The sequence below is a fragment of the Centropristis striata genome, chromosome 3, assembly GCF_030273125.1.
Source record: "Centropristis striata isolate RG_2023a ecotype Rhode Island chromosome 3, C.striata_1.0, whole genome shotgun sequence".
NCBI lineage: Eukaryota > Metazoa > Chordata > Actinopteri > Perciformes > Serranidae > Centropristis > Centropristis striata.
In genome coordinates, this window is record NC_081519.1 from 42,749,204 (window position 1) to 42,805,351 (window position 56,148).

The window sequence follows — 56,148 nt, forward strand, 5'->3', positions numbered from 1 at the left end:
GCAAGTAAGTGACACGCAGAGTGACGGAGTCTGAAAGATGAAACACTTTGGGGTTATTTTCTGCACTTCTGGGCCTCATTAGCTTGTAATATGAGGCCTCTATTTGCTCCACACATGAATATTAATGTCAAGAAGTCATTGCAGTGAAATTTCTGGCGATCTTATTTCTCTGCTGACAGTTGACAGTAGATGATAAATGGTCAGCAACTCCAGATTAAGAAGCTTGTCACACTCTGAGTGGCAATATGGATGTGAAATGAATATTAAGCTTATTTGTAATGCCGTAATCATTCATCATGCCCGAACTGATTACGAGCGTTTCACTCATCCATTTTTAGCAGAAGTTACAAAAAGTGGTAGTATGTTATTTATTCAACTTTAAACAGGCCAAGCAGCTGCAGTTCAGTGTGTCTGTGTCACTTATTATTATTATTATTGTAATATCTGCACAAATAAGAATTCATGCATTTAATATTTGCCCTTTTTAGACAACAAACGTCTCTCTTACAGATTGTACAACATATATTTTTGTTATAAAATAATCGGTAACGCTTTATAATAAGGTCCTTAATAACCATTAATTAACAAGTAATAAGGCATTGTTCTCGCTTTAGATCCGGTAGTTTGCAAAAAGCATAGTTAACTTATAGTTAACTTATAATAGATGAGCAATAAAGTTTATTTTAATATCAATAAGCAAACAAAATAAGATTAATAAAGGCATGGCAAAGACATAATGGGTGGGTCATGGGTGTATGGTTGTAATGCCATTATTAACACTTATATAAGCTTATAAACACACAATAATTTTAATAAGCATCTTGTAAGGACTTACAAGAGCCTTATTACTTGTTAATTAATGGTTATTACAAGGACCTTAATATAAAGCGTTACCGATTACTGTGCTGCAAAATTGCATGCATAGATGAAAAAAAAAAATGATGCTGTGTTGCAGAAAAAATGCTGTTAGTGCATGATTCACAATAACTGCCTGATGTTCCAGCTGGAGTTTCCAATGTTTTCTAACAAATTAGAGAAGCTGGAGGGCATATGAAGCCATTGACTAACGGCAAAATTATACCTTAATATAAAGCGTTACCGATTCTCATATATTTTGGATCTAAAATCAAAAATTTACCAGATCAGGAAAGTTGTTCTCAGGCCAGGACATCTATCATCTATATATACTTATTTGAATAGATGTGTTGTGTAATGTGTGTGCCTTTAGTGTTTGTTTTTTTAACATGTCATGATTGAATTGTGCATGTTTTGTGTGTGTGAATGCAAGAAGTGAATATGAAGACCTGTTGTGTTTAGGTTTTAGTGTGTTTATTCTGCCTGACTGTGCTTGGTCCTCCAGAGGTTTGGAGGAGAACTACTGCCGTAACCCGGACGGGTCGGAGGCTCCCTGGTGCTTCACGTCGGTGGCGGAGATGAGGACGGCGCTCTGCTTACAGATCAAACGCTGCGCAGACGACATCGAGGCTGAAGGTGACCTCCTGCTTCAGGTTTAACCCATAAGAACCCAGTTATCCTTAAAGGATGTGTTCTATAAGTGAACCACATAGAACACATTTCTGATATTTTTTATTTTTTTCAAAACTTTATTTATTGAGTTTTTTCCCAAAAAGTAATACACGATGAACACAACAACGAACATACAGTCATAAAACCCCATCCCTCCCTCTCATAACCAACAGTAATCTCGGAGGAAAACAAATACTTGAGTTAATAAAAAATAAAATAAAATAAATGTATTAATTAATAAATAATAATAATAATAACAATAAATAAATTAAATTAAAACATATTAATGAATAAATTAAATAAATTAAATATTAAAAAAAAAAAATGTAGAGGAAATAAATAAATAACAATAAAACAATAATACACAATCATAATCATAATCATGAAAGTATACATAATTAAAATTAATTAATTAATTAAATAACAACAATAATAATAATGAAATAAAATTAAATGGACAGTTTAAGGCAGAGTTATAAAACGTGGTAACCATCCTATTTCTACATTTCTGATATTTTAAAAAAAATGCTACCCCTAAATGTCCAAAGATCTGTGATGTGACATATACGTTACATTGTGCGTTTATTGTATTTGTGTTTATGATATTTCTTATTTTAAAATAGAAAAAAGTAGACACATTTTCTGCTTACAGAGACACAAATTTGCCTTTTTCTCAAAATTTTGACTTTAATTTGTTCAGGAAATATGGTCAGAACAAGTTAAATGCAATACAGGACAAACTATTAACGGATTGTTAAATGGGTTTAAACTTAGCCTAGTAACAAAAAATACGCTTTTTGAAATTTATCACATTTCTGTTTCCAGTCACAGCCACATTTTGGAGAAGTCACTTCCTGTCAAAGTCACATGACCACCACACCACACCTTAGGGATTTAATGAGTTAAGGTGAAGCATAAAGCTGAATATGGGAGATTATAGAACATTTAAAGTGTTTGTTACAACCATGTCACCATAGGTTCTTATGGGTTAAGGAAAGGGATGAACTCAGCTTTAGCCTATTGTCAGCTGATGTTGGAAAGGCCCAAAGACTGCATGAATATTTATATAAAAACATGAAGGGCTGTTACCTTCATTATAGAAACACTGAGGTCAGCAGTTCTCTCCAGTCAGTGGTGGAAAAAGTCTTCAGATCCGCCTTACTTCAGTAAAAGGAGTAAAATCACACTGTGAAATTACTCCACTACATTCAAAACATCAGTACTTTACTTCAGTAAACATACAAAAGTACAAAAGTAAAGTTAAAGTACAAAAGTTTTGAGAATATATAGACTTTATCCATCAATAATTAATCACATTGTTACAATAATTTCATGGAAAGAGGTAAAAAAATATATATTTTATTCCAACTTTATGAGCAACCATGTATATTATTGGATTATTATTATTATTATTGATTCGTTTATGTAAGCAGCATTTAAATGTTGTCAAGGCAGGGCTCATTTTGACTACTTAACACTGTTTTGTGGTTAAATTTGTAAAAAAAAATGTGTTATCACTTTAAATTGTTTATGTTTTTCATGTTAAATCTTGACCTGAAATGTAACTAAAGCAGGCAGCTAAATGTAGTGAAGTAGAAGTATAAAGTTACATAAAATGGAAATGCTCAAGTAAAGTACAAGTACCTCAAAATTGTACTTAAGCATAGTACTTGAGTAAATGTATCAGGCACAGATAGCACTCTCCTATGTTATTTCAAGTACTTGTATTCATCATATTTGATTTATTCAGTGAACTATTGTTACAACTAAAACAACCTTAAAACACGGACAACTTTAACTCACAAATAAAAAAATTACTTTTGGAAATAAAATGCACTCTTGGTTGATTCAATACACCTTTAGTTTGTTCATTTCTGTGTTTATTTGCTTGCTACCTTCCTTGTTGAGCCTTGGAATAGATTGTATCAGTCTGCATAATCAGCATAAATAATGCCCACCAAGTGTAGACTTTAACTCCCACAAAGGCCCTGCAGGAGAATGGGGAGTTCCACTGTGATAATACATCAAGGTCACTGTCTTATAATGTTTTTCTTCAGATTGCTACCACGAAAATGGAAAAAACTACAGGGGCATGGTCCGCAAAACCCGCAAGGGGATCACCTGCCAGAAATGGAACGTCAACACACCTCACCGGACCAAGTATGAAAGTCATTTTAGTTTTTACAAAGATTTGTTTATTTAATTTAATCTGTGTCCAAAATCCAAGCAGGTGCTGAGTATGTTGTGTCTTCACACAAGAAATGATGAACATTTATTTTTTGTGTGCAGAAATAGGCAGGAATAGGGGAACTTCTCACAGCTGGAAAATATTGATTGTTGTGAAAAAGCTCCAAGGACACCGGGAAACCAAAACATTTATCAGCCTCTTTGTTAAGTCTTTATGATCACTTGCAGCTATAACAGCTAAATAAGTTGATTTCTTTTAAAATAACCACACAGATCAGTCTATAAAGATTAGTCTAGAGCAGTGGTTCCCAACCTTTTTCTTGAGGGACCCACATTTTTACCATTGTAAACTTTGGTTTGGCTTCTATGAAGCCGAACTCAATGTGACTTTCATGGTAGCCTCTCTTTTTCTTTTTGAGATATTCAGCATTTTCGTCTCCCTGACGCTTCGCCATTTTTCCATTAGCTCTGTGTTTCTGTTGTTAGGTGAGGTTACCTCTAGGTGAGATTAGCGCTAGGTGAGGTTACCGCTAGGTGAGGTTACCACTTGGCGAGGTTACCGCTAGGTGAGGTTACCACTTGGCGAGGTTAACTCTAGGTGAGGTTACCGCTAGGTGAGGTTACCGCTAGGTGAGGTTAACTCTAGGTGAGGTTACCGCTAGGTGAGGTTACCGCTAGGTGAGGTTAGCGCTAGGTGAGGTTACCGCTAGGTGAGGTTAGCGATAGGTGAGGTTACCACTAGGTGAGGTTACCGCTAGGCGAGGTTACCGCTAGGAGAGGTTACCGCTAGGTGAGGTTACCGCTAGGTGAGGTTACAGCTAGGCGAGCTTACCGCTAGGTGAGGTTACCGCTAGGTGAGGTTACCTGTGTATACTGCAGGAGGGATGTTACATGTCCTTATTCTGGCGATATAGCCTTTATTTTTAAACTTTTCTATAGTGATTTTCTTTTTAAATAAATGAATAAACTTTTAATGTAGCCCTTATTGAGTTGTTTTTGTCCCACTAATGAATTAAATGCTGACTCATCTATATTTAACACATTAGATTTATTACATCCCTTAAAATCAAGAGGGCTTCACGACCCCCCGTGGATCTTTGGCGCCCCCCTGGGGGGGGTCTGGCCCCCCCTGTTGGGAACCACTGCTCTAAAGTACATTATCTAAACAGTTAGTTTGTATGATCGTATTTATTACTATGATTTTCCAGGATAAACCCAAGGACACATCCTGAGGCCAACCTGACGGAGAACTACTGTCGTAACCCAGACGGGGACCACCACGGGCCCTGGTGTTACACCACTGACCCCAAAACTGAGTTTGACTACTGCGCCATCAAACAGTGTGGTACATGATGTCGCTGTTTTTGTGTGTATTTCAACATCATCTGAGTAATTTAATGCGCCGAGTGGTGACAACTCATCAGGAGCTTCTGTTTCGTGACTTTTAACGATTCATCTGTTTCTTGTTGTTTGTCACAGCGGGAGAGAAACCGATGTTGACTGACCCAGTCGGTGAGTTTCTGATTGGATACAAAGCAACATTTCTCTGTTGGCAATAAGCTTTCTGACGTGTTTCTTTTGTTTTCTTCTTTACAATAATGTCACTTTTTTTGTCACTGCAGAGAAAGTGGAGTTCACTGAGTGCGGGAAGAGAGACGACCGCGTCCAGAGGTCGTGGTTACGTATCGTGAACGGCGTCCCGGGGAACTCGCCGTGGACGGTGAGCCTCAGAGACAGGTGAGAGCTGACGCCGTTTGAGTCCGCCGTGATCAACCTGGTCTCACAGAAATCCGTGGAATAGCCACGGAATCGCTCAAATTTCCGTGAAACTGACACGGATTTCGCTACAATGCAAGTTAATGACAGTCATATTTTTCTGGCGAGATCTTCACCACAAAGTGATTATGTACATTCACTGAGTGAATATTTAGAAAATAAAACATATATTTCTCGCTAGAAATGTGATCAAAATCCATTTTTATGCAGAAACAAAGTCAAAATATTGATTTTTTTCACTAAAAATGAGAGAACTGTCCGCCATGTTTTTTGTTCTGACCGCCGGAACCTTGAAAGTCACGTGACTTGGAACAAACCAATAGGAAAAAATATCCATGGAATAGCCACGGGATATGACTGTCATTAACTTGCATTGTAGCGAAATCCGTGTCAGTTTCACGGAAATTTGAGTGATTCCGTGGCTATTCCACGGATTTTGAGTTAAGCGAAATCCGTGGCTATTTCACGGATTTCTGTGAGACCAGGTTCGCCGTGATCGTGTGAAACACACTCTGCTGTGCTGGGCGTGACCTCTGACCTCCTGTGTGCAGGAAAGGAAACCATTTCTGTGGAGGATCCTTGGTGAACGCCAGATGGGTGATCAGCACGAAGCAGTGTTTCTCCTCCTGGTAAACTTTCTTTATTTTAAGGTTTTTGGAGCAGCAACATATTAGCAGTTAGCTCAGAGTGCTGCTGTGCATAAGTACAGCCTCACAGAGCTGCTAGCATGGCTGCAGGCTTTTAGTGTTGTTTAAAAACTATTTTGCAAGTCCTTCATGGAAGAGCAGTATTAACACTTTATCAGGCAAAGAACTATATTTGGTAACTTCAGGTAATGTTTCGAGAAAAAAGTTGCAAATTTACTAGATTAAAGTGGCAAATCTACAAGAAAAAAAGTCGCAGATTTAAGAGATTTAAAGCGGCAAATCTGTGCGAAAAAAGACGCAGATTTACGAGAAAAAAGTGGGAAAAAAGCAACTTTTTTCTCCCAGATTCACCACTTTAAATCTCATAAATCTGTGCATTTTTTTCTTGTAGATTTGACACTTTAATTTCGTAAACTTTTTTCTCTAAATATTATTTTCGTATGTTTTTTTTTTTACACATTCTGGCTGTATGTAATATCCTCCAATATTCTCTCGGGTTGAAATTTGGAATTTGCAAGTAATTCAATGAGTGTCCTATTAAGGGTTAAAGTGGTGAATCTGGGAGAAAAAAGATGCTTCTTTCCCACTTTTTTAAATCTGCAACTTTAAATCTCTTAAATCTGCAACTTTTTTTCTTGTAGATTTGCCACTTTAAATCTCTTAAATCTGCGACTTTTTTTCTTGTAGATTTTCCACTTTAATCTAGTAAATTTGCAACTTTTTTCTCGAAATATTACTTGAAGTTACCAAATATAGTTCTTTGCCTGATAAAGGGTTAAACCCTAAAAGGTGCCATGTGTAATGCCTGGCCACAAGCTCCAAACAGATAGAGGGCAGCATTTCATTTTGTGGTGTCAAACTTCCAACTTTTCTCATCTCATAACAGTTATGCAAAGTAGTTATAGTAGTAGTAGTAGTAGTAGTAGTAGTTTATCTATCTATCTATGTGTCTGTATCTTGAGCTGCTGTGACAACTAAATTTCCTCACTGTGGGATAAATAAAGTCTTATCTTATCTTATCTTATCTTATCTTATCTTATCTTATCTTATCTTATCTTATCTTATCTTATCTTATCTTATTAAAATGGGAGTCTAATTCTGAGTCCATACAATCTAAATTTAGGTCATCAGTTATTTATAAAAAATAAAAAAGTGCAAAAATACACACATTTTGACTAATGAGACTTAACCCTTTATCAGGAGAAGAACTATATTTGGTAACTTCAGGTAATGTTTCGAGAAAAAAGTTGCAAATTTACTAGATTAAAGTGGCAAATCTGTGCGAAAAAAGTCGCAGATTTACGAGAAAAAAGTGGGAAAAAAGCATTCACCACTTTAACCCTTAATAGGACACTCATTAAAATTCTTGCAAATTCCAAATTTCAACCCTAGAAAATATTGGTGAGTATTACATACTGCCAGAAGGTGTAAAAAAACATATGAAAATAATATTTTGAGAAAAAAGTTTACGAGATTTAAAGTGGCAAATCTATGAGAAAAAAATGCGCAGATTTATGAGATTTAAAGTGGTGAATCTGTGAGAAAAAAGTTGCTTTTTTCCCACTTTCTTCTCGTAAATCTGCAACTTTTTTCGCGCAGATTTGCCACTTTAAATCTCTTAAATCTGCGACTTTTTTTCTTGATATGTTAGTTAATTTCTTAAATTGAATCTTAAATACCTCACTCATTGCACCTTGCAGACTTGTGAATATTTCAGGATAAGACATGAAATAAAACCCTGCCTGTCTGCATGTGTCCTCAGCTACGTGGACCTGCCCGGGTACTCGGCCAGGATGGGAACTCTGTATCGTGATCCACAAGTAGGAGAGCCCGCCGCGCAGACCATCCCTCTGACCAAGATCGTCTGCGGCCCCTCGGAGTCCCAGCTGGTCATGCTGCAACTGGAACAGTGTGTAGCAGCCCCCAGCCTGCACAAACACACACACAGGCCAACATATTCAGACATACCGATGATTTCCCCCTGCCTCTCTCTTCTTTCTGCAGCCCGGCCCAGTTTAATGAGCGTGTCTCTCAGATCTGCCTCCCTCCTGAGCGTTACATTGTAGCCGAGGGGACAAGATGTGAGATCGCAGGATGGGGTGAAACCAGAGGCAAGTATAATCCTTTGGAAATGATAACTTGACTCTGAATTAACTACACGCTGCGCTCCATGCTACTACAATATGCTTCAATTGCAGTAATTGATAATAGATGACTTCCTCAGAACAAGCATCTTGTTTCTGCCCTTGAAGTAATGTTGCATCTAAATGAGAGAGTTCTTCAGGCCGTTGAGCAACAGATGGCGTTGCTATTTCCAGAACCATTCAACATCTGTCCACCTTTCTTTTTTTCCCTTTTCCTCGTCTCTCTAAACTCATTGGCTGCTAACTCATTCCTCCTTCTCGCTGTTTTTCAAGGGACTGGAGATGAGACCGTCCTCAACGTGGCCCACATATCAGTTTTGAGTAACACGAATTGCAACCTGTACTTCAGAGGTCGTGTTCGTGAGAATGAGATGTGCACGAGCTCTTTCCAGGGCGGGGTGGGAGCCTGCGAGGTAAGTGTCGGGGGAAAATGTGCACAGCATTTCAGCAAGGTCCAGGAGGTAACTTTCATAAAGGTAACCAATTGTTAGATTTGTCAAGTAAGGGCATTAATTTACTAGCCTTTAGCTTTTCTTTTTTTTTTTTTCAATAATCCAAAATCCAATGAAGAAATCCTATTGCCTTTTCTTGGAGGGAATCAGGACGATGAAAACTTCTGGGTTCACCCCTGCAACACTCTAAGTCAGGGGTCCCCAAACTTTTTTCGGTGGGGGCCACATCAACTTTTCTTTCTGTGATGGGGGGCAGTGTTGTTGTGTAAATATAACGATCATTTGTTGGCCTTGGCACCACCTGTTGGTTTGCAAAAAAGTAATAAAAAGTCTTCACATGTTTATTTGAAGTACCACAGATACTCCTTTTATTTTGTAGAAAATTAAAACACAAGCTGATGCCAGTTAACAATGATTTTGTAACAGGTACAGGTGAAAATAGATTCTGCATTCAGAATCTATTTTCCGTTTCCACATTTTGTTGACCGACTCTCTTCCGTTAGCTTGCTTTGCCCGCAAAAACTTGACGCATAGTTTGGGGACCCCTGCTCTAAGCCTTTAAGAGGAGCTAGTCGACCCTGACATTCACACAGATTATCTTTTCTGTACCATTTACTGTCAGTGACAGTTTCATTAAATAGGACAAAAAGTTGTCTTTATAAAAGTTACCTACTGAACCTTTCAAGCCTTGTTGTCCAAGTTTTGTTTTTGAGTTTGCTCAACTCTGAATTTCTCTGGCACGATTGTAACGCTGCTATGAATGTCAGCTAATGTTGTGACCACAATTTTGAGTTAGCATTGATACGCTAATGGCTACTCTTGTAGCTGTAACAAGCAGCGCCGCTAGCATCAGTTAGCCGCTAGCATCAGTTAGCCGCTAGCTTTCACTAATGACCGAATTTCACAACAAAGAAATAAGAGTTATCAGAACTATTGTCCCTTGTTGTGAACCCCAACTTAAAGATATAAGTAACAACAACTCACCAACTTGTTTTTGAGCAGACAACTGGCTTCCTTTGTTGTGCTAACTCACATTATTGCCCTAAAATGTCAGTAATTTATATTTCCAAGTTTTACCAACTTAAATCACTGTTTTAGCCCAAAAAATACAAGTTGGCTTTTTTGCAGTGCACATTCAGCAAGATGTGACTGCAAGATGTTTCCAACCTCAGCAGTGACAGTCAGTCATAACAGAGAGAAATAATGAGTGCAGAGTGTTGTTGCTGTGTGTCTGCAGAGAGACTACGGCGGTCCTCTGGCCTGTCAGAACAGTGAGTGCTGGGTGCTGGAGGGCGTCATCATCCCCATGAGGCGCTGCGGACACCCGGGACAGCCCAACATCTTCATCCGCGTCTCCGTCTACGTGGACTGGATCAAGAAGGTCATGGAGATGGCTTAGAGACGGAGACAGTGGCGGTTCTAGACCAGTTTTACTGTGTGGATCAGTGTTTAATCAGAGGGGCACATTAACAAATGAAAAAGATGATATTTAAGCATTCAAACCCTTTTATTTGAGCTTATTTAAAAATGTAATTTAATTATATTTGGACGATACATATACACTGATTGAAATAATGAGACTAACCAACAATATCAATTATTTTTGTACGACAATTCTCATTTTTATGCACAATTACTTTCGGTAACGCTTTATAATAAGGTCCTTAATAACCATTAATTAACAAGTAATAAGGCATTGTTCTCGCTTTAGATCCGGTAGTTGCAAAAAGCATAGTTAACTTATAGTTAACTTATAATAGATGAGCAATAAAGTATATTTTAATGTCAATAAGCAAACAAAATAAGATTAATAAAGGCATGGCAAAGACATAATGGGTGGGTCATGGGTGTTTGTAATGCTATTATTAACACTTATATAAGCTTATAAACACACAATAAGGTTAATAAGCATCTTGTAAGGACTTACAAGGGCCTTATTACTTGTTTATTAATGTTATTATAAGGACCTTAATATAAAGCGTTACCTTACTTTCTTTTATTTTGAAAGCTTTTATTGCACAATTAAACTATTATACAATGTGCACATTCTGGGTTAATTTAGTGTACAATGAGATATTGTTTGAACAGAAAATAGGTAAGAATTGCTCCGTTGTTCATCGTTATAAATTGATCATTTTATTATTAACCCTTTATCAGGCAAAGAACTATATTTGGTAACTTCAGGCAATGTTTCAAGAAAAAAGTTGCAAATTTACTAGATTAAAGTGGCAAATCTGCGCGAAAAAAGTCGCAGATTTACGAGAAAAAAGTGGGAAAAAAGCAACTTTTTTCTCCCAGATTCTCCACTTTAAATCTCATAAATCTGCGCATTTTTTTCTCGTAGATTTGCCACTTTAATCTCGTAAACTTTTTTCTCAAAATATTACTTTCGTATGTTTGTTTTTTTTACACATTCTGGCAGTATGTAATATCCTCCAATATTCTCTAGGGTTGAAATTTGGAATTTGCAAGTATTTCAATGAGTGTCCTATTAAGGGTTAAAGTGGTGAATCTGGGAGAAAAAAGTTGCTTTTTTTCCCACTTTTTTCTCGTAAATCTGCGACTTTTTTCGCGCAGATTTGCCACTTTAAATCTCTTAAATCTGCGACTTTTTTTCTTGTAGATTTGCCACTTTAATCTAGTAAATTTGCAACTTTTGTCTCGAAATATTACCTGAAGTTACCAAATAAAGTTCTTTGCCTGATAAAGGGCCAGTGGCCCCTGGAGGCCCCTGTGTAGAACCGCCACTGACTGCCGTCCAACATGTTTGATCAAATTCGCTGGCAAAGCACTCAAGTTATTCACTTAAACGTATGCATTCTCTTCTTCTAAGATATCTCTTTTAAATAAAATAAAAAATGTTAAAATGTATAGTTTTTATTATACAAGTTTATTATAGGTTTTATTATACAAGTTACAACATTACAATATCATAAAGGAGACTCATTTGTTCATGGAGAAAAGGGGAAATTAGTACAGTAATTTGTTACATTTCATCTGCTTTGAATAAATGTTTATGTGCATTTATATTTGGTGAATAATTTTAGAAAGAGGCAGAAACTTTAAGTGCATCAGTTTTACTGTGGTCGGCAAAATTCTGCTGACGGAGGCAGCAACCAACAAGTTAGTCTAATTGTACATAAAATAATATTTTCACTGCTTTACTTTTCCATTGCGGAACTGAAACTGTTATCTACAGTCATGGAAAAAATGATTAGACCAGCCTTGTTTTCTTCAATTTCTTCTTCATTTTAACCCTTATCTTCCAGCTAATCAACAAAGATCAGACTACGTCACAGACAGTGACACCATGACATCTGACCAATCAGTATGATAATAATATAATAATATTAACTTTATTGACCTGGACATCCAGTGTAAAAATTAAAAATTTAGAATAAAAATCTGCAAGAAAGTCGTACAGAGTTATTCTTCAATGACTTTGCAAATTTACTAGATTAAAGTGGCAAATCTGCGCGAAAAAAGTAGCAGATTTACGAGAAAAAAGTGTGAGGAAAACAACTTTTTTCTCCCAGATTCACCACTTTAAATCTCATAAATCTGCACATTTTTTTCTCGTAGATTTGCCACTTTAATCTCGTAAACTTTTTTCTCAAAATATAACCCCCCTCCCCCAGGTCCGTATGTTTTTTTACACATTCTGGCTGTATGTAATATCGTCCAATATTCTCTAGGGTTGAAATTTGGAATTTGCAAGTATTTCAATGAGTGTCCTATTAAGGTTCAACTAAAGGTAAATTTGTTTGGACAAATATAATGACAACTACAAAAATGGCTCATAAGAGTTTAATTTAACAGCTGATATCTAGACATTTTCCATGGTTTTCTTGATAATGATTGTGGTTATTATCAAGAAAACCATGGAAAATGCTAAAACGAACAAGAAATTGAAGAAAACAAGGATGGTCTAATTATTTTTTCCATGACTTCTTTGACAAAAACAGTAATTTTACCTTGCAGAACACAGGAGTTACTGCCTGGATCAGTTCATTTGTTTCTGTTATTGTGTGACTTTGAATCCGAACTAACCCTTTAAAATGCCAAAGTCACACAATGAGCAGCAAATCCTGTATTCTGCAAGGTAAAATTATTGTGTGTGGCTCTGAAGAGAGCAAAGATAACGGCAAAGTAAAGTAGTAAAAATATATTAAATATAGCGCACAATAGATTAAAGTTCATTTTTTAGGTTCTTAAATCTACTGTGGATAATACACTGACTTTGGATAAGAACCTCATACAACCAAATCCAAACCATTCCTTTAAAGAAAAAGCAGAAAAAACATTTATATTCCCAAAACATATTCACGTACACTGAGCTAAAGCAAAATAAAGTGGAGAAGATGTGTCATAAGAATATAGTTGAGTAAAATTCTAAACATAAGTGGGCAACACTTTCCCTGAATTAGCATTTATAAGCAATATATAAACATTTGAACATAACAAAAGCAGATATAAGGACATTTAAAGTATCTGCCAACAATTCTAACTTCTACGAAGAAGACATTTTTTACATTATTACTGTAACTGTATTTGCTTTATACATTTTTTTTTTTTTTTTTTTACAGAAAACTCTTATGGGTGCACACAACTAACTTCAGGTAATATTTCAAGAAAAAAGTTGCAAATTTACTAGATTCTACAAGAAAAAAAGTCGGAGATTTAAGAGATTTAAAGTGGCAAATCTGTGCAAAGAAACTCGCAGATTTACGAGAAAAAAGTGGGAAAAAAAACAACTTTTTTTTTCACAGGTTCAACACTTTAAATCTCATAAATCTTTTTTTCTCGTAGATTCACAAAAAAACATGAATAAATACATGCTTAAAACTACTTTAAAGTCGATTTTAAACCATTTATTACATGTTTATACAGCTTATAAATGCTTAATATGGGGACTGGAAGTAAAGTGTTGGATTTTTTGTTATTTATGCATCAAAAAAAAAGTCTGCAGGGACAAAAACTAATTGTATGCCCTCAGGTTGAGAGGAGAAAAAGTGAGAATAAGTAACTTCCATTAACTTCATATATTCATAATATTTTAAGCCCTTATACACTTTCAAAATTTGAATTATTTGATTATTTAATTCATATTTATCCAGATTTATGACTGGAATATCTTGACACAGTTCTGAGCTGCATCTCAAATTAATTTTCAGGTCCCAAGTTTTCAGATGATGCTATCTCCTCCTAAAGATCCCCTCTCCCCCACCCCCAAAACCCCTCTAAAGAAAAAGAAAAAGGCATGATTTTAGGGGGCTAATTGCTCCATACAGTTTATTCAAGCACATAAACTATATTTTAGATTCTCAAATGTAATGATTTTGTGCCTTTCTTTGTCTCATGTGATTGCAAACCTAATATCTCGTGGGTGCACACAAAAAACATGAATAAACACATGCTTAAAACGACTTTAAAGTCGATTTTAAACCATTTATTACATGTTTATACAGCTTATAAACACTTAATATGGGGACTGGAAGTAAAGTGTTGGATTTTTTGTTATTTATTCTTTAAAAAAAAAGTCTGCAGGGACAAAAACTAATTGTATGCCCTCAGGTTGAGAGGAGAAAAAGTGAGAATAAGTAACTTCCATGAAGAGGAGGTGTCGGGGGGTTTGCTGCACACATTGTAAGTTCCTAACATCCCCTGGAAATGCACCCGTTACCACAGAACTGTACGCCTCCCCTCCTCTCTCTGCCGCTGAATGGAGCTCCGAAATACCTTCTTTGCCCCCAGCCTCTAAAGAAATCCCTCCTCTGCCTGTCTTTTGATGCCTGCCCCCACCTCTAAAGACATGCCTTTGTGCCTTATGCAGAACTGTATGCGCTGCACATTCTTTCTAGTTCTATAGGAGGATTTTTGTAACCCGGTCCTGATGAGCCCACGGAATTCAGCTTAAATAAACCTCAAGATCAGAGTCCGATTGAATCTCAGACACACCAGCCTGCAGAGGGCCACTGAACTCACACACACACACGCACACGCATGCACACGCATACACACACATTCTTGTTTTTCTATCTTTGTGAGGTCCCTCATTGGAATAGTAAATTCCCTGGCAAGGTTATAATAGTTTGGGATTTTTCATTAGTTTTGATTTTAATTTTCGTTGTCAATTTTTGTTTATCAAATTCAGTTGAAAAAAAGTTGACAAAGACGAAAACGAAGGACATTTTCACTTTAATTTTAGTTTTGTAACCGCACAATACAGTTTCAGTTAATTATCATGTAACCTTTAACCCTTAAAACAAAGTCTGAAATCTCAAAAAAGCCTTTAAAGAAGTGAGGACCGGCAAAATGTCCTCACTCTGTTGGTTAAAAACATGTTCTGGTCCTCACTATGTAGGAAGAACAAGAACACACACACACACACACACACACACACACACACATACATTCTTGTTTTTCTATCTTTGTGAGGTCCCTCATTGGAATAGTAAATTCCCTGGCAAGGTTATAATAGTTTGGGATTTTTCATTAGTTTTGGTTTTAATTTTCGTTGTCAATTTTTGTTTTCAAATTCAGTTCGTTTTAATTAGTTTTTAGACTGAGTTTGCTAGTTTTAGTTTAGTTTTTATTAGTTTTAGTGTTAGTTTTAGTTTTTTGTAATGGGGTATTTGTTGGGTGGGAGATTAAAAGAGGTCACAGTAAATTTTGCCTTTATTTCCTTTGTCTTATCCGTCTTGATTATGTATGAAAAAAGTTGACAAAGACGAAAACGAAGGACATTTCCACTATAATTTTAGTTTTGTAACCGCACAATACAGTTTCAGTTAATTATCATTATCATGTAACCTTTAACCCTTAAAACAAAGTCTGAAATCTCAAAAAAGCCCTTAAAGAAGTGAGGACCGGCAAAATGTCCTCACTTTGCAAAAATGTCCTCACTCTGTTGGTTAAAGACGTTTCCTGGTCCTCACTATGTAGGAAGTACAAGAACACACACACACACACACACACACACACCATTTCTCTCTCATGCAAGCCCTCCCCCCTTTCTCTCTCCCTCTCTCTGTCTTATTCCCCATTTTGTCTTTCTGTCTTTTCACCCCGACATTCTTTTTTTTATTTTTTTTAATCTTGTCTCAACAATCAGGAGATTCGGACATTTTGTTGCAGAACTAAAGTGGAGCTGAAGTGTAGAAGATGTTCCCTTTTAACTAATGGTGCCAATTATCCTGCTGCTGCACACACACACACACACACACACACACACACACACACACAGAGCGTCTAGAAATGGCAGGTTGAATGGCAGTTATGATTTCAGCGTCATTCTGTTCACTTTCATTTAGTAATATTTATAGTGGATGACTAATCAGATTCATAAATGACTCGTGGTTCTCATCAACTGTTAAAGCTTAAAGCTTCTGGGAAACATGATTACATTTTTTAATAAGTGCTGCCACAGAAATATGCAAATAGTTTCTTTGTTATTTTGTTTCATGCATCTTATTGTAACAGTCTGTGTGCAGGCTGGTAAACATTTTGCATCTTTAAATTAAACTTTTGATTATGAGTTTTACAAAATGCAATATTCAGATTTCACAGGATCTTTTATATGCATTTTATATCATTAAACTGACACTATAAAGCATTCAAATGGAGCCTTTTGCTTCATGGCTGCAACTTAAAGCTTTATATGTTGGTCTCCTGCCAGCAGGCTCACCTGACATGACTCCATGAGGCTCTGGAATGTGTTCTCACTGAGGTTCAGACATTTTCTGTCTATATTTACAAAGTTATCTTCTGGAAATCACGAATTCAAGGGTCTGTTTTTTACCGACACAGATATATGAAGGGCTGTATGTGTTTGATTAATTATTGTCGACTAATCAATTAGTTTATTTCCATTTAAAAACTGAGTTTCTTCACAAAGAATCGTTCAAATCACCACTTTAAACTTTGTTGTGTTATGAGTTTCATGTAAAATGAATTATTCAGCATGAAAAGTGCATTTCTATAAAAATGACTAATCGACTAAAGAAATCATAGTCAACTAAGGCCAAAGTAACTAATTAAACGACTAAGAGGGGGCAGCCCTGGAAATATGTAAAAGAAAAAGAAAAAAGAAAACTACAATGGAAGAATTTAATTCCAAAAAACACAACATGTCCACTCATGGAAAGAGTAATTTTCTGTTTTTTCTTTCATATTTGAAAATAAAGAGTATAATTGATTAAGGATAAAATAATCAAATATCAGATAAAGCTTTAATAAAAGCTTTTTACATAAAACAATAAAACAATTAAAGGGGAAATCTGTCTTTTTGCTCTTTTTTTTAATGTGCATGCAAGATTGCATGATTAAATCAACCAATCTGAGGTCAATTCCCCCACAAACAGACGGCTGGCCCTGCAGACTTTATGCACAGAAACCCCATTAGATAATTCAGTCCTTTGTTATGACTTAGAGAATTATCTGTACCACTGTAGGTGGATCTGAGAGGCAGAAAGAGAGTGAAACCTCTGCTAGACTCTCTCAGCTCACCAGAATTTCTTCTGAACCTTTTCCTCCCGTCTGTGGGGAACTTCCCAGCCCCCGGACCCCACTTTGGGAACCCCGGAACCAGACTCTACCCTCCTGTCTGATGCCCGTCTCTCTTTCTTTTTTTCCTTTTTCTCCGGTGGGTGGTCCGGTGAGCTTTTTCGGGGCGGGGTCCTCTGTTCTAACCCTCCTTCCCTCCGTTCCCTCTTGAAACATGCTTTAATAGAGAAAGTATGCAATGCATACTGCTCAGCTACAACCCCAAATTATACTGCAACTGGGGTATTCGTGACTGGACGTCTGGGGGGATCACACACATTTCCGATTAGAGGAGGAGAGAGAGAGAGAGAGCAAGAGAGAGAAAGAGAGAGAGAGAGCAAAAGAGAGCGAGAGAGGGAGAGTTTACCCTTTCAATCCAGCCAATGAGACGGTCGATACTCTTAAGATTTTCATAGTTGTGCAGGAGCACCAAGTGAGCTGACTGTGTGTGAACTTCCAGGTAAAACTGCAAACCGTCTCAAGGTAAGTTCAACTCTCTGCGCTCTCATTGTTGCGTTTGGCGCTGTGTGCATGCTGGGCCAGCCTGAACATGGAGCCTATAGCTGCATGTATGTTACTGTGTGTATGTTCACGGCTCGGCTCAAAGGAGACTTCTTTTTTTGCACCTGTGTTCCTCGCCTTTGTCCTTCTTCCTGGTAAAGTTTGTGCAGCTCCTCGGTGGACCTGTTATCCCCACAAAAACAAACCCCAGACACATTTTAAAAAGATCGATTGCGCAAGTGATGGGAGCAGGGGGATGTAGTGTGGTGTGGTGTGGTGAGCGCCGACTTTACGCTTTAAAACCCTGATGGCCTCGTCTGGCTGTTGTTTGTCTGCTTTACATGTGCCAGTCTCTGCACAAAGTCGGGAAGGTTTGAAGTGACGGGCTGGCTGCAGGAGCGCCTCGCGCACCTTCTCTAAAGCCTGCAGAAGAATGTGTTTTTATGGTTGCAATTGCCGCCCATATGCAAAAAGTACATTCAGTCCCAGTGCCTGAGTGGCAAACACAGACTAGTTAAGCGGACCGTCTGCAGGAGAAAGTGCAGGACGCTTGTTGTGCTGCTCCGAAATCTGCTAAGAAAGAGACGAGACGACGTCGTGCGTCTCGTTTGGCTTTAAATCGTTTCAACGAAGACGGAGATTTCTCAAATGACTCCGACTTCCTGCTTCAGTGTGGCCGTTTGATAGGCTGTGTTGGCAATTAGTGTTTGGCACATTCCTGCCAGAGCCAGACCTCATGGTGAACGACCACCTTGGGACGTTACCAACAGCCAGAGCTGACATTAGTGCTTTACTCTCTTTATAAAAAGTGAATAAAACATATATTTTTAATTACAGCCAGCAGGAATATGATGGTGTAAAAGCATATTGTTTACAGTAACAGGAGGGTGCTATTAATCAGATCACTGTTTTGATAATTGATTGACCCACTGATTTTTAGTGTGATATTTTGGAGCGATTTTTTACTAATTTGTTTATTTTTTTAACAATTCTCGAGAGATTTTTTTTTTAAAAAGGGTCAAATTTAGCACAAAATCTGTGTAAAAATAATCTAAAGCCTAACGTTTCTGCAGCAACTGTGTTACCCAGAAAACTCTTATGGGTGCACACAAAAAACATGAATAAATACATGCTTAAAACTACCTTAAAGTCGATTTTAAACCATTTATTACATGTTTATACAGTGCTTATAAATGCTTCATATGTAACAGGAGGGTGCTATTAATCAGATCACTGTTTTGATAATTGATTAACCCACTGATTTTTATTGTGATATTTTGGAGCGATTTTTTTTACTATTTCAACAGTTCTCGAGAGGTTTTTTTTTTTAAAAAAAAAGGTAAAATTTAGCACAAAATCTGTGTAAAAATAGTCCAAAGCTAATGTTTCTGCAGCAACTTTTAGAGATATAATTGTTTATGAGAATTAACTTCATGTATTCATAATATTCTAAGCCCTTATACACTTTCAAAATTTGAATTATTTGATTATTTGACAACATTTAAAGATTAAATATGTATAGCACTTTGTAAATGGTTAATAATTGGACTATAAACCATCTATAAACATCACTTAGTTGGTTATTGTAAAGTGTTACCCAGAAAACTCTTATGGGTGCACACAAAAACATGAATAAATACATGCTTAAAACTACCTTAAAGTCGATTTTAAACCATTTATTACATGTTTATACAGTGCTTATAAATGCTTCATATGTAACAGGAGGGTGCTATTAATCAGATCACTGTTTTGATAATTGATTAGCCCACTGATTTTTATTGTGATGTTTTGGAGCGATTTTTTACTATTTTTTTTTATAATTCTCGAGATGTTTAAAAAAAGGGTCAAATTTAGCACCAAATCTGTGTAAAAATAGTCCAAAGCTAATGTTTCTGCAGCAACTTTTGAGATATAATTGTTTATGAGAATTAACTTCATATATTCATAATATTCTAAGCCCTTATACACTTTCAAAATTTGAATTATTTGATTATTTTATTCATATTTATCCAGATTTATGGTTGGAATAACTTGACACAGTTCTGAGCTGCATGTCAAATTAATTTTCAGGTCCCAAGTTTTCAGATGATGCTATCTCCTCCTAAAGATCCCCTCTCCCCCTCCCCAAAACCCCTCTAAAGAAAAAGAAAAAGGCATGATTTTAGGGGGCTAATTGCTCCATACAGTTTATTCAAGCACATAAACTATATTTTAGATTCTTAAATGTAATGATTCTGTGCCTTTCTTTGTCTCATGTGATTGCAAACCTAATATCTTGTGGTTTTTTGGGTTGTTGGTCGGACAAAACAAGATATTTCAAGATGTCACCTCAGTGGAGGAAAGAAAATTGAGCGGGCAGCTTTTGTCCCCGATGTCTAAAAAGTAGGGGCATTAAGGGCGAAAAAAATGGAGGGGCATTTTTAAAAAAAGAAGGCATAATAACAATATAACAATAATGCATAAGGGTGCTGTTTTTGATGTGGAACAAGCCAGATTATGACCTTTGTGCTGAGTAATAAAACATAGTATTGCTGTTCCAAAGAGAAGTGTGCAAATATCTGAGTGTTTGACAGAAAGCAGTTTTAACTATTTAGGTTTTTATTTAGCTTTTAATATATATTTACACAATCTTAGGGGTAATTTTTCCTCCTCAAACACATTTTTAGAGGCATTCTGAGATTTCTTGAGGCATTTTTGCCTTAATTTCCTTTGCTTTTCTTTGTCACTTTGTGCTCTGAGAACTTATTTGGGTATTTTTTTCCTTATTTTCTGATAACCTTTGACAAAATTACAAATAAGTTTTAAAAAAAGGACATTTTCTTGATAAATTAAGTATTAGTTTCACTACTTATAATAAAAGTTTCACTATTTTCTAAAGCCCAAAATGATAATCTGAAATGATGATCTGAAAATGTCTTTTTTGTGAGCTACAGTCAAAAAACCTAAATAAATTCATTTTGATATAACATAAGACAAATAAAAGCTGCATATCCAAAAAAAATTTTCAAACTTTGTAGCAGAGAAAATTTGGAAAATGTGCTTTAAAATGTATTTTAGTGATAACTCAATTATCAAAACTGATGCAGATTAATTTTCTGCTGATTAACCGATCGATTAATCGACTAATCTTAAAAGCTCAACTTTTACTCTAAATCTTGTGCAACTGAGTCAAACAAAAAAAACTCATGACAAAAATGCTAAAATGACATAACAAGAAATTGAAGAAAACAAGGGTGGTCTAATAATTTTTTTCCATGACTGTATGCCCTGGTCAAAGCCACCAGACTTCTTTTTTTTTTTTTTTCAAAATATTTTTATTGTCAATTTTCAGAGTGACAAATAACATACATACACAAATAATAAAGATAATAATAAAAGGCAAATAAATAAAAATTAGACACAGACTATGACATATCAAAACAAAGTATACACAATATAATGTCAGTGTCGAATGTCCACTTAAGTGTATCAAATGTCACAATAGGTACATATCAAGGACATACGATAATAATAATAATAGTAATAATAATAAATAAAATAGAAGCCACCAGACTTCTTTGACAAAAACAGTAATTTTACCTTGGATCAGTTCATTTGTTTCTGTTATTGTGTGACTTTGAATCCGAACAACATCATGACAACATGACAAACTTAAAAAAGATTCTGAGTCTGCAGCCTGTAGTGAACTTTAAAGTTTGTCATGTTGTCATGATTCTCTCCATTAAGGTTTTGCATGTAATCGTTTTTTTTGTTTGACTCAGTTGCACAAGTTTTAGAGCATGGGTCTCAAACTTGCGGCCCGCGGGCCAATTGTGGCCCTCGTGACGATATTTTGTGGCCCCCACCTTGATATGAAAGTTTAATGTGAGTTTTATATGAATGGCACTTTACCGTGTTGTGTGTGGAAGGTCCCATTCTGTGTCTTTTTGGTAATTTTGTGTCTTCTTTAAAATAATTTAGTGTCTTTTTTTAATAATTGTGTCTTTTTTTAAATAATTTTGTGTCTTTTTTTTGTAATTTTGTGTCTTTTTAAAAATAATTTTGTGTCTTTTTTGGTCAATTTGTGTCTTTTTTTTAAGTAATTTAGAGTTTTTTCAGTAATTCTGTGTCTTTTTCTGTAATTTTGTGTCTTTTTTGTCATTTTCTGTCTTTTTTTTTGGTCATTTTGTGTCTTTTTGTGGTCATTTTGTGTCTTTCTGTAATTTTGTGTCTTTTTGTGGTCATTTTGTGTCTTTGTGGGTCATTTTATGTCTTTTTTTTAAAGTCATTTTGTGTTTTTTCAGTCATTTTGTGTCTTTTTTGTAATTTTGTGTCTTTTTTTGGTCATTTTGATACTGCCTCCAGCGGCCCCCAGGTAATTTGAGTTTGAGACCCCTGTTTTAGAGTAAAAGTTGTTGCAGCATCAGCAGACGTCCAACATGCACAGCCCCATTGAGAAAACGCTCACAGAGGGCGCATGGAAAGGCAGCGTACAGTAGAGCAGATGCAGATTGAGTTGTGAATATCTGTGCTACTTTTAGTCGCTGGACACCACTCTCATGTTTCCCTGCGTCTGCCAGAGCCCTGTCTGTGCTCCATGAACCTGCTGCCAAGGCTAATGTATAAGCAGTTCCCACGCTCACTCTTGGAAAAGGATCCTGTGTGATTCTGAATTATCCGTTCGGTGATATGAAGCACTGATTGAAACTCGCAGTGAATGAAAAATGAAGTGGTGTAATGCAGCTGATTACTCTAAACTCTTCAGAGATGATTTCTGCATTCAAAAGAAGCACTTTTTTGGGGTGACACTTTATAATAAGGTCCTTAATAACCATTAATTAACAAGTAATAATTCAATTCAATTCAACTTTATTTATAGAGCGCATTTCATGCACAAGGCAGACTCGATGTGCTTCACAATGTATACACATAATTACAGTTAAAAAAAAACAAAAAACACAGAAAAATCAAACAAAAATCGATTACAAATTAATTGAAGAGTGCAGGTAGACAAGCTATTCCATATTCACCACATACACACTTACTTACTCACACATGTGCACCCACTCCCACAACCACACATGCACACAATCCAACCAAATGCTGTAGAGAAAAGATAGGTTTTTAATCTGTTTTTAAAAATGGCTACTGATGTGGCAAGTTTAACTGTGTCAACTGTGTGCAATAAGGCATTGTTCTCACTTTAGATCCGGTAGTTTGCAAAAAGCATAGTTAACTTATAGTTAACTTATAATAGATGAGCAATAAAGTATATTTTAATATCAATAAGCAAACAAAATAAGATTAATAAAGGCATGGCAAAGACATAATGGGTGGGTCATGGGTGTTTGTAAAGCCATTATTAACACTTATATAAGCTTATAAACACACAATAATGTTAATAAGCATCTTGTAAGGACTTACAAGGGCCTTATTACTTGTTAATTAATGGTTATTACAAGGACCTTAATATAAAGCGTTGCCCATGAAAAGATTGATATCATTCTTGTTAAGCTTCTGTCAGCAGCTGGCAGTGGTGGAAGAAGTATTCAGATCCGTTACTTCAATAAAAGTACTAATACACACTGCAGAATTACTCCACTACAATTAAAAGTCCTGCAATCAAAACTTACTTACATAAAAGTACAAAAGTATCAACATTTACTTAAAGTATCAAAAGTAAAAGTACTTGTTATGCAGAATGGACCCACTCAGATTGTTTTATATATTCCAAATATATTATTTTAATATTATTATTGATGCATTGACGTAAGAAGCATTTTACTGTTGTCAAAGTAGGGGTAAACTACTTAATATACTTTTATGTGGTTTAACCCTTTATCAGGCAAAGAACTACACTACTGGTCAAAAGTTTTAGAACACTCCAACTTTTCCAGAATTTAATTGAAAATGATGCAGTTTAATGTCTCAGTGTACTCTGAAATTAATGCACATTTGCAACATTTAAAATTCTTTATTGAGCATGATAGTGTTTTGAAAGTAAAAAAAAGATTCAAAATCACATTTTATGTTGGACTAAAGGACTAAAAAAAGACACAAAATGACTAAAAAAAGACACAAAATGACTAAAAAAAGACACAAAATGACCAGAAAAGACACTAAATGACTTACAAAGACATGAAAAGAATTCAAAAATGGACAAAATAGCCCAAGACTCCATAGAGTTAAGTTGTTAACCCATTTCTTGTTCCCTGAAAAAGGCCTACTTGTATAATTCTGAAATGTACATTATTTTTCAGTTTTGGTTAAGCTTACCTTTTTTTATTTACCTCTGGCAGTTCACCACTTACCTTTGGACCCTTTCAAGCTGTTCATTTGACTTGAACTGCTTGAATTTCAATAAAAAACTGGAAAAATTGGGGTGTTCTAAAACTTTTGACCGGTAGTGTATATTTGGTAACTTCAGGTAATATTTCGAGACAAAAGTTGCCAATTTATTAGATTAAAGTGGCAAATCTACAAGAAAAAAAGTCGAAGATTTAAGGACCTTAATATAAAGAGTTACCCTTTATTTTCTTTTTGCATCTCCAGCTCCTGATCCTCAGGTCTTCTCCTCTTTAAGCCCTCGCGGCCGCCCCCCTCCAGGCTTTGATGCCCAGACCCTCTGAAGCAGGTGGACAGACGCAGGCATGAGTAACAGTGGGACCAAAGAGCCGTCTCCCCAGCCGAGCACTGCCCAGTCGCCTCCGGAGCCTCAGCGCCGAGGCCGGGGCCGGCCACGGAAACAGCAGCAGGTAGGACTCCTGTCCTTCAGTCATTAAGTGTCTAATTAAAAAAAGTAATTTTTTTTCCATATATATCTTTATTGGGTTGTCAGGACATAATACATATTCAATCAGAAAAGGTACAATTCACCCATTTTTCCCCCTTTTAGAACAACCCCCCGCCCCCCGAACCAGAGAGTTACATTCACATAAAATGAGCAAAAAACAATAAATAGTAATGATAATGAGAAAATACAACTCTCTCCCCCTCAAAGAAAAACAGGAGGGGTGAACAGTAGCCAAATAAACAATAATAAAAAACGAAAAATAAAAATAAAAATATACATACATACATATACATACACATAAAACCAAACAAATAATAATAATACTAAATAAATAAATAAAATAAAAAGGGACATTTAGAGGAGATATACAGAATGCTTGGAAAAAACAAACAAAAAATAGCTATAACAATTTGTATATGTTTTGCCTAGAGTTTGACCACCAAATCAGTATACTAAAAACAATTACTGGCCATTTAAAAGTTATATCAATTTATCTTAATTAGAACCATCTATGTTAATCATCTAAAGATTAAATAGACTCAATTAGGGAAAGAATGGGATTCCAAGTTTTATAAAAGTTGTCGGAGCACCTCCTAATACTGTACTTGATTTCTAAGTGTAGAAAGGACATTAGATCCTTTAGCCAAGAGTTAGGGGAGGGAGGATTCTTATCCTTCCAATAAAAGTAATTTTGTAGAAAACCGCTTATGCACAGAAATGTTTCTCACTGGTTCTTTGTGGCTCCACATGTGATTTCTCCTGCAGGAGCCTGTCGGACCACCGACTCCGAAGAGACCGAGAGGACGACCGAAAGGCAGCAAGAACAAAGGCCCCAAAACTGCACTGAAGGTTGAAACTAGTTAGAGTATCTCACCTTTTCTTTCCAAGTAAATTCCAGGTTTCATCATAACATAACATTATGATTCAATATCACAGAGTCTGATGCAGTAGGACTTCAGTCCGATTCAGGTGTCAGCAGTTGGTACACAGCAAAATCTGTAGTGTTGTTTTTTCACTGTTAATAATTTTGAGTTGGTGCGTGTTGATTTTGGAGTTGTTTTAACACTTATAGTGATCAAAAAGCTCTGCCAGCGTTGTCAATCAAGCGAGTTACATGTTTCAGATTTAGTGACTTGTATGTTCGGCTAAAGACAGAATGCACTTTGAATGTATCATAAAACAAAACAATGAATGTTATTTATCACATTAGAGAAATGAAATAACATCATTTTAGGGTAAAAAATACACTTTAATGTGTCAAAGTAACACAATGTATGTTCAAAATTAACACTCAAAGTGAAAAGGAATAACACAATTTCGAGTAAAAAGTGCACTTATGTGGTGTAATCAAACAACACTATGGGTGTCAAATATTTACCACTATTAAAGAGTTAAAATATTAACACTTTTCAAAGTGTAATTTTAACTCAGAATCCGTGAGAACTATATAAACTCAGAAAAAGTGTTAAATTTAACTCCCTGTGAGTTGAATTAATTAATTGAATTAATTATTGAATTTATATCAACTCACAAAAACAACTAATATATAATTATAATTTTATTTCCGAGCTCTTCCGGATATTCAAATGAAAAACATTCCATTATTTTTTAATACAAAGAATAAAACTAGACCTTCTGTTCATTAGTAGTTCCACATTGCATTTCAGTGCAAATGTTTTTTATGTGTTAACTTAAAGAGTGTGCCCTGTGCTCTGTGTGCCCAGTTTACTTCTCCAAGCAAAACAGGGAGATTGTCAAAATAAAAGCGTATATTAAAGACTGCGATATGCATATGCATCGTTCACCGATGATTCATCGATCTATGTAGATGTATCAATACACCCGTTTATTAATCGATGAATCAATCATGAATAAAACAGTTAACAGTACAGAGATTTTTTACAAATAACACAGACCTTGTCACAACCATCCAGACAAAGACAAACAACCACAGCTGAATCACAGAAGACATTTCTAAATTATGGACAACTTAACTTTAAATTATAGACAACACTACAAAGAAAATATCTGTACCTTGAAAGTGCCAGTAAATCAAAATCCAGTGAATTGGAGAGAAGAAGAAAAAAGTCGAGCCAGCAGCGTGGTAAATGCTAACATGTTCAATTCTGCTTTCAGCAAATCTAAGTCGCGATACTGAAGGGTTCCTGAACAACCTTTTAACCCTTTATCAGGCAAAGAACTATATTTGGTAACTTCAGGTAATATTTCAAGAGAAAAAGTTGCAAATTTACTAGATTAAAGTGGCAAATCTGTGCAAAAAAAGTTGCAGATTTACAAGAAAAAAGTGGGATTCACTCCCAGATTCACCACTTTAACCCTTAATAGGACACTCATTGAAATACTTGCAAATTCCAAATTTCAACCCTAGAGAATTTTGGAGGATATTACATACTGCCAGAATGTGTAAAAAAAAACATATGAAAATAATATTTTGAGAAAAACGTTTACGAGATTAAAGTGGCAAATCTACGAGAAAAAAATGTGCAGATTTATGAGATTTAAAGTGGTGAATCTGGGGAAAAAAGTTGCTTTTTTCCCACTTTTTTCTTGTAAATCTGCAACTTTTTTCGCGCAGATTTGCCACTTTAATCTAGTAAATTTGCAACTTTTTTCTCGAAATATTACCTGAAGTTACCAAATATAGTTCTTTGCCTGATAAAGGGTTAATATATAGATCTCATTTTTAACTTCACAGTTTTTCTTCATAACTTAAAAAAAACAACTGGCTTAACTTCTCTCTGAACTGTGAGTGTAATTGTTCCAAATGTTTCATGGGACACCACAACTCCTGTCTCATGTTCGCAAAAGTCAAAGTCACCCAAAACATTTAATTCAATCTTTCAAAGCTTGTCATTGTGTCAGTAAATTGGCCAATGGGAAGAAAAATAGCAAACAATGCATCTTCTTCAGGGTTTGTTGTGAATTTATTGCACATGCCCTGAAGGAGGCTGTCATGTCGACACGTTGTTGTGTTTTGTTGGCAGACTTTTATCTTCATCACTGTTTTCTTGTGAGGCTGCAGAACTTGTTCAACTTGTTCAATCAGAGCAGAACAACACATGATCTCTATAAACATATCTGTAATGAATGTAGGCAATGGGACAAGATTTTGGTATCAGAAGCGTTTTGCTTTTTGTTTTATGTTCGAAATGACATAGAGCCGCCATGTTTGAGCGGCTTTGGTTGAATGCAAGTAAACAGTTGTTGTGAAGAGTAAAAGAGGTGGAACACATGAGAGGAAACGCGATCTCAGAACCCATCAACTACTTTCTGACAACAATTCTTACAAATTGGTCTGAATTCATATGCAGTTATAGCCTGGCTATACCCAGAATGCCTTGCACGCTCAAATTTCATTTCGAACCTCCAGGCAGTCTGGAAACCAGGGAGGTTTCTTAGCCCTGTTTTAGGATCCAATCACAGAACGGGGAGGGACGGCAAGATGATGACGCGTACTACTTGGCAGACAGAAGCTTGTAGTTTTGTAGTTTTCTTACGGATACAACATGGCTGCAGCAGACGCGAAACTCTCTTTAGCTGTAGATGGTGTTTTGAATAGTTTAGAGCCAAAGTTGATTTTAAAAGAAGAACAATGTTTGACTTTACACTCCTGTTTCACCACGAAAAAGGATGTTTTAGCCTTGCTTCCTACAGGATTTGGGAAAAGTCTAATCTACTGATCTACCAACTAGCCCCGCTACTAGCCCCGCTACTAGCGCCGCCACTAGCCCCGCCACTAGCCCCACTACTAGCGCCGCTACTAGCGCCGCTACTAGCCCCACTACTAGCGCCGCTACTAGCGCCACTTCTAGCGCCGCTTCTAGCCCCGCTACTAGCCCCGCTACTAGCGCCGCCACTAGCGCCGCTACTAGCCCCACTACTAGCGCCGCCACTAGCCCCGCCACTAGCCCCGCTACTAGCGCCGCCACTAGCCCCGCCACTAGCCCCACTACTAGCGCCGCTACTAGCGCCGCTACTAGCGCCGCTACTAGCCCCACTACTAGCGCCGCTACTAGCGCCGCTTCTAGCGCCGCTTCTAGCCCCGCCACTAGCCCCGCTACTAGCGGCGCTAGTAGCCCCACTACTAGCGCCGCCACTAGCCCCGCCACTAGCCCCGCTACTAGCGCCGCCACTAGCGCCGCTACTAGCCCCACTACTAGCGCCGCTATTAGCCCCGCTACCGTAACACCGGGATCAGAGACCCGCAGCAGCTTGTCTATTGACCATAAAATCAGTGGATGTGTGTGGCTGAATGACATGAGGGGGAATAAAGCGTGAAAATAAATAATCTTGCAGAAAGCGAGAACTGGAGAAGCAAAGCAGCAGCAACACTCTCTCAGACACACACACAACAAACATCCATCTCTGTTGCTCTACTACGTCATCTGGTATAACTGATCTGATTGGCTAAGAGCTACCTACAGACGCTTTGATAGACATTCTAAGCGTCCAATAAACGGCTCCGGAGGATCGTAAACCACACCTCCTCTACGGAGAAATGAACGGCTGGTTTCCAGACTAGATCTCATTTATGATTAGTCTGGTGTTAGCCAGGCTAATGCAGTTATTGATTGATAGAGATGAACCCTACCGTGTCTTGACCTTGTGTCTTGTTTTTCTAATCAGACTGTAAACATTAGTGCTTTTCATACAGCATTTCTGCAAAAAGTTGCTTCATTTTTCCACTTCCTTTCTTATTACCCGGGTGTTGGTCGCACAAATAACGTACGTCGCATATTTTTTCGTCTTACCAATTAAACGCCTCTGTTACTACCTCTGAAAATACAGAGCTGGGATCATTTAGTCCATTATGTCTCTGGGACGTACAGATTGAAGGTGAAACATCATAGAGGCAGAAATATAGCAGCTTGAAAACAGCGGTCTGAAAGGGGCATAAAAAGACGAAGTCACGCCACTGAATAGGTGGCAGCTTACTTGGCTTCAGGCCCCAAAACTATACTGGTTAGTTTAAGGAGAATTTGGCTTTTGATTAAAATAAAATAATTAATTCCAAAAGTTATCTGAGAGGGCATGATGTGTAGTAAAGTGGACATGTCGTCCTCTCTGAATATCAGTTTTCTATTAACCAGATAGCTGCTGGCTTTACCTAAATGAACGAAAAATTGGTCATTATCCCAGAGGCATTAAACATCAGAATCACAATCAGAATCATCTTATTGGCCAGGTACGTGTGCACATTCTAGGAATTTGACTCCGGTTTGCTTGCTCTCGTACAATAATAAGAAATACAAATGTTAAAAATAGCAAAAAACATACCAAATTACATAACTGGAAGGGGGAAAATATCTTTTACAAATATGACTGATTTCAGCTCTTAAATGTATCACTGTTAAATGGTTAAAACCCTCCAACATACAATATGTGGATTGAGAAGCTCTGGGAAATTTATCACATGGAACAAATAACTTACTCCTTGAGGCTTCAAAAAGATATATTTGTTAACAGATGGAGACCTGCCATGGCCATACTAATGCAATAATTTCATGTTACCTTTATTTTATTTTACTTTATTTCACTTAATTTAATTTGATTTATTTCCATTTACACAGTTTATTATTTTATACATACTTGACCTGATGTATAAGCTTTAATGCTGTATTAAGCAGATCACAAATGAAAAACAGCAGACTAAATGTGAATTTGTATATATATGTTTGTATATGCTGCAAAAATTTAAATGAAATTTAAGTTTTAAAAAAAAATAGCAAAAAAGACATTAGACAAAATATGTACATGGTCAAGTTTGTAAAACAACTAAAACATCACACAAGTCATTGGTTTGTGTTTTCAAAGTGGCGAAAATGTAACATTTCTCTGAACAGTCAGGTATAAAAGCAAATTTACCATAAAAACGTGCACTTAAATGGTTATATTTAACTATTTGATTGTTTACAATCATTTCACTCCGGCTGTGAGAGTTCCTCATTTGTATTCAGATAGACGCGCTGTAAGCTGATGCATGTGCAGGATTTTATTTATTTTACAGCTCTGCGGGGACTTGAATTAATGCGTTTCAAGGAATGATTCAACTGAGAGAAAAGATGTTTCTGTCCCTGTTTGTCACTAAAGAGAGAGTAGTGTTGCAGTTGCAGTTGTGTTTGTTCTGCTGGCAAAGTCTCAAAGTTTAAGCTCCTTATCTGAGTTAGTGATCTGCATGACAGGACTGTTGAAATGTGAAACCATCCTTTTCACCATTCATCTGTTCTTTCTCAGAAAGTAGAGCCCGTTGGGGAGAGACGACCACGTGGGCGACCGAGGAAATGGGTATGGAGCAATCATGACAGTTAGAGACATCAGTGTCCAAAGCCTCCAAGGTGTCTCCTGGAGATTTACAGCCCACAGCGGTCTGTCTTCCTCCATGTTGAATTAACTCTGTTTCGTTTCTTTCCACAGCCGCAGAAAGTAGTTCAAGTAGCTGAGGAGCAGCAGGTGAGGAAAAGTTTCTAGACTTGTTTTGATGTGGCACTTAAATTCAAAGTTTCCCTCAAGATAAAACTATTTTATACTATCTAACCAGAGCAGGGGCGTCCCTCTCTATCTTTAAAAAAAACTCCTGAAGACCTTCAGCTCTTCTCTCCTAGCACCACACGATAATTCTACTCCTTAAAGCAGCAGTTCTCAACCTTTTTGAGTCGCGACCCCCAATTTAACATGCATGTTGTCCGTGACCCCCCGCTCACTGAACAGAATCTCACACGCACAGTTCAGATCACCCGAAAAAGAAACAAAATGACCAAAAAAAGGAAACAAAATGACCAAAAAAGACACAAATTGACCACAAAATGATCAAAAAAGACACAAAATGACCCAAAAAAGAAACAAAATTACCAAAAAGACACAAAATGACTAAAAAAAGACACAAAATGACCAAAAAAGACACAAATTGACCACAAAATGATCAAAAATACACACAAAATGACAAAAAAAAAGACATTAAGTGACCAAAAAGACTAAAACACATTAACACATGAACACTTTAACACAGTGGAGACAGAGCTGACTTCCAAAATGATTTGGCGACCCCAATTGGGGTCCCGACCCCAAGGTTGAGAATAGCTGCCTTAAAGAACTGTCACTAGCACTTATTGATGCACTAATAGCTCTTATTGCACTAGACCTTCATTGTTTTCTTTTATTCTTTCTGTAAGTCGCTTTAGATAAAAGCGTCTGCTAAATGACTAAATGTAAATGTATTTTAATTATACGATTCAAATAGGTTTTTGGTTAAAATGGTCACAAATGGTTTATAATCTAACAAGCTGAGCTGCGGCTTTGTTGCAGAATCTTTAAATCATTACAAAGCATCGAATCCCTTTAGTCTCTATGCATGTGCACTCTTAAATTCAACTTTTAATTAGTTATGAATTCATTAAGCTAAAGCTCAAGTCACTTTGGGAGTTTGTGACTATGGACGGATGCAACTTTGACTTTCAACAGAAGTCTCAGTTTGTGTCACACATTTTACCTTTTGACTAATTTCAGTTACATTTATGATAAAGGGACTTGATCTCATTAAATATTCATGAATATATAATGATGTGTTAAGCTTTATGTTCAGCATGAAATCTGAACTCCATTCAGAAGCTGTTGAACCCTACAGTGATGCTGCGGCCTTCAAACTTTTGGACAACTCCATACTTTGATTTAAACTCAGTTACCAGTTCATTATGGTACATTCATCCAACACTAATGTAGTGTGTTATACTGAGAGGTGTTTCCAACAAGACCAGAAACACAGAGAGAGAGAGGGTACTACACTGCAAAAAAGCCAACTTGTATTTTTTGGCCTAAAACAGTGATTTAAGTTGGTAAAACTTAGAAATATAAATTACTGACATTTAGGGCAATAATGTAAGTTAGCACAACAAAGGAAGCCAGTTGTCTGCTCAAAAACAAGTTGGTGAGTTGTTGATCTTTAAGTTGGGGTTCACAACAAGGGACAATAGTTCTGATAACTCTTATTTCTTTGTTGTGAAATTCAGTCATTAGCGAAAGCTAGCGGCTAACTGATGGTAGCGGCGCTGCTTGTTACAGCTACAAGAGTAGCCATTAGCGTATCAATGCTAACTCAAAATTGTGGTCGCAACATTAGCTGACATTCACACAATCGTGCCAGAGAAATTCAGAGTTGAGCAAACTCAAAAACAAAACTTAAAATATTTGAACTTTTCTTTTTTGCAGTGTAGAGCAGAAGTCTTTGTATTAGCCACAGAGCTACAGGACTGCTTTTTTAGACTGCGTTAGTTTTTGCAACTGAGTTTACATCACAAGTTAGTACATTAGTATCACAAGATGTCCTAATATTTTTTTAAGTCACACAAAATTATACTAAACACGTCTGGCTTCTCTTCTCTGGCAAACAGCTCCATAAATCAGCTCACCTAGAATAAATGTTGGCATTGTACGTTTCTGCAAACACTAAATCTTAAATTTAAAATTTGTGTTTTTTAACCACAAACAACTGGATGCAATTTTAATAAAGATTTGAAAACAAAATACGGTAACGCTTTATATTAAGGTCATTGTAATAACCATTAATTAACAAGTAATAAGGCATTGTTCTCGCTTTAGATCCCTTTAGCTGCAAAAAGCATAGTTAACAGTTAACAAGTGCATAGTTAACTTATAATAGATGAGCAATAAAGTATATTTTAATATCAATAAGCAAACAAAAGATTAATAAAGGCACGGCAAAGACATAATGGGTGGGTTATTGGTGTTTGTAATGCTATTATGAATAATTATAAGATACTCATGAGGCTTTTATTAATGTTCTTATTATACATCTCTTATAGCCTGCTATTAGCTGTATTATAATGCCATTATTAACACTTATATAGGCTTATAAACACAGTCATGTTAATAAGCATCTTGTAAGGACTTACAAGGGCCTTATTACTTGTTAATTAATGGTTATTACAAGGACCTTAATATAAAGCGTTACCCAAAATACTACTGGGTGCAGTTACATCGCTCACCAACAGCTTGACTCGTGAATGTGGCATATTTATTTACTAAATTATGTAAGTGAATTTAAAATTGAACTTAAAATTGACTTTAGGTTTACTGCTCCTCCAGCCTCGTGCTCACACTAAAACATGCCAAAAACGTTTCATATTAATGTTTCTATGTATACAATGCATTTACATTTTTTTCTGGCGACTGGGCTGCCATAACCACAAATCCAGAACCAAGACACAAACTAAGAGAAACCTTCCTCTGACTTCTGTGTATCTTCCAGCTTGTGCAGTAAACTGTGGACTGAGAATACTTTGCACTGCCCTGCACATTGGATATTTGCACATGTGTCATTTGCACATTTGACTACTTTTGCATGGATTCATAATAATTTGCATTTTTGTTCTTATCCATATTCACACCAGACTTGTTTTACAATCTTAGGAGCACACCACACTGCATCCCACTATATATTTACTAGAGAAGTAAGAGAAACAGACCTTTTTAATCGTAGCACTGTATGTTTAAGACAAAAGACAAATATAAAACTGCACTCCAAAAAAGCCAACTTGTGTTTTTTGGCCTAAAACAGTGATTTAAGTTGGTAAAACTTGGTAATATAAATGATTGACATTTAGGGCAATAATGTAAGTTAGCACAACAAAGGAAGCCAGTTGTCTGCTCAAAAACAAGTTGGTGAGTTGTTGTTACTTATATCTTTAAGTTGGGGTTCACAACAAGGGACAATAGTTCTGATAACTCTTATTTATTTGTTGTAAAATGGGGAAAAGCGGTGAAATTCAGTCATTAGCGAAAGCTAGCAGCTAACTGATGCAAGCGGCTAACTGATGCTAGCGTCGCTGCTTGTTACAGCTACAAGAGTAGCCATTAGACATTTCATAGCGGCGTTACAATCGTGCCAATTCAGCACATTGCAGAAGTTAGCAGAAGTAAGGATTAAAAGTTTTTACAATGTAAAATTATAAGTTAGTACAACTTACAGTTGAGTTGACAAAAATCTGAATTCAGAGTTGAGCAAACTCAAAAACAAAACTTAAAATATTTAGTTTAATTGTCCAACTTAAAATTTTATCGAAGTTTGTTGCCTTGAAATTTTGAGTTCACCCAACTTTTCTTTGTTTTGCAGTGTGATATGAATAGGTGTGTATGTAAACTGGCTTCATGAGGATATGAAGAGTTCTTGGAAATGCACCAATTGTGCTGCTGAATTCCCCAAATACACCTCCAAACATTCTTTCGTGGCATCCACTTTTGGTAAATGTACGCCCCAGTGTTTCTCAGAAACTTTTTCTTTTTAGTTAATTTTTCAAACACAGAACCATTGCACAACAGTCGTCAGCGAGGCGGGCAGTCCTCTTGATGCCCCTCGTCTGCCTTATCGCATCCTCTCCTCGAGGCAGTTTGTCAAAGATGCTTCAAGAACTGAAACCGTTGAGACAGACTCCTTTTTTTTTCTTCAGACGCACGCACACGAAGGGGAAGAATGAGTCAATGTAGAGAGGGGAAACCTGATCTAACTGTTCTCTTCCTCTGTCTTCTTGGTTTCCTGACATAACCGTCGTCTTCCTCACATTTCTAGGTCTGACAGCTGGACCCGCTTCCTCGCACGCAATCAGTCGATTAGGTTTTTAACACTCATTCTCGTATTCTCGTGCTCTTTCTAGTGTTGATTCATTACCTTTGCGCGCAATGAGTCACTGGGCTGAAAGAGATCAGACAAAAACAGACAGAGTGACAGAGAGTTTTTGTGTTTTTGCTGCTGCAGGGCTCTTCAGAAGAGGCTGAGGAGGGTCCGTCGCAGCTCCAGCCCTCCACATCTCAGGTGCCAGCGCAGGAGGAAGGGGAGTAGATAGGATGCCTCTCACCTACCTCAAGGTTTGGCTTCAAACAAACAGGGGTGCTGTCTGACTCCTATCTGTGATGGGGATTCAGGAACACACACACACACACACACTCACAAACACACACTCACACACACAGATCTTTGCAGACAGTGGTTTCCTGTACCCTGGTTTTATTGGTTCAGTTCAGAGTTTTAGCATTGATAATTTGATCTTTGAACACGACTATCATGATGATTAGACAGTTTTGGGAAATGTGCTTATTGGCTTTCTGGCCGAGAGCTACATGAAAAGGTAATGCTTTATAATAAGGTCCTTAATAATCATTAATTAACAAGTAATAAGGCATTGTTCTCGCTTTAGATCCGGTAGTTTACAAAAAAGCATAGTTAACTTATAATAGATGAGCAATAAAGTATACTTTACCACGTTTGCCTTTTACCATTATGCTATGGTCAAAACTTAAAAGAAATCAAAGAAAATAAAGATAAATTATGACAGAAAAAAACATTTTCCGAGTTACAGCAAGGAACAAAATAAACTGGCATATGTAAACAAATGTGCAACATCAGCAAGATTGGAACCATTTTCTGAACCCCTGCTCAAAACTTTCTATTGATGGAATATGAAATATGGGGTAACGCTTTATAATAAGGTCCTTAATAACCATTGATTAACAAGTAATAAGGCGTTGTGCTCGCTTTAGATCCAGTAGTTTGCAAAAAGCATAGTTAACTTATAGTTAACTTATAATAGATGAGCAATAAAGTATATTTTAATGTCAATAAGCAAACAAAATAAGATTAATAAAGGCATGGCAAAGACATAATGGGTGGGTCATGGGTGTTTGTAATGCCGTTATTAACACTTATATAAGCTTATAAACACATAATAATGTTAATAAGCATCTTGTAAGGACTTACAAGGGCCTTATTACTTGTTAATTAATGGTTATTACAAGGACCTTAATATAAAGCGTTACCCATGAAAAGATTGATATCATTCTTGTTGAGCTTCTGTCAGCAGCTGGCAGTGGTGGAAGAAGTATTCAATAAAAGTACTAATACCACACTGCAGAATTACTCCACTACAATTAAAAGTCCTGCAATCAAAACTTACTTAAATAAAAGTACAAAAGTATCAACATTTACTTAAAGTATCAAAAGTAAAAGTACTTGTTATGCAGAATGGACCCACTCAGATTGTTATATATATTCCAAATATATTATTTTAATGTTATTATTGATGCATTGACGTAAGAAGCATTTTTTAATGTTGTCAAAGTAGAGGTAAACTACTTAATATACTTTTATGTGGTTTAACCCTTTATCAGGCAAAGAACTATATTTTGTAACTTCAGGTAATATTTCGAGACAAAAGTTGCAAATTTATTAGATTAAAGTGGCAAATCTACAAGAAAAAAAGTTGCAGATTGAAGAGATTTAAAGTGGCAAATCTGCATGAAAAAAGTCGCAGATTTACGAGAAAAAAGTGGGAAAAAAGCAACTTTTTTTCTCCCAGATTCACCACTTTAACCCTTAATTGGGCACTCATTGAAATACTTGCAAATTCCAAATTTCAACCCTAGAGAATATTGGAGGATATTACATACAGCCAGAATGTGTAAAAAAAAACATACGAAAATGATATTTTGAGAAAAAAGTTTACAAGATTAAAGTGGCAAATTTACGAGAAAAAAATTTGGAGATTTATGAGATTTAAAGTGGTGAATCTGGGAGAAAAAAGTTGCTTTTTTCCCACTTTTTTCTCGTAAATCTGCAACTTTTTTCGTGCAGATTTGCCACTTTAAATCTCTTAAATCTGCGACTTTTTTTCTTGCAGATTTGCCACTTTAATCTAGTAAATTTGCAACTTTTTTCTTGAAATATTACCTGAAGTTACTCATTTTAAATTCATGTAAAATCATGACCTGAAAAGTAACTAAAGCTGTCGGCTAAATGTGGTGGAGTAGAAGCATAAAGTTACATATGTGGAAATGCTCAAATAAAGTAACAGTACCACCTCAAAACTGTACTTAAGTACAATACTTAAATTTGGTTACATTTCACCACTGGCAGCTGGTTAGCATAGCTTAGCACAAAGACTGGAAATGGGAGGAAACGGCGAGCTTGGCAGCCACTAACAAGCACTCTAAAACTAAGAACAGTCAATATATTTTTCAGTAAAAACTGAAAACAGCCCATGCACAGCAAGAATTATCCTCTTGGTGCTAAGCTTGTGCAGGGTGAGTTCAATTAATCAAAAAATCTGAGCTCCAGCGCATACCAGGATTTTCAAATAGACATGAATCAATGCAGAGTTTGCTCTTTCCTCTTATTTTTAATATCATTAATCAAAAAACAGTCTATTTGAGTATAGTAGTGTTTGCTGGAATGTGGATTTAGAGGTAATATCTCATTTGTGTGACACGAACCAAAGTGTAAAAACAGTTTACTGAGGTTGTGTGTCTTTAAAGTTTTAAAGGTGCTAAATGTGGGTTTGTTTTTTGTTTTTTTAACCTTCAGACAGTTTCCAGTCTGTATGCAAAGAGTTTTTGCCTTGTATTGAGAATGCCAAGAAGAATATTTCCCAAAACTATTGCTTTAAAGGGAAAGTTCAACCCAAAATCAAAACTGCAGTCATGGAAAAAAATATTAGACCACCCTTGTTTTCTTCAATTTCTCGTTCATTTATATATCAGCTGATATCTAGACATTTTACATGGTGTTTGTGGTCAAATCATTCTAAAGAAAACCGTGGAAAATGGCTAGATATCTAACTCTAAATTAAACTCTTATGAGCTATTTTTGTTGTTGTCCATACAAATGTACCTTTAGTTGTACCAGGCATTCAAATGAACAAGAAATTGAAAACAAGGTTGATCTAAAAAAAAAAAAAATGTCCATGACTATATGTTTTCGTCTTGCCTGTAGTTATTTATCACTCGATTGCTTTGATAAAAGTTGCAGAGTTCCTTCTGCCTTCTCTTAAAAAAAAAAATGGAGCTAGACTGCTTGTGGTGCTCAGAGCGCCAAAACAAAACAAGATTTTTTAAAAGTGAACAGCATTGTCTCTTTCCAGAAATCATGACTTCTCTTCCAAAACAATCTAGATTGATAAACAGAATTACAAGTGAGAGAAAAGAATGTGTGTACTTTTGATTTTGGGGTTGATTGTCCCTTTAACCCTTTATCAGGCAAAGAACTATATTTGGTAACTTCAGGTAATATTTCGAGAAAAAAGTTGCAAATTTGCTGGATTAAAGTGGCAAATCTGCGTGAAAAAAGTCGCAGATTTATGAGAAAAAAGTGGGAAAAAAGCAATTTTTTTCTCCCACATTCACCACTTTAAATCTCATAAATCTGTGCAACTTTTTTCTCAAAATATTATTTTTGTATGTTTTTTTTTTTTTTACACATTCTGGCAGTTTGTAATATCCTCCAATATTCTCTAGGGTTGAAATTTGGAATTTGCAAGTATTTCAATGAGTGCCATATTAAGGGTTAAAGTGGTGAATCTGGGAGAAAAAGGTTACTTTTTTTTCCACTTTTTTCTCGTAAATCTGCAACTTTTTTCTTGCAGATTTGTCACTTTAAATCTCTTAAATCTGCAACTTTTTTTCTTGTAGATTTGCCACCTTAATCTAGTGAATTTGCCACTTTTTTGTAGTAAATCTGTGACTTTTTACGCACAGATTTGCCACTTTAAATCTCTTAAATCTGCGACTTTTTTTCTTGTAGATTTGCCACTTTAATCTAGTAAATTTGCAACTTTTTTCTCGAAATATTACCTGAAGTTACCAAATATAGTTCTTTGCCTGATAAAGGGGTTAAGGATGCCGGCTTTCCTGAACCTCTCAGTGTGTGTGAGTGTGTGAGTGTGTGTGTGTGTGTGTAAGTGTGTGTGTGTGTGAGTGAGTGTGTGTGTGTGTGGTGGTTGTGTGGAGAGGGGACGGGCTGTCGGGTTTAAATTAGATGCGAGAGGGGGGCCTTAAAAAAGAAAGAAAGGAACCAACCTGAACCGTTTTATTGAAACATGTTTCTACATCAAGTGTCATGAATCCTCATATGAAATGGGAGCAAGACGGTCACATTTTTAGCGGTGTTACAATATAAAACATGGTGCGCTGAAGTCATTATTATGATAGTAGACGTGAAGGGTTTTTACTTCAAAATGAAATATCTAATTTGGGAGAGGAGAATAAAAAAAAGTTTCAGATAGATCCGTTGTCAATGTCGGATAAATAACCTCAATTATTTGTTTTCTTTCAACAAAAAAAATCACCCGAAGGTTTAAATGGATATCTCATTTTTTGGAAAGAAACCCGTCATAAATACTTGAGTCAACAACAGTGTTGACGTGTCATTTTACCATACTCAGGATTTTACGATTACAGTGCTTTTACACCATATTGAAACCTCAGGTACAAAACTATTCAGGAACATGTTGTCAGTCTACTCAGTAATAATTATTGTGCTGTGTTTGTTGTGCATTTCTGATCTGTATTTGACATTACCAGTATGCCTTGACACAAAGACCTCATTTAAACCTCAGTTGCCCTCAGTTTTTTAATCTCTCATTCTACCTCAGTAACACAAAAGATCTCAAACAAAGTCACTCTCCACTCCCTCAGCAGCAGCACACACACACACACACACACACACACACACACACAGGTTCATGTGCAGATGTACAACACGGACAGGCAAAGGGTTTTCAGGTCTACACACAAACACTCAGACGTCACACTCCAGCAGAGGGTTTTTACTATCGGTGTACAAATAAAAGCATCATTTCATGTCATTTTCTTCAAAAAAAAACCTGTATTTGTTAAGAGCTGAAGTGAGACTTTGTTTTTTTTGTTTTTTTTTTGCTTTGGGGGAATAAAATGCAGCCAATAGTTTACAACAACTTGATAAAATACTTGCTTTTAAGGGTGTAGTTCTTTATGAAATACTTGTATTTTGGGGGGGTCGGTTACTCCTTTCTCATTTTTACTACATCGATGTATTTTCTGATTCTTACACTGTAAATTGTATGTGTGACTCTTAATATGTGTGTGTTGTTTTTTTGTTTTTTTTTTAAAGAAAGGGCAGACAAATAAACAACAAGGTGCTGAAATGCATGACAGTTACGGGAAACAACGAGACAGCAGATACAGAAACACTGCAGCTTTTCTTTACCAATTTATGAAAGAAAAAGGACTGAGGAGAAAGTTATTTCTTCTTTTACTATTTGGCTATTAGGACCGGACTTTTACCCTAAACTTTGACCTTCTTTGTGGGTAAATTTAACAAGAACAACATGCTGGCTTGTAGTAAACCGCCCTGGCATGTTTGGAATACTACATTTGACATGCTATGTATTTGTACATACTTAATCTTCTTTTCTTGAATACTATCAACAGTCCTGTAGTATAGAAATGAGAACACACCCTTTGGCTCTTAATACACACAGGTGTTGTTTCTGTGATGTCACCTGTTGGTTTCTACAGTCAATGCAAACAAACATATTCTGTCATGAAACCATGCAGCTATTTTTGGTTTTATTTGGCCAGTTTTTAAGCGTTTGTGAGACTTCTGCTGGCAGTCTAACACAATGGAAATAAGGGAAGTCCGTTTGTCGTCACACTACTGTGCTCATGGTGTTCAAAACCACTAGAGGTTAAGTGGAAAAACCCCACACTCCAGGGTTAACTCATTTTTTAAGTACATTTTATCTGTATCGAATCAGTAATAACTCAGATACAAGTAGAATTCTATTGGTTTTATGAGGGATTTTACACAAATTACCAAAAATGAAGAGGTTTCCAGCCTCCAGTCTGTTTTTACAAAAACCCATTTTGAGACCTTGTTTCACTTAAACTGACACTTTAACATCCCCAGTTTCAGTCCCTGTGTCATAAAAATATGTGATAGGCATTTATAAAGGTTGTCACGATTCTCTTAATCCAAATTAGACTTTTAATTTTAAATTTTTATTTTCTTGACACTGACAGCTACACTGCAAAAAAAAAGAAAAGTTGGGTGAACTCAAAATTTCGAGGCAACAAACTTTGATAAAATTCTAAGTTGGACAATTAAACTAAATATTTTAAGTTTTGTTTTTGAGTTTGCTCAACTCTGAATTTCTCTGGCACGATTGTAACGCCGCTATGAAATGTCAGCTAATGTTGTGACCACAATTTTGAGTTAGCATTGATACGCTAATGGCTACTCTTGTAGCTGTAACAAGCAGCGCCGCTAGCGTCAGTTAGCCGCTAGCATCAGTTAGTCCCTAGCTTCAGTTAGCCGCTAGCATCAGTTAGTCCCTAGCTTCAGTTAGCCGCTAGCATCAGTTAGCCACTAGCTTCAGTTAGCCGCTAGCGTCAGTTAGTCGCTAGCATCAGTTAGCCGCTAGCTTTCGCTAATGACCGAATTTCACAACAAAGAAATAAGAGTTATCAGAACTATTGTCCCTTGTTGTGAACCCCAACTTAAAGATATAAGTAACAACAACTCACCAACTTGTTTTTGAGCAGACAACTGGCTTCCTTTGTTGTGATAACTTACATTATAGCCCTAAATGTCAATAATTTATATTTCCAAGTTTTACCAAATTAAATCGCTGTTTTAGGCCAAAAAATACAAGTTGGCTTTTTTGCAGTGTACGCCATATTGCTCGTAAAAATATCAACAGATGATTAGTTTCATGACACCTATAATTCATATTTTCAAATAAATCTTCAAAATACAATCACAGTACTTTATTATAAAATGTGTCACACCAAGGCCATGTTGTCAAATTTTTGATTCTGATGACCCAACTTTTTATTTGAATTAAAAGCTCATTTCAATAAATTTTCAATTCAGAAGTGAAATTGTGACACCCCTAACATTTCCACAACATGAACTACATACTTCCTCATTTTTTTTTATTACATGACTTGAATATCAGCCCTCATTTACTCTATGTATCAAGCGTTTCTTTCTACTAAAAAAGGGCTTTTTTAAAATCTCTTATGATATGTTGTATCCCAATACTTTCATGTATTTCAACACTGTTGACAAAATTGCTACCAGAGGAGCTTAATTCATAATAGACAGGTATGTTTTCTTGTTCAACTGCATTGACTTTACTCTGCCCTCTGGACTACCTCTGAAAACTAACAAGCCTGGGACGTCTCTGAGGAAACGGTTAGTTTTTAGTATCTGACCTTTTTCCTGTCAGAGCTGCAGGCGACATGGATCATGAAATGTTGAACTAACTGTCAAACTAGTGCTGTTGTAGTCCACTCATCTCATCTCACTACATGAAAGGTGCCTCTATATTAACTACAGCTGGGTCAATGTTTATTTTACACGAGCTGCGTCTGGATATTTACTCTGTACGGGGACAACGTTGTTCTGTGATCTTACTGGTAGTGATTTAGTTCCATACATTACTTGATCCATTTTCAACTGTTGAAAAGTTGAAGTGTAACTTGAGAAATCATCTTTTATGCCTTACTTTTAACACCATTTTGTAGTTATGTTATTGACGTGTCCTCATCCACTTCATTAATACAACTCACAAACCTGTGATATGTATTTTGTTACGTTTCTTTGCCATGTGATTTGTGTTATTCTGCTTCTTTAACGCTTATCAATAAAATACCACACCTATCGACTCTCTTTTGTTGTCGATTTTGTACAATAAAACCCTCTTTTTTTTTTTTCCTCTCAAAGTGGTTCAAATAGTTTTAATGTATACAGACAGAAACAATCCTTCATTGCTCAATAAAGAAGAAACGAAACGGAGAGAGACGGTCACTCTCCAGGGTTAACTCATTTTTTAAGTACATTTTATCTGTATCGAATCAGTAATAACTCAAATACAAGTAGAATTATATTGGTTTTATGAGGGATTTTATACAAATTACCAAAAATGAAGAGGTTTCCAGCCTCCAGTCTGTTTTTACAAAAACCCATTTTGAGACCTTGTTGCTCAGGATTTCACTTAAACTGACAGACGGCCTGTTGGAAACACTTTAACATCCCCAGTTTCAGTCCCTGTGTCATAACAAATGTGATAGGCATTTATAAAGGTTGTCACGATTCTCCAAATCCAAATTAGACTTTTGATTTTAAATTTTTATTTTCTTGACACTGACAGCTACACTGCAAAAAAAGAAAAGTTGGGTGAACTCAAAATTTCGAGGCAACAAACTTCGATAAGATTTTAAGTTGGACAATTAAACAAAATATTTTAAGTTTTGTTTTTGAGTTTGCTCAACTCTGAATTTCTCTGGCACGATTGTAACGCCGCTATGAAATGTCAGCTAATGTTGTGACCACAATTTTGAGTTAGCATTGATACGCTAATGGCTACTCTTGTAGCTGTAACAAGCAGCGCCGCTAGCATCAGTTAGTCGCTAGCCTCAGTTAGCCGCTAGCGTCAGTTAGCCGCTAGCGTCAGTTAGTTTCTCTGGCACGATTGTAACGCCGCTATGAAATGTCAGCTAATGTTGCGACCACAATTTTGAGTTAGCATATCAAGAAAATACCACACCTATCGACTCTCTTTTGTTGTCGATTTTGTACAATAAAACCCTCTTTTTTTTCCTCTCAAAGTGGTTTAAATAGTTTTAATGTATACAGACAGAAACAATCCTTCATTGCTCAATAAAGAAGAAACAAAACGGAGAAAGAGACGGTTCACTTAAGGATGGTAACACATCCAGAGTTCAAGCTTATCAGAGACGAAAAAAGACCACAAAATCGGTAAAACACAGATTTACACTTCTCCCTTTTTATCAAACATGGAAGTAGATACTGAAGCTCAGAAGAACTTCACTGACAAGCTACCAAACAGTTTAACAGCAATGACAAGATGTGATTCGAGAAAAGTGCATCACATTTGTGCGCCAAATGATAACAGTGCAAGATCCTACGTGATGCTCCCGGTACGCTCCCTTATCATACATGCAAAAACACTTCACGTTCTGTGTTGTATTGATGAAAATCTGTACCGACACTCCACACGGTCCCAAAAACAGTCCCTTTGTCCCCTTTATTTTCTGCGAGACAGTCTGTCTGTGGACCTCTCAGACTGGAGTCGGCTAATGGAAGAGAGCTTTAGCTTCTGTTAAGCGTTGAGAGCTTTGGCTACATCTGTGAAGACCAGACGACTCGGCCGCTGCGTGGTCCCCTGGGAGGTGGTGAGGGTCTGCAGGACGGGAGAAAACTGTTAGTGGCTAAGATCCCATATGGGGGGTGGTGGTTCTACACAGGGGCCTCCAGGGGCCACTGCCCCTGTGGAGAAGCCTTTGGCCCCTGCTGTGGCCCCGGTGTCAAATTAATAATAAAATGATCAATTTATAACGATGAACAATGGAACAATTCTGACCTTTTTTTTGTTCAAACAATATCTCATTGTACACAAAAGAAACCCATATATATATATATATATGTATGTATGCCAGAACTTTGAAATAATCACCAAAAAAAAGACACAAAATGACCAAAAAAAGACACAAAATTACCAAAAAAGACACACAAAATTACCAAAAAACACACAAAATTACCAAAAAAAGACACAAAATTACCAAACAAAGACACAAATTATTTAAAAAAGACACAGAATTACCAAAAAGAGACATTACCAAAAAAAAAGACACAAAATTACTAAAAAAAGACACAAAATTATTAAAAAAGACAGAATTACCAAAAAGACACAACATTACAAAAAAAGACACAAAATTACCAAAAAAGACACAAAATTACCAAAAAAGAGACACAAAATTACCCAAAAAAGACACAAAATTACCAAAGACACAAATTATTTAAAAAAGACACAGAATTACCCAAAAAAGACACAACATTACCAAAAAAAGGACAAAATTACAAAAAAAAAAGACACAAAATTATCAAAAAAGACACAGAATTACCAAAAAAATACATACAATTACTAAAAAAAACTTCAGGTTTTAGGGGGTTATTTTAAAATCGGCCAAAGGTTTTGCAGGTATTTTTTCCAGGCGTTTTAGGTCAAAATGGGTTAAAGTGTTTAGTGAAGGGAGAAGAAGGAAAGGATGAAAGGTAACATGGATGTATATTCAAAGGTAAAGGCTGAGCCGGATGTTGTTTCCTATGTTAGCATATACTTTAATATAGATTAGTTGACATGAAATGACATCAACCTACTAGATTTTGTTCGAGATACTGATATGATGAAAGATTAAGGACTGTTGGGAAAGAACAGGTTTAGAGAGATGGTTCAACAGACACTCAGGTGATACTTTACCACGTTTGCCTTTTACCATTATGCCATGGTCAAAACTTAAAAGAAATCAAAGAAAATAAAGATAAATTATGACAGAAAAAACATTTTCTGAGTTACAGCAAGGAACAAAATAAACTGGCATATGACAACAAATATGCAACATCAGCAAGATTGGAACCATTTTCTGGATTGATGGAATATGAAAAATGGGGTAACGCTTTATAATAAGGTCCTTAATAACCATTAATTAACAAGTAATGAGGCATTGTTCTCGCTTTAGATCCGGTAGATGCAAAAAGCATAGTTAACTTATAGTTAACTTATAATAGATGAGCAATAAAGTATATTTTAATATCAATAAGCAAACAAAATAAGATTAATAAAGGCATGGCAAAGACATAATGGGTGGGTCATGGGTGTTTGTAATGCCATTATTAACACTTATATAAGCTTATAAACACACAATAATGTTAATAAGCATCTTGTAAGGACTTACAAGGGCCTTATTACTTGTTAATTAATGGTTATTACAAGGACCTTAATATTATCTCACAGTTCAGATCATACAAACTCAGTTGATACGACGGATTTTGGACAATTTAAAATTACCAAAAAAAAGACACAAAATAACCCAAAAAGGAAACAAAATGACCAAAAAAAGACACAAAATTACTTAAAAAAAGACACAAAATGACCCAAAAAACACACAAAATGACCCAAAAAGACACAAATTGACCACAAAATGATCAAAAAAAGACACAAAATGACCAAAAAAGACACAAAATGACCAAAAAAGTCTCAAAATGGCCCAAAAAAGACGCAAAATGACCAAAATAGACACAAAATGACCAAAAAAAGACACAAAATGACCCAAAAAGGAAACAAAATGACCAAAAAAAGACACAAAATTACTTTAAAAAAAGACACAAAATGACCCAAACAGGAAACAAAATGACCAAAAAAAAGACACAAAATGACCAAAAAAGACACAAATTTACTAAAAAAAACAAACAAAAAATGACTAAAAAAAGACATTAAATGACCAAAAAGACTTTAACACAGTGGAGACAGAGCTGACTGCCAAAATGATTTGGCGACCCCCAGAAATCATCTCGCGACCCCAATTGGGGTCGGGACCCCAAGGTTGAGAATAGCTGATTACAAGGACCTTAATATAAAGCGTTACCAAATATGGTCATCATGGTTTTTGTGAGTGGCAGCAGAGCAGACAGTGGGGGCGGTACCTTGGCGTTGGGGCCCGTCAGGCTGCCGTCCCGGCCGTGGTCCAGCAGCTCCTGTTCCAGCAGGTCGTCTTGTTCTTCAGCCGGGTCGAAGTTGTACATGGGCATGAGCTGGTGCCTCAGCTTCTCCAACCTGCAGGAGGACCAGAGTCCAGAGGTGAGGACCAATCAGGATTTGTTCAAACAATATCTCATTGTACACAAAAGGGACTCAAATCGACCACAAAAAGACACAAATTGACCGAAAAAGACACAAAATGACCAAAAAAGACTCAAAATGGCCCAAAAAGACACAAAATTACCAAAAAAAGACACAAAATTAGTCAAAAAGGAAACAAAATGAACAAAAAAAGACACAAAATTACTTAAAAAAGACACAAAATGACCCAAAAAGGAAACAAAATGACCAAAAAAAGACACAAAATGACCCAAAAAGGAAACAAAATGATGGGACCCAGAATGTGCACATTGGATGATAGTCTAATTGTGCAATAAAAGCTTGTGTATATATATATAAAAAAACATTGATGATTATCACTGTGCTGCACTTTCAAAATAAAATAAAAAATTATGCACAAAAATGAGAAATGTCATTGTCGTACAAAAATAATTGTTATTGTTAGTAAGTCTCATTGTTTCAATCAACCTTTTTGTATCTTCCAAATATACTTCAATGAGATTTTTAAAAAAAAAAGCTAATGCCTATTACAGACATGTCCATATCTATCAGTATCAGTCTTATTTTCTTACATGTGCAGGTATGAGAATATATAGTCCAGAAAATGGTGTTTGGGTTGATGTAGAACTGTTGCAACTGTTTTTTGTTCTTTTGATTTATTTATTTTTTCATTTAAATTGCCGGCAATTAACTGAAACTGTTAACAGAGAACCATTTAAAATGAAACTACATGGCACTTGGTTTCTGGTGATAAAAAAAAAGTTATAATTAAAATTAGAAAAACTGCAAAGAGCAATGTCTCTTTATTCTTTAGTCTCTGTCTTCTTTATTTTAACTGTACACAGAGAATTTAGCTATTGATTTAACTTCAACAAACCTCAAGAAATCAGACTTCTGAGGACCTTTAAATATTCATATCGGTGCACAATCATCATAGAAAGGTCTTTTTCGTTACATCAGCTGCCATTTATTCCAGCTTTTTAAGCTTTTTTTGACATTGCCACAATATAACAAAATACAACAACTTAATACTGCTAGATTTGCTCAATCGATATGATGTTTTAGTGATGAAAATGTTTAACAAACTTGCAAATAATCGAATTACTGAAACCAGTTGGCTGTTTGTGAGATCAGCAAAACATTTTTGTTTTAAACTTACCGCTTCCGTTTCCGAATATACAGCATCTAGGATGGAGAAAGAAAAGATATAATGAGAAGGAAAAACAAGCAGTTCGCCAAGACGAATTAACATGAACTTAAACATGATATTGGTCTCAGATTCTGATAGGTCAAGAGACTCTAGTGCATTCAGAGAAAAATCATTTCTCTTTATTATTCGTTATTGGTACTCGATAGCTATTAAATATCGACTGAAATAACCCAGTATAGACACACCAGTGAAACAATAACTGAATTTGATTAATTACTTTTGACACCAAGATCTAGGAAAAAAACGACAATTTGTATGGTTTTACTAGCAGCCAATCACCACCGTGTCTTCAAAATAATGCAGCATGTGTCACAATCAGTGTCACTTTATATTATATTAATACTTTGGCAAATCTGTGCGAAAAAAGACGCAGATTTACGAGAAAAAAGTGGGAAAAAAACTACTTTTTTCTCCCAGATTCACCACTTTAACGCTTAATAGGACACTCATTGAAATACTTGCAAATTCCAAATTTCAACCCTAGAGAATATTGGAGGATATTACATACAGCCAGAATGTGTAAAAAAAATATTTTGAGAAAAAAGTTTATGAGATTAAAGTGGCAAATCTACAAGAAAAAAATGTGCAGATTTAAGCGATTTAAAGTGTGAAAAAAGCAACTTTTTTCTCCCAGATTCACCACTTTAAATCTCATAAATCTGTGCAACTTTTTTCTCAAAATATTATTTTCGTATGTTTTTTTTTTTTTTTTTTTACACATTCTGGCAGTATGTAATATCCTCCAATATTCTCTAGGATTGAAGTTTGGAATTTGCAAGTATTTCAATGAGTGTCCTATTAAGGGTTAAAGTGGTGAATCTGGGAGAAAAAAGTTGCTTTTTTCACACTTTTTTCTCATAAATCTGCGACTTTTTTTTGATTTGCCACTTTAATCTAGTAAATTTGCAACTTTTTCCTCAAAATATTACCTGAAGTTATAGTTCTTTGCCTGATAAAGGGTTAAAAATCTCCAATTATTGCTCTTTTTCCCTCATTTTGTTTCGGCCATTCCATTCACTTCAATGCAAAATTTTGGGCAGTTTTTCGCGACTTACGTCATATTTTGATATATAATTTGTCCTGCAACTCATCAAGTTGTAGGACTAGTAGCGGGACGAAATTGCGTCCAGAAGAGGAAGAAGAAGAAATCCACAGTATAACAGTAGTGCTATTGCTGTATGGGCCATAATTACTTACAATTGCCACTGCCAAGCCAATGACGGTGATGATGCCGAAGGGTAGGAGCACCATTCCCATCCCCGAGCCCTCGACCACGGCCCCTGGAAACGTGGTGGCGTTGGAGCTGGTCTCGTTCGCTGTCGTTATGGTAACAGTCATTAAAGTCGTCCTGGAGGTGACATTCTCTCTGGCGCTCTTGCTCGTGGAGAGGAAGGGGATTGCGGTGGCCGTGGCAGTTGTGGAGAGAAAACTTGTAGTTGTCTTAGCTGCAGCAGTTACAGCCATGGTCAGGGGCAACAGTTTCAACCAAAGGGGGATTTTAGACGTGTGTGTGGATGCTGTGGAGTCCCTCAGCCTCTAGTGCGTCTCATGGTGGACACAGCTGTCTTCCCTCTGGTTTGAGGTCTGCAGAGGCCTTGATGATGCTTTCAAATCAAACCTAAAGCTAAAACAAAAAGGATGTTATAAATAAAGGTACTCAACTCAGTGCTTATGGTCCTGCAGGAATATACAAAAGTTCTGGCACATGGTGGGGAGGGAGATTAATAAATAGGATTTTATCTCAGAATCTGCTATCAAATGGCTTTATTGTTGATAAATATGAGAAGAAATTGTACAAATTGTTAACTTTCTGTGCTAGAAAATGTATTCTCTTAAACTGGATAAGAGATAAAGCTTCCTCTAGAACAACTATTCTCAACCTTGGGGTCGGGACCCCAATTGGGGTCTTTTTCTCTCATCATTTTGAGAGAATCATTTTGTGTCTTTTTTGGTCATTTTGTGTCTCTTTTTGATCATTTTGTGGTCAATTTGTGTCTTTTTTGGTCATTTTGTGTCTTTTTTTGATCATTTTGTGGTCAATTTGTGTCTTTTTTGGTCATTTTTTTTCCTTTTTTGGTCTTTTTGTGGGGTTTTTTTTAGTCATTTTGTGTCTTTTTGGTAATTTTGTTTCTTTTTTTGGTCATTTTGTGTCTTTTTTTTAATCATTTTGTGGTTATTTTGTGGTCATTTTGTTTCCTTTTTTTGGTCTTTTTGTGGGTTTTTTTAGTCATTTTGTGTCTTTTTGGTAATTTTGTTTCTTTTATTGGTCATTTTGTGTCTTTTTTGGTCATTTTGTGTCTTTTTTGATCATTTTGTGGTTATTTTGTCTTTTTTGGTCATTTAGTTTCCTTTTTTTGGTCTTTTTGTGGGGTTTTTTTAGTCATTTTGTGTCTTTTTGGTAATTTTGCGTCTTTTTTGGTCAATTTGTGTCTTTTTTGGTCATTTTGTGTCTTCTCTGGTCATTTTGTATCTTTTTTGGTCATTTTGTTTCCTTTTTTTGGTCATTTTGTTTCTTTTTTGGGTGATCCGAACTGTGTGTGTGAGATTGTGTTCAGTGAGCGGGGGTCGCGGACAACATGCATGTTAAATTGGGGGTCGCGACTCAAAAAGGTTGAGAATAGCTGCTCTAGAACACAATGGCATAAGGTTATAATATATAACTTATAAATATACTATCTGACATGTATGCTGTTTGATAAAGATGACATTTTTCATAGAATATGGGACCTTTTATGTTATACATTGGTATGAATATTTCAACCATATTTACACGAGGATTTATATATTTATTTATTTTTTGATTTACATAGGACTGGAACATGTGGGGCGCTTAACTGTCATTTATTTTTGTATCTATATAATTTCTGAATCATCTGCCTATATGTTTTTTTTCTTCTCTGTGTCTGTGAGCCGAGTTGTAGTGTAGTATAGCCCAGAGTGGGTTTTTTATTTTTTTATTTTATTTTTATATATTCTATGTTATTTGTTTGTTTGTTCTTTGTGTTTGTTTGTTTTTCAATCAATAAACATATTGTTTAAAAAAATAAATAAATAAAGGTACTCATTTTAACTTTATATGTCATATAAAGAAATGCATTGTACATAATAGAATTTAACTGCAACCAAAATGCTGAAATATAATTTCAAACTTGCTTCTGTACACTGATTATTTTAAGGCGTATAAGTCGTATAATCAATTTTTATTTTCAGTTACGATTTTATCCTACAGTATTTTTCCTTATTCTATTTCACAATTATGCTCTCTTTACGGACTGGAATCGGTTGAATATAGTTGAAAATGTAACACATATGATTGGAATTTTCACGTACTTGTGGCAACATTTTTTTGTCTTTTCTTGTTTGTTTAATTTATTATTTTGACATATAGTATGTTAGTTGTTTTCAGTAGCTTGTGGCAGTATAGTACAAAAAATATCAAATTTATTTTAAGTTATTTAGTAGCTTGTTTATTTAAATGTATACATATGTAAATGTTACTTATTTTATTGTTTTTTTAATCCATTTGTTTCCATTAACTATTTCCAGATGAATTATATAAAAATTTCAAGAAAATCCACTGCTAAAAAGTTAAAAATTCAATAATTTTGAATAGTTTCTTGTGGCAGTACACAATGTTTTTTTAATCTAATTTATTATTGTTATATATTGTATGTTTAGTTGTGGACATGCACTAATGTTACAACACAGTTAATGGGTTTTTTTTTTTTCAAATGTCTTTTTAGTTATTTTTATAGATTATTTATTAAAATCTATACATATTGAAATATCACTTGTCATTTTTTACATTGATTTTTATTTCTTTTTTAAGATTAATTACATTTAAACTTAAGAAAATCCACTGTTATCAAATATAATTTGTGTTATTTATAAGATTATTTAGTAAAAGGTATACATATTTATACAGTATATTACTTGTTTTTATTTTTTTCTTTCATTTCTAATTTTGCTTTTAGGATGAATTACATTTAAAAAATTCAAGAAAAAGTTTAAAAGTTCAATAAATACATGTTATTCAGGTTAAAAAAACGAAACGTGTGATCTCATTATTGACGAAAATAATCGTGAAAATTATTTTTTTCATAATTTCTTTCTTTCAAAATTATTTTTATTGGATTTTCCTTGGATGCATAATTATATCAGCTGTCAGAGCACACATCAGTTTATCCAATACATCCATAGACTAGGCAAGTAAAAAATAAATTAAATTAAATTAAAAAAATAAAATTTAAATAAATTAAAACACCAAAGTTATAGTAAAAAAATACAAAAACAAAACAAATAGAAAAAACTAAAACAAATAAATGAATGAAGATAAACACATAAGAGAAAATTATAAAATAAAAAAATAGAAAAATAAATAAATAATAATAAAAAAATTGAATAAGAGGAAGGTAAGACACAATTTTTTTCATAATTGAATTGTCTCAATAAATCTCTGTGTCGAAAACATTCACACGTTTCAGTCTTGGCACGCTTCAGCCTCGATCTCAGTCAGCCATGGCTGGTGGTGCCAGCAGGTTGTGGTAGGTGTTTCTGGGCAGGATGTGGGTAGAAAGGCACAGGAGGAGGAAAGTGGCAGAACAAACTTGATAAAACTCAGAGAGGAATACAAACCACTCAAACTGTAACGTCGCTGTTAGGAAATGTGTTGGCAGCTCGTTCAAAAAATGTCAAAATCAAACTTACTCCCACGCGCACAAAAACACACACAGCTTCCATAAATACCCACTGCATCCAAAACACTCGGTGCATATACCTCCCACTCACACTCACACACACACACACACACACACACAAACTCTCTGCACACATCCCATTAGAGCAGTAGTTCTCAACCTTTTTGAGTCGCGACCCCCAATTTAAACATGTATGTTGTCCGTGACCCCCACTCACTGAACACAATCTCACACACACAGTTCAGCTCACCCGAAAAAGAAACAAAATGACCAAAAAAGACACAAATTGACCACAAAATGACCAAAAAAAGATCCAAAAAGACACAAAATTACAAAAAAAGACACAAAATGACCCAAAAAAGAAACAAAATTACCAAAATGACACAAAATTACTAAAAAAAGGAAACAAAATGACCAAAAAAGACACAAAATGACTAAAAAAAGACACAAAATGACCCAAAAAAGAAACAAAATTACCAAAATGACTAAAAAAAGGAAACAAAATGACCAAAAAAAGACACAAAATGACTAAAAAAAGACACAAAATGACCCAAAAAAGAAACAAAATTACCAAAATGACTAAAAAAAGGAAACAAAATGACCAAAAAAGACACAAACTGACTAAAAAAAGACACAAAATGACCAAAAAAAGACACAAAATGACACAAAATGACCAAAAAAGACACAAAGTGACAAAAAAAAGACACAAAATGACCAAAAAAAAGACACAAAATGACCAAAAAAAGACACAAAATTACCAAAAGGAAACAAAATGACTAAAAAAAGGAAACAAAATGACCAAAAAAAGACACAAATTGACCACAAAATGACCCAAAAAGACACAAAACGACCAAAAAAAGACACAAAATGACCCAAAAAAGAAACAAAATTACCAAAATGACACAAAATGACTAAAAAAAGGAAACAAAATGACCAAAAAAGACACAAATTGACCACAAAATGATCAAAAAAACACACAAAATGACAAAAAAAAGACATTAAGTGACCAAAAAGACTAAAACACATTAACACATGAACACTTTAACACAGTGGAGACAGAGCTGACTTCCAGAATGATTTGGCGACCCCCAGAAATCATCTCGCGACCCCAATTTGGGGTCCCGACCCCAAGGTTGAGAATAGCTGCATTAGAGAGCAGAGCAGTGCATCCTTTAAGATTTACACATCATGAGTTTTAAAATATTCCCCTCTGAAGCTGAAAATAGACACATGATCCATTCCTCTGTTCTTGGTGCATCCTGTCTGCTGCTTGTGCCCTTAATGAGGAACATGTGCAGCTTTCAGCAAACAACCAATGAAAACCCAGAGCTGCGTGCAGTCACTGCTGTTGTCTAGGTAATGCTGCACTCACAACAGGACAGACATCTTTGTTTGAATCATGTTTTTGTGACTGATCATGTTATTTTTAGTCGAGATGCAAACTGAGCTGAGCCTCTAATCCTGACAACGTGACCAGCTCCTCCTCCTCCTCCTCCTCCATGACTCCTCTCAGATTAGACATGCACACGTACCTTAACATGCATCATGCATGACTCCAGGGGAGATCATCTGCGGCAGGCCGGCCGGGGTTAGCTACAGAGGGGGAAATTTTCATTGGAAGAGGCAGCATTTCCTCCAGCGGCTGCCCCTCCTCCTCCTCCTCCTCCTCCTCCTCCTCCTCCTCCTCTGCTGCTGCTGCTTCCCCCTTTAGCAATGCAGGTACAGCACAGGCTGTTTACACTGACAAAAGAGCCATTTTTCTGTGAAGATGGCCTCCTCACAGCAGGGTAACCCTATCCCAGCAGATCCCCAGTCCGTTCTCCGGTGTCCTCCTCCTCGGGTCTGCTCCCCCCACCCCCCAAAGTCTTGGCCTTTCTTGTGTTTCACACAGCAGAGGCTGCTCCAGGGATGCTGCGAACACAGATCTCTGTTTCTGCTGCTGCTGCTCCCTCCCCCGACTCTCTGCCATTGGTCTACTGGCTTCAGGATGGCTGCTGTGGTTGGCTCCCTTTGGCTGTCTGTTCGGCTTTGCAGGGATGAGAATGGGATTTAATGGCTCTGCACACCAGATGCTGTCAGAGCAGTGAGTGACTGCATCCGGGTGGCAGCAAGGAGGGAGTTAACCCTTTAATGGTGATTCCCTTTATCAGGCAAAGAGCTACAGTTGAAACAAGAAGTTTACATACACTATATAAAAAGACACATATGTCCAAAAAATGTCTAAAAAAAATCATTTTCTCATTATTCTGGCATTTAGCAAATAGAAATAATTTTGGTAATCATAATGGACCTAAAACAGGAAAAGTGATTAAAATGAAGGATTTGTAGAGTTATTCACAAGTCACCAGTTTATGTGATTCCCCGCAATGCTATTTGTATATATATATATATATATATATATATATATATATGTGTGTCTTTTTATATAGTGTATGTAAACTTCTGGTTTCAACTGTATATGTGGTAGTTAGAGTCAGGTAATATTTAGAGAAAAAAGTTGCAAATTTATTAGGTTGAAGTGGCAAACCTACAAGAAAAAAAGTCGCAGATTTAAGAGATTTAAAGTGGCAAATCTGCACACAAAAAATCACAGATTTATGAGAAAAAAGTGGGGGGGAAAAAAATCTGGTTTTTCTCCCAGATTTGCCACTTTAACCCTTAACCCTTTATCGGGCAAAGAACTATATTTGGTAGTTAGAGTCAGGTAATATTTTGAGAAAAAAGTTGCAAATTTATTAGGTTGAAGTGGCAAACCTACAAGAAAAAAAGTCGCAGATTTAAGAGATTTAAAGTGGCAAAAATGCGCGAAAAAAAGTTGCAAGATGATATGTGCAACACTCAGCATTTTCCAAGCTATATATATATATATATATATATATATATATATATATATATATATATATATATATATATACAGTTGAAACTAGAAGTTTACATACATTATATAAAAAGACACATATGCTTTTTTTTCTCACTGTCTGACATGAAATCCTGATAATTTGGTTGATTTCTTTTGACTTTCCCATGATGTCACACAAAGCAGCAGTGTGTTTCAGGTGTGCCTTAAAATACATCCACAGGTGTGTCTCCAATTAACTCTAATGTTGTCAATAAACCATTATAAATAATAATAATAATAAAATCAGAAGCTTCCAAAGACATGACAGC

The 56,148-nt window shown here is 35.9% G+C and overlaps 3 protein-coding genes across 6 annotated transcripts in view; 2 read left to right on the forward strand and 1 right to left on the reverse strand.

Annotated features, from left to right (window-relative positions):
* mst1 (macrophage stimulating 1) overlaps positions 1 to 10,765 on the forward strand; it is a 26,052-nt gene extending 15,287 nt beyond the window's left edge. For both annotated transcript variants that reach the window (XM_059328743.1, XM_059328745.1), the window contains 11 exons: positions 1 to 4; positions 1,361 to 1,491; positions 3,585 to 3,687; positions 4,923 to 5,059; positions 5,194 to 5,226; positions 5,337 to 5,451; positions 6,042 to 6,119; positions 7,900 to 8,046; positions 8,142 to 8,248; positions 8,555 to 8,694; positions 9,971 to 10,765. The exon at positions 1 to 4 is cut by the window's left edge and continues 171 nt beyond it. In XM_059328743.1, the coding sequence (XP_059184726.1) occupies positions 1 to 4; positions 1,361 to 1,491; positions 3,585 to 3,687; positions 4,923 to 5,059; positions 5,194 to 5,226; positions 5,337 to 5,451; positions 6,042 to 6,119; positions 7,900 to 8,046; positions 8,142 to 8,248; positions 8,555 to 8,694; positions 9,971 to 10,132 (1,157 nt within the window). In that variant the 3' untranslated portion in view covers positions 10,133 to 10,765. The remainder of the gene's footprint in view (positions 5 to 1,360; positions 1,492 to 3,584; positions 3,688 to 4,922; positions 5,060 to 5,193; positions 5,227 to 5,336; positions 5,452 to 6,041; positions 6,120 to 7,899; positions 8,047 to 8,141; positions 8,249 to 8,554; positions 8,695 to 9,970) is intronic.
* A 13,389-nt stretch (positions 10,766 to 24,154) lies between these two features.
* si:ch211-161c3.6 (high mobility group AT-hook 2b) lies at positions 24,155 to 35,772 on the forward strand. Its single transcript, XM_059328816.1, has 5 exons — positions 24,155 to 24,512; positions 25,316 to 25,399; positions 30,806 to 30,856; positions 30,986 to 31,021; positions 35,337 to 35,772. The coding sequence occupies exons 1-5, from the start codon at positions 24,408 to 24,410 to the stop codon at positions 35,418 to 35,420; spliced, it is 360 nt and encodes a 119-aa protein (XP_059184799.1). The 5' UTR covers positions 24,155 to 24,407; the 3' UTR covers positions 35,421 to 35,772.
* An 8,225-nt stretch (positions 35,773 to 43,997) lies between these two features.
* Positions 43,998 to 54,829, reverse strand: si:ch211-161c3.5 (uncharacterized protein C3orf18). 3 transcript variants are annotated; one of them, XM_059328812.1, is made up of 6 exons: positions 54,513 to 54,829; positions 49,481 to 49,907; positions 48,233 to 48,258; positions 46,899 to 47,028; positions 45,676 to 45,710; positions 43,998 to 44,598 (listed from the first exon to the last, which is right to left on the reverse strand). In XM_059328812.1, the coding sequence occupies exons 2-5, from the start codon at positions 49,745 to 49,747 to the stop codon at positions 45,705 to 45,707; spliced, it is 429 nt and encodes a 142-aa protein (XP_059184795.1). In that variant the 5' UTR covers positions 49,748 to 49,907; positions 54,513 to 54,829; the 3' UTR covers positions 43,998 to 44,598; positions 45,676 to 45,704. The 3 variants fall into 3 exon arrangements, with proteins under 3 accessions (XP_059184795.1, XP_059184794.1, XP_059184796.1); XM_059328813.1 differs by having other exon boundaries at positions 44,547 to 44,598; positions 45,692 to 45,710; XM_059328811.1 differs by lacking the exon at positions 45,676 to 45,710.
* Positions 54,830 to 56,148: the final 1,319 nt, after the last annotated feature.

What these genes read in the sequence shown, in the direction of transcription:
- si:ch211-161c3.6 (XM_059328816.1), top strand. Translation starts at nt 24,408, where the DNA reads ATGAGTAACAGTGGGACCAAAGAGCCGTCTCCCCAGCCGAGCACTGCC. An exon ending in GCCCCAAAACTGCACTGAAG is followed by an intron (nt 25,400 to 30,805) that starts GTTGAAACTAGT and finishes GTTCTTTCTCAG; the next exon opens with AAAGTAGAGCCCGTTGGGGA. An exon ending in GTGGGCGACCGAGGAAATGG is followed by an intron (nt 30,857 to 30,985) that starts GTATGGAGCAAT and finishes TTCTTTCCACAG; the next exon opens with CCGCAGAAAGTAGTTCAAGT.
- si:ch211-161c3.5 (XM_059328811.1), bottom strand. Translation starts at nt 49,747, where the DNA reads ATGGCTGTAACTGCTGCAGCTAAGACAACTACAAGTTTTCTCTCCACA. An exon ending in TTGGCTTGGCAGTGGCAATT is followed by an intron (nt 48,259 to 49,480) that starts GTAAGTAATTAT and finishes TCTCCATCCTAG; the next exon opens with ATGCTGTATATTCGGAAACG. An exon ending in TGACGGGCCCCAACGCCAAG is followed by an intron (nt 44,599 to 46,898) that starts GTACCGCCCCCA and finishes CCCGTCCTGCAG; the next exon opens with ACCCTCACCACCTCCCAGGG.